At 37.5% G+C, this 58181-nt stretch overlaps 5 protein-coding genes and 1 long non-coding RNA gene across 13 annotated transcripts; 2 read left to right on the plus strand and 4 right to left on the minus strand.

Annotated features, from left to right (window-relative positions):
* The first annotated feature begins 8653 nt into the window (after positions 1-8653).
* LOC112295617 (uncharacterized) lies at positions 8654-11682 on the plus strand. 2 transcript variants are annotated; one of them, XM_073540605.2, is made up of 6 exons: positions 8654-9141; positions 9256-9744; positions 9955-10097; positions 10318-10549; positions 10961-11100; positions 11376-11682. In XM_073540605.2, the coding sequence occupies exons 1-5, from the start codon at positions 8785-8787 to the stop codon at positions 11051-11053; spliced, it is 1314 nt and encodes a 437-aa protein (XP_073396706.1). In that variant the 5' UTR covers positions 8654-8784; the 3' UTR covers positions 11054-11100; positions 11376-11682. The 2 variants fall into 2 exon arrangements, with proteins under 2 accessions (XP_073396706.1, XP_073396705.1); XM_073540604.2 differs by lacking the exon at positions 11376-11682 and having other exon boundaries at positions 10961-11180.
* On the minus strand, positions 11277-23678 carry LOC112295616 (uncharacterized). Of its 2 annotated transcripts, none has more exons than XM_024547430.3 (22): positions 23439-23678; positions 22523-22760; positions 21625-22330; positions 21074-21313; positions 20689-20750; positions 19947-20273; positions 19415-19676; positions 18930-19169; positions 18554-18809; positions 17546-18088; positions 16931-17143; positions 16479-16712; positions 15813-16012; positions 15254-15470; positions 14753-14938; positions 14407-14511; positions 13933-14178; positions 13584-13767; positions 13112-13326; positions 12696-12847; positions 11989-12262; positions 11277-11711 (listed from the first exon to the last, which is right to left on the minus strand). In XM_024547430.3, exons 2-22 carry the CDS (start codon positions 22734-22736, stop codon positions 11448-11450), a joined length of 5340 nt encoding a protein of 1779 aa, XP_024403198.1. In that variant the 5' UTR covers positions 22737-22760; positions 23439-23678; the 3' UTR covers positions 11277-11447. The 2 variants fall into 2 exon arrangements, with proteins under 2 accessions (XP_024403198.1, XP_090100659.1); XM_090244533.1 differs by having other exon boundaries at positions 21074-21302; positions 23439-23616.
* Positions 23679-25171: 1493 nt separating this feature from the next.
* LOC112295072 (uncharacterized) lies at positions 25172-28682 on the minus strand. 4 transcript variants are annotated; one of them, XM_024546222.3, is made up of 5 exons: positions 28175-28682; positions 27780-27836; positions 26621-27344; positions 25987-26340; positions 25172-25866 (listed from the first exon to the last, which is right to left on the minus strand). In XM_024546222.3, exons 1-5 carry the CDS (start codon positions 28207-28209, stop codon positions 25438-25440), a joined length of 1599 nt encoding a protein of 532 aa, XP_024401990.1. In that variant the 5' UTR covers positions 28210-28682; the 3' UTR covers positions 25172-25437. The 4 variants fall into 4 exon arrangements, with proteins under 4 accessions (XP_024401990.1, XP_024401986.1, XP_024401985.1 ...); XM_024546218.3 differs by having other exon boundaries at positions 26621-27626; XM_024546217.3 differs by having other exon boundaries at positions 26621-27638.
* On the plus strand, positions 26918-27870 carry LOC149987460 (uncharacterized). The gene is made up of 2 exons (XR_016498149.1): positions 26918-27056; positions 27251-27870. It is a non-coding gene; the product is annotated as an uncharacterized LOC149987460 (long non-coding RNA).
* Positions 28683-28827: 145 nt separating the features above from the next.
* Positions 28828-37009, minus strand: LOC112295071 (uncharacterized). Its single transcript, XM_024546215.3, has 12 exons — positions 36216-37009; positions 35520-35985; positions 33295-34999; positions 32463-33026; positions 31566-32141; positions 31210-31403; positions 30828-30908; positions 30542-30628; positions 30197-30317; positions 30000-30068; positions 29608-29826; positions 28828-29483 (listed from the first exon to the last, which is right to left on the minus strand). The coding sequence occupies exons 2-12, from the start codon at positions 35712-35714 to the stop codon at positions 29317-29319; spliced, it is 3978 nt and encodes a 1325-aa protein (XP_024401983.1). The 5' UTR covers positions 35715-35985; positions 36216-37009; the 3' UTR covers positions 28828-29316.
* Positions 37010-49137: 12128 nt separating this feature from the next.
* On the minus strand, positions 49138-55410 carry LOC112295082 (protein PLASTID TRANSCRIPTIONALLY ACTIVE 10). Of its 3 annotated transcripts, none has more exons than XM_024546245.3 (15): positions 55286-55410; positions 54291-54790; positions 53174-53657; positions 52920-52991; positions 52620-52649; positions 52315-52388; positions 51973-52054; positions 51795-51868; positions 51555-51621; positions 51338-51430; positions 50873-51118; positions 50660-50710; positions 50368-50519; positions 49776-50115; positions 49138-49497 (listed from the first exon to the last, which is right to left on the minus strand). In XM_024546245.3, exons 2-15 carry the CDS (start codon positions 54686-54688, stop codon positions 49387-49389), a joined length of 2274 nt encoding a protein of 757 aa, XP_024402013.1. In that variant the 5' UTR covers positions 54689-54790; positions 55286-55410; the 3' UTR covers positions 49138-49386. The 3 variants fall into 3 exon arrangements, with proteins under 3 accessions (XP_024402013.1, XP_090100324.1, XP_090100325.1); XM_090244198.1 differs by having other exon boundaries at positions 54977-55349; XM_090244199.1 differs by having other exon boundaries at positions 53174-54165; positions 55286-55339.
* Between the last annotated feature and the right edge of the window lie 2771 nt (positions 55411-58181).

The raw sequence follows: 58181 nt of genomic DNA on the forward strand, positions 1-58181 counted from the left end.
TAAATTCTAAATAAAATTTTAAAAATCCTATAATATTCTTATAATACTAATATCTATTTAAGACTAAACTTTTCTATCTTTTATTTTTATAGAAATAAAATTAATTTATATCTACAAAAAATCATATTTTTATATAATTAACTAAAAAGATATGAAATTCTTTTTTATGCTTCTTCTAATTATTTAACTAGTCATTGATAGGACTTTATAATTAATACATGCAAATAGAAGACTAATATAGATATTGGTTTCAATAACTAATCATAAATACTTAATAGTAAGTAAAAATATTAAACCAACTAAGATAATTACTTCTAAGACTTGTTAAGATTCCATTTTTATAACTTTTTTTTTAAAAAGAATATTTGTTTTATAAATATTTAAATAATTAAAAATATTTTCTAATTTTTATATTTTTATAATTATTTGATTTAAAATTATATTTTTACCTAATCCATTAATTAATATACATTGGTAGGACTTACAAATACTTTAGTAAATTATCTCAGAAATATAGATAATAGACAAGGATGTAGTAAAAACTAATAAGTGATAATATTGTCTTCTTATAAAAGAGACTTCTACATACTTTATAAAACCATAAATAAAGCAAAAAGAAATAGATTAAGAAAATAAATTATATAGAAATCTTTATGAAAAAATTAAAAATAGATTTTAACAAAAATTATTCCAAAATACTAAGAATTGATACTTGGAGAGAACCAATTGTGAACCAAGGTTGAAATCAAATCCCAAGGTACAAAATTAAGTATTTACAGCAATTTTAAGCTTCTTTGGTTAATCAAAGAATGAAATTTGAGAGTAAACTGCTAAATTTTTTTTGAAAGTTGGTTTTATATGATTTAAGAATATATTGAATTTTTGAAGGCTTTTCAAGATAATGAATGTATTTAGTGGTTTTGGATTTTATAAAATAAAAAGAATTTTATAATATTAAGGATTGTACAAGTGTTGTAGCACATTTATATGTAAAATCTTGTGAATTTGTTAATGTAATGGTCTTTAATGTATTTGAAAAATTTGATCTTAATCAAAAAATTAGATTAAAGGATATAAGAGTTTTATTAGCTAAGGATCTTGGATATTTTAAAATTTAGGATAAGTAAGGATTTTTATAATCTTTAAAAAATTACTATTTTAATTTAAAAAAAAATTAATAAAAATAATTTAAATCTAAAAATTGACACACAAGAAATTTTTGAAGCAATTAAAGGATTCAAAAAGGAAAAAATGATGTTGAATGATCAATATCTAGGTTAAAGAAGAAAGATAGCTAACATCCAAGAGATTTAATAATTTATTTTTTTAATTAATAAGTTTGATTTTTTTAATTTTGAATGCTTATTAATTACTTTGGATTAAAATGGAGGTGAAATTTGAATTGAGATCAATGATTAGTGTTTATTAAGATTTTAAAATCGCTATAAAAATTGATTAAAATTTATCTGAGTTTTCTTAGATTTGATTAAGATTTATTTCAGATCTCTTTAGGATTTAATGAAGATTTTATTATGATTTAATTAGGATTTAGTTAGGATTTCATTAAGATTTTATTAGGATTTAATTAGAATTACATTAAAATTTTATTAGGATTTTAGTAGGATTTCATTAGGATTTTATTAGGATGATTTAGAATTATATTAGGATTTGATTATGATTTTATTAGGATTTTTTGACGATTTGATTAGATTTTAATTGAATATAGTTAGAATTGATTTAGGATTTTATTATATTTATTTAAGGTTATATTAAGATTTGGTTAGGATTCATTTAAGGTTTTTATGTTTAAAACTACTTTCAGATTTTTTTGATATTTCTTTAGGATTTTTTATTATTATTATATATTTATTTATTTATTTATTTATTTATTAATATTAATTTATAATTTCATTATATTTTTTTTGTAATTTTTTTAAGACTTCTTTTGGATTTTATTAAAAATTGATTAACATTATTAAAATTTAAATAGATTTAGTTTAAGATTCTATTAGAGTTGTTAATATTTTTTATTATAAATTCTATTTTAACTTCTACATCAAGATGCATGATATATTCTTAAGAAAACTTCATGAAATACGACAACATCATTAAAAAGAATTGAGCTTATTTTATAAAGAAGTTAAGCACACTATTCTAATTTTTCTAAAGAAACAACCAAATGACAAAATGAGGGGTATGGTTGCCAAAGAAGATAATATGTTGAAAAACAAGTTTGTCTAACTACAATAGAGATCTTACGGCTAGAACTGTTTTGTAATACCTAATAAAGATCTTATTCTTTCCTTAGATCTCTCATCTTATTTTATAGTAAATCTTTTTTTAGGACCAAAAAATTATAAAGTCTTTGCCTTGTTAGATTTACAAGCCTTAATTTTTTTTATAAATAAAGACTTTGTTAAAAAATAAAAAATATCTTCAATTAAGAAAACTAAGCTTGTGCATATAGAAGTCAAAGTTGGTCGTTTCTTGTCTTTTAGAGATGTTATCGACAAAATTATTTCTTTAGATATAACAACTAATAGTCATAATAGATTAGTATTATTTAATACTATTAAATCTCTTTTAAATCTAATTATTTTAGATTTATTGTGGCTAAAAGAATATAATCCTCAAATAGATTAAATTTTTTAAAACTTTAATTTTTCCATTGCCTTATTAAGACCTCTATAGAAAATCAAAAGTCTAATATAATCAAATCTTTATTAATAGGCATTGGAGCTCTCATACATACTATAAAAAAAAATCACCTTTTATTATTTATGTTATATATTTTTTTAATATTAAATAATATTAAAGTAGAATTTTAAGCCAATATCAAGATTATCAAGATATATTTGATAAGAAAATGCAAATTATCTTTCAAAGTATTATTTCTATAATTGTTCAATTGATCTTCAAGAAAAGCTCAACTTTTATTTGGACCAATCTATAGCTTATTATAAAAGGAGTTGGTTGTATTCAACGAATACATTGAAAAGAATTTAGCTAAGAACTTCATATGTCATTCAAAATTTCTAAGAAGTACTCTTATCTTATTTGTGAAGGAAAAAAATGGATCACTACAAATATATATAGACTATCAAAGATTCAATAAGATCACTAACAAGAATAGATATCTTTTACCTTCAATTTCAAGATTTTTTAATTCACTCAATCAAATTAAAATCTATAAAATTTTGATCTATAAAGAGCATATAATTTGGTTCGCATTAAATAAGAAGATGAATAAAAGATTATATTTAAAATCAAGTATGGATATTTTGAATATAATGTCATGTCTTTTGGACTTACAAATGTACTAACTGCTTTTCAAAATATAATAAATGATGTATTTTGAGAATTTTTACATGATTTTGTCATCTATTATCTTAAAAAAAAACTTATTTATTTTAATACCACTAAAGAGCATAAATTTTATGTTTTTCATATATTACAAAATCTTAAAGATATAAGACTATATGCTAAGATAAAAAAAAAATGTATATTGTATACTACTAAAGTTTATTTCTTAAAATACCTCATTTCTAATTATGGCTCAATAATGGATTCTGAAAAGATTCAAACTATCATAGATTAGAAGGTTCTAAAATAGTAAAAAATATCTAATATTTTTTGGAATTTGTTAATTATTATCAAATCTTTATTAAGAACTTTTTTTAAATTACAGCTCCACTTACACATTTGACCCGTAAAGACAAACTTAAGTAGAATAAAGAAACTAAAGAGGTATTTAAAGCTTTGAAGATAACTTTTATTTCTACACCAATCTTGTATTGCATCAACTTCTCCAAGGTGTTTTTTATAGAAATAAATGTATCAAACTTTTTCTTAAATGTGATGTTGTCACAAATAGAAGAAAATGAAAAATTCCATGCAATAGCTCCTCATTCTAATAAATTTTTAATAGTAATGATCAACTATAAGATCTACAACAAAAAGCTTCATACAATTATGGATTCATTTCAAGAATGGTGTCATTATCTAAAAAGTGCTTCCAATTCAATATATATATATATATATATATATATATATATATATATCTTAAAAGAATCTCAAGTATTTCATGTCAGCATGTATTTTGAATTATTACCAAATCTGTTAGAGCATGTTTTATTAAGATTTGATTTCAAGATCATATATTGGCTATGAAACCAACAAAGTTTATTAGACGCTCTTTGTACATGTTCTTATCTTGCACCAAAAGAAAGAGATGTAGCTTTTAATTATTAAAGAATAATATTCTTAAAGCTATAGCAATTTTATCTTTGAGCAACGAAATCAAAATTGATTGTTGATTCAACATTTCTTAAATAAGTTCAATTGAATATATTCTTTGACTTTCTTGTTCAAGATATTAAGAATAATTCATTTAAATTTTATAATAATTCTAAATTTAAGTTTAAAAATAATCTATCAAATTTCAAGAGGTGTTTATATATCTTAGAAGATGAAGCATAATTGAGTATTCTTCAAGCTCATCACAACTTCTCAATTATACAATATTTTAAATACAACAAGATATTTAAATTAATCTCAATAGATTTTTAATGGCCTCAAATACAAAAAGAAATCAAAGACTTTGTTAAATCATGTGACATTTTCTTAAAATTAAAAACTTCTTCTCATCAACTTTATGGACTTCTCATCAACTTTATGGAATTTTTAGAAACAATCTCAATTCTATTTGGGAAATGAGATATGATTACTTTGTTATATTATCAAGAGTAGTCACTTTTGTGAAAAATTAAATTATCATGACTTTAATCATTTTTTATTTATAAAAAATTAATCAAATTATATATCAATTACATCTACTAACATCTATAAAGATCTATCATGTATTCTATGTATCTCTCTTTGAATCTTGTAAGATAAAAAATATTCCAAAAAAAATAAAAATACCACTTCTTTAATTAAAAATAGATAAAAATTAAGAATTTGAAGTAAAAGAAGTCTTATACTTAAAACAATGCCAATTTAGATTAGAATATTTTGTTTATTTATACAGATATGATATTAATGAATATATATAGAAGCCAATTAAGAATTTTGTAAATATAGTAGAAAAGGTCAAAGCTTTTCATCAACAACATCCATTAAAACCAAGATAAAGAGTCAAGCAATTACTTGCTATGAAAGAAAGGCTATTCAATTCCATCCCATCTTCTATCTTTAATTGTAATTTCTTTGTATTTGTAGTGCTAAAAAAATGGAGAATTAACAACTAGCAAATTTAATTCAAAAGCTATTATTTATTGAGTTAGCAAATAAGCTATTGTTATTGTTATAGCCCTCAAAATGACATAATAGAGATGAAGGCTTTGAAGAACAACATGTTTTTCCTCAAATAGATCACAAGATACAACGGATTTGGTATTACAATATTAGAAGAGACTCTTGATGTTTGATAATATTATTAGAAATAAGAACAATTCCTAATGGTATTACAAATGTTTTATTTAAATTTACTTATAAAAGCCTTAAAAATAATCAAATATTGTGATAGTATTTATGTTCTAGTATGAGACACTATCAATGGCTAAGAGAACCTATCAACTAACTTTAAAAGAAGCAAAGATCAACATATGTAGCAGATACAATTTGATTCATCTTCGACTTCTTTAACATGTGATTACTTTTCTTTGTGGAACTTGCCCTTAGAAAAGATGATATCATTATACACATCTATATTTATTTTAATAATTACTTAGATAATAAGAATAAGTAAAAATAGATAAAAATATATAAATTTGATAATATCTTATAGAAAAGCTTCTTATAAGTTTCATAGATATAACTTTTTCTTTATATGTGTCTATAGGTAATTGATAGGTTAAAAACTTGGCTAATAAATTGGCCAGCTATTACATATGTTGGTGACTTGTAATAAAGTTGGACATGTGGCATATATATAAGAAGCTTGTTTTGCAAGTTAGATACATGTTTTGCAAATTAGACACGCGTTAGAGGTTCTATACAATGTTGCCATGTAGCTTCTAATTAGATAATGTATATAGAGGCAAAAGTGAAGTCATTATCACTTTTGCCAATTTATTTTTTGCTTCTAGTCTAGTTTCAAGGGTCTCTAATTTTTTGGCTTTTAACAATAGCCATTCCAATTTCTTCTTAAATATACATTTTTTTTTCTTTTATCATCTTTTTTCAAGAAATTTTTCACTTGTTTATTTATATTCATCAAGTTCTTGTCTTTGACACTTTTAAAGGAAAAAAAGATCAAAACATTCGACAAATATAACTCATTGCAACTTGGACTTCCTCAACATGTGATTATTATTCTTTATGGAATTTGTTTCTAGAAGGTGGAATAATGTCATAGACATAAATAATATTGGTAAATACCTAAATAGAAAGAGTTAGGTAGAAATAAATAAAAGTATATAAATGATATAATATCTTGAGAAGCTTTTGAAAAGCTTTAAAGATGTAAATTAAATTACATATGAATATATAAGAAATTGGTAGGATAAAAAAGTTAGCTACATACCATACATATTAGCAACTTATGGTACTAGTTATGTGGCTTACATGTAAGAAACTTCTCTTACAAGTTAGACTATCAAAGACAAGAACTTCAAGAATACAAATAAACAAGTGAGATGTATATCAAAGAAAGATGACAAATATATATATATATATAAGAAGAAATTAGAATAGTTATTGCCAAAAGATAAGAAAACTAGAGTTTTTTAAAACTAGACTAGAAGCAAAAAAGAAGTTGACAAGAATGAGAAAGGCCTCACTTTTGCCTTTATATATACACAATTTAATGAAGAGCTACATAGCCATGTTATGTAGGTCCTCCAACACATGTCCAACTTACAAGACAAGTTTTCTATATGTACACCACATATCCAACTTGTATCACAAATCATTAATATATGTGGCCAACTTGTTGGCAAAATTTTCAACCTATTAATTACCTATAAATACATATAAAGGCAAAGCAACATCTATAAAGCTTTTAAGAAGGTTTTCTATAAGAAATTATCAAATTTATCTATTTTTACATATTTCTACCTATTTATGTTATTTGACTTATTATTGGGATAAAAATAGATGTCTATGATATAGACATGTATCATACAAATTAAAAAACACATATCAAAAATCCTATAAAACATCAATATGTAGTTCCTATATATAATATATATATAGAGGTAAGAGTGAGACCATCTTCATTCTTGCCAAGTCTTTTCTTGCTTCTAGTCTAGTTTCAAGAGCTTATAGCTCTCTTGTCTTTAGCAATAACCATTCCAATTTGTTTATATACATATATATATATATATATATATATATATATACTTTCTTATTCCTTTTATGTCATCTTTATTAGGACACATCTCACATCTTTATTTTCATTCTTCAAGTTCTTACCCTTGACAAAATATAATTCTAACAATGTTAATTACATCAATTTCATATATAAAAAATTCTATTTATAATAAATCTATTAATTTTAACCTTTGAGTGTTTACAAGTCTATCTTCCTTGATTCTTTGTAATCCTATCAATCTTTTTATAATCTTGCAAAAAAAAAACAAAAACAAAAACAAAAAAAAAATCCAATTAACATCAATCTTTAATTTTTTCCAAATGTATACTTTTTTTTCATACTAATCATTTTTTGTTGTCTAGTTTAGTTTTTCTTTTTCTTTTTTTATCTTTCGTGAAACTTTACTTGCAAAATTCAACCAGCGGCATTCACATCCGGGGCTCACCGCTCTTACCTACATCTCTAAAAATTCCAGAGCCATTCCTCAGTCCTCGCCTACCACCTGCTCAGTCTTCTGATCCACCCGTCTAACTCCAATCTTGCGCCAACACAGAGACAACAAAAACAAACGAAAAAACAAAACCTAAAACAGAATTTCACAGCGGCGCCGCCGCTCTCCTCTTCTTCTTGCTAGATGTGCTACCTCTCCCCTACTCATCAAAAAGTCGGTTGTTGAATAAATTCTCTGACGCTGCTGCAGCTGTGGATGCTGAAACACCCCAACTGTATCCGCTCCTGATCTCGTCCCCCGCTCTCAGCGATCATGAATACCCCTCTCCCACAGACCTCGTTGTCGTGCATAGTGTGTTCTCTGAAGCACCCGCATCACATCGCCCTTCTTTTCTTCACACTAGTGCCCCCAACCTCTCCTATTATCTTCTCTGACAACCGTGGGACACTTGGTGAGGAGTTGGTCGTGACCGTCCAAACTTTGCAACCTGCATCTGCCAGATGGTGCGACGCTAGGGTCTTCCGACATCATGCTTCTCTTGATGTTATGAAGACGCTGTTGGCGTGCATCTTGGTGGCCACCTGGACGCATAGTCATTCTGAATCTCTGCCAACCGTCCGCATCCGACTAGATGCCTAATGGTTTCACTGGCAACGGCCCGCGGTAAAGCCTCGAGGTTCTCAATACTTGATAAGGGGGAGAACGGACCCAAGCGAAAGAAGGAAACCAGAAAACAAACAAAAAAATAGAGAAAAAGTCTCTTTTTCAAGGCCACGACCTTTTGGCTTTATTTAAGTAAATTTCTATGCAGGTTCAAGTTAGTCCAACCTGCTTAAAAATGTTCGTTGCAGTGGCATTACCGGATGGAGAATCTATGTGTTGGCTTCTGACCTCCATTGTGCCTGTCAGGGGTTGCATGGGAAACCACACATTTGTCGCATGGAGTATCATCCTATCTGCAAACTCTCGGCAATTCGCGGCGGGATTGGCCAAGCAAGTTTGAAACTGATCCGTAGTAATGGATAATCCTTGTAGATGGATCCATTTCTTGAGTATTATTGTGGGTTTTTTGTCATTCTTTTCCTGTGAGTCGTCTTCATCCGATGACGCGGTATCAAGATTAAAAGCTTACTTGAGAATTGACACATCGCACCCAAATCCAAATTACGGACCAGTGACGGAGTTTCTCGTTTCACAAGCTACTGAGTTAGGTCTGCAAGTCCAGAAGCTGGAAATTGTGAAGGAGAAGCCCATAGTGTTGATAACTTGGGCAGGGTTGAACACATCACTTACTTCACTGTTGCTGAACTCTCATACAGACGTGGTTCCTGCTGAGGAGTTGAAATGGAAGTACGATCCACTCTTGGCGTTCGAGGTTAGTCATTTTGAACTTCTCATCACTGATGTTATCTGAGTTGTCTCTTACTTATCTGAATTTGCAAGAAATTATCAGTTTTACGCTTACATGCAATTGTTGCTTCTGTTTTAGGATGGGAAGGGCAACATCTATGGAAGGGGAGCCCAAGACATGAAGAGTGTTGGCGTACAGTACCTGGAAGCCATTCGTGTCTTAAAGTCTTCCGGTTACCAGCCCACGCGTTCTGTGCATCTTTCCTATGTCCCTGATGAAGAGATTGGGGGCGAAGAGGGGATGGCTAAACTTGTCTCATCCTCTGAGTTTCAGCAGCTCAATGTCGGCATCTGCTTAGACGAAGGACTGGCATGCGCAGAGGATTACTACCGAGTATTCTTCGGCGAGAGGTCGGTCTGGAAGCTTGTAATCAAAGCAGTTGGTGCACCAGGACATGGCTCCAAGTTGTACGATGGCTGCGCCATGGAGAATCTGCGCGAGAGTTTAACTAGAATTTACGAGTACCGCAAGAGCCAGTTTCTGATGTTGCAAGAAGGCTCGAAAGCAGAGGGGGAAGTTGTGGCTATCAACAATGTCTTCCTCCGAGCAGGCACCCCTATCCCCTCGGTTAGCCTCTTTTTCCATAGTTTGAAACCCCCAACCTTGCCAATTTTTCCTGCACTGCTTGTTTTCATGAATGCGCAGCTCAAGCTATTTCTGCATTCATTTTGACGCATCTCATCCTACTCCGAATCGATCATGAGATATTTGAAGCTCCAAATGCCGATTTAGGGTCTGCGTGACTCTGATAGTGGTTTGGATGTGCCCTGGGATTAGGGTTTTGTGATGAATCTGCAGCCATCCGAAGCTGAGGCAGGGTTCGATGTTCGAGTCCCTCCTCTCGTAGATATTGCGGACCTCGAGACTGAGATCCGAACCAAGTGGGCACCTACATCCCGCAATCTAACTTACACGGCAAGCTTAGATCTCAGACCTTGTTGCTATCTCCCTTTCCAGAATTTTCTCTACTTGTGATATTCCCCCAAGAAATGGTAATGTAGTTTATGGAATGGATTTTGTGTTTCAACGGGAATTATATCGATGCAGAAAGCATCAACAATTACCTCGAATTGCTTGCACAGAAATTGAAGAGTTTCTCTGCAAATGGATGTAAGTTGAATCCTGTTTGCTGCAGTTAACGCGGCTGCAACCACAGCCTTCGGATGGACTTCGATTGCCCACAAGTGCGGATGACATGTATCCATGGTGGGATTTGTTACAAGTCGCTGTGCAGAAAGTAGGCGGTAAGCTGGGAGCTCCAATGATCCGTCCTTCTGCCACCGATTCTCGCTATATTAGAAATGTAAACATTCCGGCGTTTGGTTTCTCGCCCATTTCCAACACGCCCTCTCTTCTCCATGACCACGATGAGGTTTGCATTCCATCCCCTTTTACGTGAAAGTTGCATTATTGGGCAAGTGGTGGTTGTGTCGCTTTGGAGAGGAATATAGTATAGTTACTGTTCGCCACGGGTTGTGCGAAGATATTCAAAAAGAATCTTGATCGAATTTTTTGATGATCAATTCTGTTGATTGTTGGATAAATCAGACTCATTTGATATGTATGATTTTTACGTTTGGCTCTCCCAAAAGTAATTGGAAGTACACCTTCTCGTACTTGACACTAAATGGCAATTTCAACTTAACACGGACTGGCGCCCTCATGATGAAACAGACAGTTTCTTCCTCTCTTGCACCTCAGCCTTTCCACGCATTCTGACATGCAGCATCTGTTTTGCGACCATTGAACATCACCTGATGTATCCACTTGTGATTGTGTGCAGTTTTTAAATGCGAAGGAGTATCTTAAGGGCATCAAGGTGTACAGCGAAATCATCAAGGCTTTTTCGAGTCATGTGGACATCACAGACTCTTGACGCTCAGTTGCTTTCACCGATTGGTCCGACCAATCTAGAATCTATATGTAGGTTTATCAGTTTTCATGTTCCTTATACAAATAACAATATAAGAATTATGAAAATAAATTACTGCTGCTTAAGATAATACCTACAGAATATTAGTCACATACCGGTACATTCTGATGTCAATGTGCACTAAAAAAAAGGCTAAGGCCTTCACCAGATAGAGTCACATCCTAAATTTCAATGAAAGAATGCAAATGAACTGATATGCTCCATAAAATATTAGGATTGTACACATGGACATTGTCGTAATGGCCAAAGATTGTGTGATGAACAGTGCCAGGAAGATATTGCAACCTAACTTCTTTACCTGGGTGACGCCTCATGAGAGGTTCTAAATCTGCCTCGATTAAGGTTCTAAGCGAAGCATAAGTCTGGCTTCGGCGGCAGCAGCCGCTGCTCTTGCTGGCGTTAAACTACCCGAGCTGGCCGCAATAGCAGAAGGCTGTACCTGGGCCGAGTTACTTGCAACTCCAGTCTGAATTGAGAACAGAGAACTCAGATCTTTAAGAGTGAGATTGTACACATCGGACTTGCCAGTGGCACCTCCCGGTAAATTCATTGCTTTTTGTCTCCTCAACCCATATATGCTCTCTTCCACGGTGTCGTGAACCTGGAGAATTTTAGTGAATTCCAACAGTCGTCAGGGCTTGAAATGGGTTAAGAGAGTAGCTAGAACTTTACACATGACCCTGACACTGAGAGGAAAACTGAAAATGCACCATTAATCCCGCGTCGAAATTGAACTCAGAAACCCTTGCTGGAGCATCCTGAAGACCCATGAATTCGGTAATAAGTTGAGTTCTCGACATCGTGGGTTTTTCAAACACGAAATCAATTCTCTACCATGAATTGAAAACAGAAACATTATTAATGCAAATCACACTCACAATGAAACGATGGACAAATGTCGCACGTGTCTGGCCAATACGATGCACACGATTAATGGCTTGAGCCTCCATGGCAGGATTGAGAAGCGGTTCCAATAGCATGACATGCTGGGCTTCAACCAAGTTTAGGCCATTTGCCCCATGCCTGATTGGCATAAGAAGCACCTGCACAGGCCCTTGCACCTCATCCACATTTGCTCTTTTTCTTGAACTCCTTTTCTTGCCAACGGTTTCCTCAACACCTCTAAACCTATCAATTGCATCATTTATTTGCCTGAACAAAAAAAAACCGCTAGAGATCAGATGCAAGTAGAAATTTCCTAGTCAATAAATCCGATATCCAAGTCTAAAAAATAAGACATCTTTTTTCAGAACGAAAGCTGGGACAAACACAACCTCCAATGTTTTGATGTGAAAAATATTAAAATCAATGATAGAGTACATCTCTAAAGGTATTTAGCTTTGGTTCCAATGCAAAAGCCCTGTTTATAAACCTTTTAAATTCTAAACAGTGATACATTTTGATACTCGTGATAATTTCACTACGCTTTCCAAAAAAACGTTTTGACAAATTTTGGTATTTGAAAGGGAGCATAAATGTCACATACTATCAACTCCTACAGCATCCTGGCCAGACGATGGACTCAACTCACCTCTTCTTTAACATTATATAATAGAATAGGAGCTGCAAATGAACAGAAACTCACCCTCCACGCTTGACACGAGTAAAGGTGATGTGGTTGGTTTTCAGTGCGTGCTCCACAACGTCAAGCACACCTTGCCATTCTGAGAATAAAAGAACCTTCATATCTGGATCCTCTGACTTCAGCCTTAGTATCCGCCTAAGTACCGCCTCTAACTGCACAGTCATCCTTGCATGAGTTGGGTTGGGTGTCTTTACAATCAGAAGGCCGAAATGTTATTCTAAGATCCAGCATCCGAGGACATGATCATCAAGCCGCTTGCCTCAGCAAGATTTTTTCATTATTTTTCTCAACATAAATGTGCATTAAATCCTTAATTAGTCACCGCTATAAAGCATACAAAAATATTTCTTGAGCTGTACGTATACATTTGACGTCAAACAGCAACACGACGTTAAGTAAGAGGGGCAATTTCAAACCTTAGTTCCGTAAGATCCTTTCACTGACGAGGCAAAATCGACATCTTCTTTTTCTCCTCCCTGAAAGTGAGCTATTGTGGGATCTAACCCCTCCTTTTCATGTGTATTGACAACATAGGCTACTTCAGACACATTTGTGCGGCGTCTACATGAAGGGCAGTTTATCTTTTTCTGTGATTGTGGCAATGTGGACCGCTCGACCAAACTAAGCATACCTGTCATACCACGACCACAATCAACACACGTGCTTGCTCCGAGGCACCAATATATATGATGCATACATACTAAAATTTGTTGCCATAAAAAGAAAAGAAAAAAACAAATATACATACAAAAACAAAATGCCACTCAATCGACTTGTCCTCATTATTCTTAATAACACAGGTATGAACTTTCAAGAGACATTCGCATGGTCTGCTTGAAGTTTATGATGAATTCAAGGACATCATGAAAGAGATGACGGGACACTTACATTTGCAACATAGCACATGACCACAAGGAAGAACCATGAATCGAGATCCCAGAATTTCGTGACATATGGGGCATTCTTCCTCGTTCGATTCAACTGGTTTGCTAACTGAAATGCTTGATTCTGACGGAATCATTGTTTTCGCCGATTCGCCTCGCTCTACTTTCTGTCTTGCTGATTTCACACCCTGCAGCCAATATCTACTCTTCAGCACATAAAATACAGTATATATAATTTGCACAAGGATAAACGTTTCATTTGGACGGCCATGAGGACCAAAAATTAGTCAACTCAAACTGTGCTTCTATTCAAATCATCAGAAAGGACGAGAATCCTTCTCACTTAAACTTACGTTCAAATAACGCAGTTGACCCTTCACTCGATTCAGCTCCTCAAGAGCAGCAAACTTCTCTGCTGTAAGATGAACATTTTGTTGAGGTACTTGTTCAGGATGTAGTACAGAGATATTAGGAATCTTTTCTCCCGGATATCTCAGACGGAGGCGTGTTGTGGCCATGTTTAGCTCGTGTACTTCAAAGAATACTTCTCGCTGGGCTAAAGCTAACACTTTGGCTTGCGCAAATTCTTTCCGCATTGCCTACAGCACGATTAAATTCCAATGAACAACTGCCTGAAGAGCTTGTAAGAGAAAATGAATTGGTCATAAAGGAAAACACACTGATCCAGAAAGTTCACAGAACAATGCAGTATCAGCAAGGATTCAGAGCAAAGTCTGAAAGCTAAAGTGAAACCTACAAGAGACATATATGAAAAATGAAACAAAGAAAAAACAATAAAGTTAACTGATATAGAACATTGAGCATACCTCTAGCAACTGAAGATGCTTCCTAGCTGCTGGTAGCTTATCCCTTCCCACTTGACCTCTCAACGTTGTCAAGATTCGTTCTGTTCCTGATGGCGCTCTTGTCACCTGGTCATCGTTCAGCATAATTAAGCAAAAACAAGCATTAAAGTTTCAGGTACATCCTTAAAGTTTACTTTAGTCTGAGACTTTCCAGAAAAAGAGACTTGTATTCCTTCACTTATTAGTTGAGAGAAACATGTTAACTGGAACAAGGAACATGGATTTCAGTTAACTTAACTGATCGAACACTACAGCTTTGTATGGGGAAAAATATCAGATTGAATGTAGAAAGTAGAACACCGCTGACCTGAGCTGACGTCACGCCTCTATTCCGTGCCCTACGTTCTAAAACTTCCACAGGAGCATCTTTATGGCTTGATTCTCGGCGCTTGAGAGCAAGACTAGCATGCTGTGCAATTAGAGCATCCTCTGCAGACACAGCCACCTCCCCCGTTCCTGTAACCTTTAAAAAAAACAATCTGTTCTCGTATGCCTGCATTTAATACATCCAACAACCACCAAACTAAATATGATAGCCCTCATACAACCACCAGGGTAAGACTCTTGCCACAATTCATGAAGGAAATATTAGTATAATAGCGAGCGTATGTTGGTATTGGCAGAAGTGAATTCAAGACGAAAACACCCACAAGACCGTGACATTCAAAGCTGCAGCGCATCAGCATAACGTTACTACTGAAGTTAAAAGCCTCAGTCAGTCAGACATATCAAAGGATTCCAGGGTCCCAGTACAGCTAAATCGGACAGAAAAACCCGGGATGCGGGTAAAATTGCTCCACCATATCACCTGGAATAGCTCCTCTGCTTCACAGTGAGCACATGCAGGACCCTTCATATCGGGTTGACAACGGGAGCAATTTCCGGCACGTTCAACATCAAATATATCAGGGTTCTCCATCTTAGCACCCAAATCCGTTAACCGTTGTAGTAACTCTTCGCGACCATCTTCCATGGCTTCAAGTTCTCTGAGTAGAACCATTTTCAACCCAGAAACATCTTGAAACCTGGCAACCATCCATTATTAACATGAAAGAAGAGGTAAAAATCAGCACACATGGATTACCAAACTGTAGGCCGTTCCATTACTTGTATGAAGTAATTACGCATTGTAGCAATACGTAGGAGCCATATCTTTAGAATTAAATAAATAAATAAACAGTGAAAATTCAAACCTTCGACGGTCAAAACCCAAGTACCGTTATAGGAAACTTAGCATCAATACTGAGTACATGAAAGTTGTAGTAAGATCTCTCGATTCAACCGTAACCTCTCATTCACCTTAATTTCATTAAAAATGACTAACTAGTACATACCAATCAAATGCGATATCAAATTCTAACCCTCACCTCAAGGCGATACTGGATATGTTGTGATGTTTAACACGTCCCATGTTTCCAGCTTCACCCAAGTGATCGTTTTCAAGTAAGTGATCTCGAACTTTTCTAATAAAATCCTTGCCATTATCAGGTTGCTGTTCCAAGCTACTTAGTACCTCCATCCACCAAGCGCTCCTACCATCACTTAGATCTGCTTTTGCCTCCTGTACCTGTTAGGTTTGGTATATCAAGAAAAAGAGTTTACGAACTTTCTGAGGTCTGAACGTTCAAGTCTTAATCAACTTCATCTAGCCCAGAGAACGATACAGCGTGGGGTAAAAAGATTCAACGTGTCCCTTTAAGAGTGTTCTACAAATCATGCTCCAATTACAGATGCAATACGAAGTATATCCTCATGTAAAAATATCATAAAAACATATGAGTATAAATGGACCGAAGGTGAATCATGGAGAGCTAATATTTCTACAATCAATCTGATGAAAGGATGTGATCGAAACCAGGAAATTATTTCCTTCATTGATTTGGATACTTCCCCTCACTAGCTTAGTCTGAAGCTCTGAAATCCAAGTAATGATGTGGGAAGATAGTCTCATGTATTCACTGAAATTGCATCAAACAGGAAAACCTAATGATCGACTTTACAAAAAACATTTCTCACCGTGAAGAGAATCATACCTGCTTGGTTGCACTTTGAAAGTCTGCTTGCACTGCCGCCAGTTTTGCATAAAATGGAGCGAGGTATTTCGTTTTGATATCCTCGCATTGTTTCAAAAGAAGGTCATCACGTAATGTCCTGGGAACATCAGATCTGATTTTGTTTTCACCAGCTTGTGACCTGCCAGAATTGCTGATTGCAGCATCACTTTCTTTGTGATCAGCTCCTCCTGTTTGAGACTTGACTTCAAGAACCTAAAAAACAACAGTAAAGCCAATTCAGAAAAAACTGAGGCAGTATTAATTGAGAATATCATGTGGAACAGTCACGTCATCTTGCTGCATTATGGAACCTCATTTTACCAATCATCACCAAAACCTCTAAAATCTAAAGCTCAAAGCCAACCCAGAAAGATTTACTTAATTTTGTCATAAACCTAGAGGAGATCACTTGATTGTCATTATTTACATACCTCGGCCAAATTGTAGAGTGTATGCAATTTTTGAAGCGGATCAACACGGATATCTTGTGCATTTTCTTCAGTATATGAAAGGACCTCTCGATAAATAGAGACTGCAAGTGGAATGTTGTTGTCAATAATGGCCAGTCCGGCGAGGCCATTCAGTGCTCCAAACAAAGAGCGCTGAGCATCCTCTGCCTCCAATTTGGCTTTGTCCACCAGAACCTGCGGAATTTATTTCAGTAGAACCATATTAATTGATACATAAAATCACCGACAAGCCCAATCAACATGAACGATGGAAAACTTTTAGGGACGACTTTGCAGGTAACTGCTTTATCTAGTGTGTCCCTTAAGTTATTCATGTCACCATTCCAGAACTACTTGTGTCGAAATATTAAAATGCGGAATATTCCAATTGCCTGATCATAGACAAGTGTTTCCATGATGCTTATCGTAGTTAACTACCAGCTCTGGCACTACAAAAGAAGAAATTCAGATAACGTGATAAATGAATATCCTTCAAATCTTATGGTTGTTCCGAAAAATACAGCGCTATGTACCAGACGTCTAAAAAGAGCCATCAATAAGACAGAAAGAGTAGAAGAAAGAATAGATGAGATAAACCTCCAGAATTTCATCCATCGTCATAGGTGACCTTTGTAGTGAGCGTATGCCAGCACTGCCCACTTGGGGGTGAACACAGGCTTGTCGAAGACAACGAAGTTGGTCCAAAAGTTTCTCTGCTTCTTTGTTTGAGAGAAGTCTATCCTCAAGCTCTTCTGAAGGAGCCTTCATTCCTAAATCTCCATCCTGAACATGCTGCGAATTCCTTGTACTACTTAAATCTGATGCTACATCCGAAGTGACAGAAGTTGGAATTTCGAGACTTGTATGGGTGCCAAATGATTTTCGTGCACGGGATCTTCTCCCATAAGACCGTGTTGATAAATGTTTTCTATAATTGGCAATGACTTCTCGAGCTCTCACAGCACAACGTTCATGCTGTTGCCGATAGAAATGAGCCTCAATAGGTGAGAACCTTAGCCAATCTAACCGCTCATCTTGCGGTGGTAATCCGAGTTCATCAGCTACTTGAGCTTTCGTAGAGCGCCACATCAACCCTCGGAAAAGATCATGCATAGCACGAACGGCGCCATATTTCCCTTCCTGTTGAATTCCAAACGAGATAAGTCTACAAAACCCAAACATAACCTACCCAAACTTATTTACTGAAACATCGTACATCTGTTGGAAATCTGGTAAACTGATGAAGGGATTTATCTATAAAGATTACCTCATGCTAAAAAAATTGACTCCATGATAAGAAATGGTTCACGAACAAATAGAATGTAATGGAGCTTAAAAATAAGACAATATTAGACACTACCCCCAAAGACCAAACTGGAAATGACCTTGTATAGATTTCGTCTATGAAAGACTGTCGAAAAACCAGTACTTGACTACACTTCAGAGTAATAGTTGGATCACCACTATGTCGCTCAAAAGGTCACCAGTTAGACAGTGCCAATACTCATAGAAAACAATATGAAACTAAGATGCTCACTAAGCTCATAGGAGATTGAAATAAGCGAATAGATCGGTATACACATTGCTTCAAGATGAGTCCTGTACCTCATAAGGTTCCTTCAGAACTACCGTCCACCAACGTTTATTATCAAAGGGCTCTGCACGCAGAAAACGCAGCAAACCATACAAATCATCCAAACCACGTTGAATGGGTGTTCCTGTGACACACCAACGATGGGTTGTTCGAAGTGTCATAGCCATCTCTGTCGCTCGTGCTAACACACTTTCAACCATTTGTGCTTCATCCAAGCACAATCTCCACCATTTTAATCTGGTTAGGGCTGTGGGAACGACTGGATACCTGTTAAATTACTAATCGCATTAGCAAGAATCAAAATGCACAATTATTATGTCATCAAATTATCCAGTACACTGACTGAACTTAGCACCATGTATAAGGACTAGCCAACTTTCAGAATACCTTTTAGGTTGACGAAAGGATCGCACAATTTTATGACTTGCAGTTGCTGCATGAGAAACATCAGCCCTGAGTGTGTCGTAAGTTGTGAGTACAAGATCTGCTGTAGCCAGATCATGGGCACCAACTGTTTTGATCTTTTCCACTTTAGAGCTTTCAAGCGAGCCTTTGCCTGACACCACAGTGGCACCTTTCTGCACTCCCTCATACACCAGAACTCTCAAGGTTCCAGGTCTCACGTGCCTTAACAAAAGAAACGAAACAAAGCGGCCCACTTCCAAACTGTTAACCAGAAACAAAGTGGCAGCAACCAACAGAACAAGAGAAGATGAAACTATGAAACAAAATTGATGCAAAACTTCGACGTGCACACAAAACCCCTCCAAAGTATCACCTATACCAACGAAATAAACATATTAACAACAAGGATGACGTCATAAATTAAGAAAGCATAAATTAGAAAGTGATAGTAAGGAATGAAAAAATACCTAGAAATTTCATCCTGCCACTGTCGCAGAATAGGTGTAGGACACACAACCAAAGTAGCTCCACATTCTTCCTCAATCTCCACACGACCAATCATTTCAGCACAAGTGCCGCATATAAAGGTCTCTTCATTACGCTTGGAAACAGAAGAGTCTACATTACTTCTTTGCCCCTCTGATCGGTGCACGTTCCTGCTTCTCTTTCCTTTCCTCTCCCTTGCAGCAATGTTGACAGGCATTCCATTAGCCTCCAGGACCCTCTTTCCTGTTTAAACATCCAACTACGAACATCAGCCACAAAAAAATGCAATACTAATATTTCATTCAATATAGATAAATTCCAGCTTTACAATGAACCGAAGATCTCTATCAAACATGTGATACTCCACAAAAACACCAATGAATCCCCCCCGAGCTCACAAGATGTACTACCAAACAGGTTCGTGATGGGCAACTCTGAATATAAATAACAGTTTTAGAGCAATCTGCTGTTAGATATAAGAAAAGCATATTGAAGGTAAACCCAACTATATACCCAGACGAACTTTCTCGTCCTTCTTCACTTGTTGCGCTTGAGCTGCAATTCGTCTCAAGTTTGCATCGATGTCAGTAGGACAAGCATAACCAACACATAGAGCATGTTGCCATGCATCACAATGATCACATTGCACCCATGAACCATCGTAATATTCATCATCTCGAGTAGCTCCACAACTGCAATCAATGCGTTCACATTTGTACTTCATCAGGGTCTCCCGTGCTCGATTTGCTGACTCCGTCACTTTCAACAATGTTTCCTTGCTAGCTCGATGAGCAAGGATACAAGCCAGTAGCTCTACCGTCTTCCCCAAACCCATCTCATCTGAAATAACACAAAGGTCACGCAACTTCTTGACTCTTAAACTGGCATGATTATGCCACAAAATCCTCAATCACAGACCAACATCGGGCAACAGGATAGAACCTCTACAGGGTGGATAATTCTTTCTTCAAGCCCAAATTAGAGGAACAAGATTCATAAAAGGATCGCTTATGGTGGTTCTCTCTTAATGGCTAACGTATTATTCTTAATGTAAATAGTTTGAGCAAACATAAGGGTTCCCAGTCCCCAAAATCGTTTCCAGCACAATCTTTCACAAGTTATAAAATGCAGACTTAAAAACTTATTAAAAGCAATGACTATGAAGTACAATCTTTAATACCACAAACGTGGTTTACAAGAACTGCATCACTAAGCAGGCTAGAATTAAAGTGTGGTACTGGGTAAAAGTGCATACCAGCAAGTATACCCCCACGAACATCTGTTTGAAAATCGTGAGGATCCATAGAGACATATCCGCTGCGAAAATAACCAAACCGTCGGTACTAAGATGACGTGTTACGCTGACGATCCTTTCATTTCAACACTTCATGTTTAAGCATTCAAACTAATGTAATGATTACAAGTGTATGTCAAGATATATGAGAAGAATAGGGAAGGGAAAGGGGCTGTTAATCATCACCCCACACCCCTAACATTGAAATGTATTTTAGTAATCTAATATGTTTGTTGAAAGCGTTCTCTTAGAATACACAACATTTTTTCTAGACACATATTCAAAACGACAAGAGTTGGCCTTTTGTATGACGCTGCAAACCATCAAAGTTTGAGCTTTCAAGTACCTGTAAGGATTATAGAAGAACTTTGATTGGCCAGTCAGTGAATCAACAGGAACCCACAAAGGATGCTCTACACCTCTTGTGGTTTTCATTCCGCTTGTTGAGGCATTACTCGACTCGTCAAGGTTGTCAATTGCTCCGGAACCCACTTCACGCTGCACCATCCAATATGCTGCACGCCGCTGATATGGTCGGAGCTCAGTAACGAGCTCTGGGAAATCCATGTCCAGCTCTGGTTGGGTCCTACATTGTACGCATCATCAGCTAAACATACACACAAGTAGAATATCTTGTACTCTCGAAATTCATTTCGAACTAATATTCATGAGGAAATTTGGGCAGGAAGGACACATCAATAACACCTAAATTAGAGACAGAAGACCTACACCCTTGAAATGTCCGTCGTTAGTTACCAATCCCATTCTTAGGTGATAGTCACAGCCAAGTCTCCACCACAATTCAGAGCATTGCACAATAAAAAAAATAAAAAACTAAATTAAATACCCGTATCCTCCGGACGAATTGTAAATTACTGAACGAAGACAAGTCTTTACCTGCTCGGCAGTACTGCTTCATAAAGTGCGGTAGGATCAAAACTAGAGTGCTGTTTCTCCCCACCGTTGAACATCGCTTCAACTTTCCGATCGTCCTTCTCACCAGCAATAGTCAACATGTCCGAAATGTGAGTTGGTGAACCATCTAACCCAAACACGCTTATTGATTCAGCACTCAGCTCGGGTCTTAGCCATTCAACCACACTTTGAATCGCTTTACCTAAAGGTTTCCGGTCGCTGTTCCCCAAGTACATAGCACATGAATCGAAAGCCTTTTTGCTGATGGAAATCCCGAACTTACATTTGGAATTTCCTTCATATGGTCTAGCCTCCATATACAACATCGCCTGTCTAATCAAGTACACAAGTCCAGAAACCGCAGAGTCTGGACCATCAATCTTGCCCGACAAGAGAAGTCGAGTGGAGTCATCCTCGGACCACGACTTGACCTCGATAATAACTTCTTCTGCTGACAGATCTTGATAACCAAAACTCTTGTGATTTTTAGCAGAAACCTTAAGCACAACCTGGAAAGGGGACCTACAAATTCCAACCTCCTGGATCTCCTCATCTTTCCCTTTTGCTTTGGTATCATAATTTACCACTAAAACTGGATCAAGCAGAGTAATTTCAGCAAATTCAGCCCCCCTCTCACTGAATTCTGGCAAAATTACTTCCACCTCTTCAATGATACATTTCCCATGGCCTGTTTGCAAGGGAAGAAAAGGCCACGTTACACATCACACCACGATGATTTCGACTAATCTTAAACTTACTTGATACATGAGAGAAGGAAAAAGAAACAAAACGTAACAAAAACAAAAATTATTCTTCAAGGAGGTCACCAATCAAACAATCAAAAAAATAAGCGACAACAAAAATCATGACCAAGAGTAACCTGAAGTATTCTTGAACCGCCCATTTGTGGGAGTTGTTTCCGGCACGGCCTGGTCCTTCCCGATTAAAACGTCAGGTAGTTCTTCTGCATCCTCAAGAACTGCAGCCAGCTCACCTCTCTCCTCATTCTGCACAAGTTGGTCGGTAACCTCTCCATTGGTTGGAACAGTGGATCCGCTAGGTCTAGAGGGCTTGGCTTGCTTCCGCCTCGCCATGCGAATACACCACTCTTAAAAGCCCTTTAAATCAAACGCACAACACACACACAGAGAAAATGTGACTGACATACAGCATCGGAATTAACGATTATAAGGATCTATTTCCCGATATGACACATACCAGCAGGAAGCACCAATAAAAAATCGAAAAGATTTATTAAACAAAAATTACTTAATTAATTAATTAATAGAATCTTAATCTAGAGCAATTTGCATGCGCAAAATCTACAAGTACTAACGCTTCAAACAGTCGAATGTGGCCCTTCGCGGAATTAAACTTTCAAAGAACGATACAAACCAAATGAAGAACCCGGAATTGAAAGCTGGAGACATCTACAAACACATTGGCATCAAAACTCCGACTCTTAAACCCTAATCAGCAATTCATTCAACGAGAAGAGAGCCAAAACTCGTCCCCAGGAGAAAAACCGTCGCTGTAGCTTTACAATGAACACCAACTCTCGGGCCACAAAACATGCAACATTATGGAGCCAAAAAAATAATTTGCTGCAATTATCCTACCGAAGACATGATCTAAATCGTCTCAATTTGGAACCGCTAACTAACCAGCAAATTGTCGACACATCACCGCAAATTAAATAGCGCCGACATTCAACGATCGTCAACACACCATCATAAATTTACTCAGAATACAAAAAATCGACACAATTTAAGTGCACGTAAGAATTCAGAGAATACCTGCTGAAGCTGACTGCCCGCTTTGAACGAGATCAACACATTGATTACACCGAAACAAGACGGCAAACCACACACCACTAGTATCGAATTCCACTGCAGGAAAATTCGAGATTGAGAAACGCACGCTGCAGGGGCAAATCGACGTGGTGTAGCGGATAAAAAAACAAGACGAATTCAGCGGAACATAGAATTTGTGAGACAGGAAATCGGAGTCTGAGACAGCAAATTCACGGCCGCGAGAAATCGAGAGCACGAAACCCCGCCAATTACAGAGCCCGAGAGAAACCCTGCGCAACTGGGATTATGGATGAATGAATGAACGGACGAATAGACCTCTCTGTCCATAAATGAATGTATGAATGAAATAAATTTATGGATGGATGCTTACATGAAATGAGTGGATGACATTCATCTTCTCTGTATGGAGTGGCGCCAATTGAGGGGTTATTGGGTTTCTTTGTGAAATCTTTTATCTCTTTCTTTACATTTGTATGTTTAGATGTGTGTTTCTTTTGGAATTATGTATGTATGTATGTATGTATGTATGATCAACACATTTTATTATAATCAATTACAAAAACCTAATAGTGTAGATAATTATGATTTGGGAACAATCTCCAAAAAATAAATTTAAAATAAATTAATTGAAAATCTATAAAATATAAAAGTAGAACTTATTTAAAGTGATTACATTTTAATTATTTGGTTAGATTTGTTAAAGAGGTTGGTACCAAATATTGTGTGTTTGACTGAACCACCTTTTAAAGACTTGGTTGGATTTGATTTGACCTAAGTTTGTTAAGTATATCAATCCCATGCTTGTTATACAAAGATAAAAATCTAAGTTTTTTGAAAGTTTTTTTTTATAAGCATCAAACAACTATAGTCTGGAAATGCACAAAGGCTATTGACTTTAGAAAATCTTAATGTTGTAAATTATTACAAAAATTTCTTTTAAATACACCAAAAATCTCAATGGTAAAAAAAAAAAAAAAAAAAAAAAAAAAAAAACGACTTTTAGTTTATATTACAATACATGCATTGCAATTATATGCTCTTTGAAGTTTAAAATTTATTCCTTTTTTACTTGTTATGATTTATTTTCAATTTCAAAATTTACATACAAATAAATAGATTAATGCTAAAGAAATAATTCTATCATCCACAATAGTTTACAAATATAAGATGATAATTTTGTCTTATTTATGATTGTAACTTAATCAAATATATAATATAATATTGATGTTTAATATATTTTTAATACATGTATGTTAGAAAACAAACCATTATTACAAATTTTATATTAACCAATAAAATATTATCAAAGAAAAAAATGATAAAAAACTTTTGTACTTATATATCATAATTCTTTCCTAAATCTATCTGATACAATGTATAAATTCACAACAAATTTATACCAAATTATCTATACTATTTTCAAATCACTATTTAATCCTTTAAATCTTTAATCAAGAAAATTTTCTTCCACTACACATTATTTAATACATCATCTAAAACAAAATCCAATATCCATTTTATAGCATCCTTTTTTATAGCATGATCAAAATCTTAACAAGCACACACACACATGAATATCTACATTCTATGTAATAAGCAACCCACATTACAACAATGTGATTAAAGAAAAAACCATTCAAAAAAGAAAAAAGAAAAACTTTACAAAAACAACCCTAACCTCCTCATGACAAATCCCTCTCTTACATCCGTTCAAGTATGACCAAAATCACTTCCTTCTTATCTCTTAAAACAAACAAAATATTCATATGAGCATTTGACCATTCTACTATGCCACTCTTGAACTTAATAATCTTCATGAATGGTGTCAAAACCATCGTTCTAAGCGACAGAAATGATGTACTGCGCGTCATAGCCTGATTATGCAAGCCATTACTTACTTAAAGTTAAATAAATCAAAAATAAAAAAATAATAATGAGAGGACCAATGAAACCCCAGAATTATTGGCATCACCACTGATCGCTAAGGGTTGTGGGTGTAGTTGCTTGCGCAGGCACAAGCTTTGTAGTCTCCTCGTGCATCCAGTGCAAAGCTTGGCTCTTCGACGAAGTGGGTATTAACCTCCCTGAAATCTTTCAAAACCTTTCTCAACCATCTAGAAATGTGTTCCACGTCGATTCCGACGTCTTGATCCTTGTAGAAAGTGAAGCATTGGCCGATGTCGGCCGTGTTGGGACAGTCAGGTTGGTGAATATCACGCCAGTATCCTTCGTGAATCAGGCCATTCCATCGTGCAAGTTGCCGATATATGAATTGGCCATGCCCTGCGAACTCTAGCCATCCTTTGGGGAACATTTCCATGAGCCGCCCGCCTGGACTCATGAAGATCATGTTCGTCAGCTGCGCGCCGTGCACCGACACCAGAATGTCTGTCTCCATCATGAGCTTGACCTAAAAATGCCATTTTTGTGGTTGCAGACATGCATCGTTAGTTTTGGTAGACGAAACAGTCTCGTGAAGATGGACTATAGCAGCGAAGATTGGGTGTTAGAATGGAAAATGGCCTTTTACCTGTTCACAGAATGTCATGTTTGAGACGTACATGGTGACCCACCTACAGCCTTCCACCTTGGCACATTGTTCCGCAATGACCTTCTCCCATGCTTTCTTGTCCTTCCACTGCCGCGCGCCGTTTCTTACCATCAGTGTGATGGTGGTAGATTGTCTGTCGGTGGATGGCCTAGTAGGGGAGAGCTTGCAGTAAACACGAACCCGACACCGAGCTTGACTGTAAATTTCCTGAAATAACTCCGTAGGGACACCGCCGAGTCCAAGGCGTGACACGATCGCTCTCTTGAAGCAAATCGGACGGTCTCCTATTGACATCTGCTCCGGCACAGCAGGTAATCCAGCTGCAGAAAACACCTGTAGTCGCACATAAGTTTTATGAAGCGATTTTTCACCACATACTCAGACTTATCAAACATCTGTGAGCTCAAAAATTATCTGAGAAGTCCTCGACTCGGTGTCGTTCAATGTAAATAATATAGATCCTTCACAATTTCAGCCTTGGAGCGTATCGTGATTGATTGCCCAGTTCTCGCTGTGGCCCGTCTTTAGAGTTTGACCTCATTCATTAAATAGTGGTAGGCTATGGGATCTACAGACATCTAGTGGTGAACCTTTCAGCGAGGACGTAACATACCTGAGTAATCCAGTTGCCCATTTCTCTCCGCAGTTCGCTTTGATGAAACAGCATGAGTCTGTCTGCGTCGGTGCAGTTGTTCTTAAACTTCCAGTAAAGAAATTGGAACATATTGTACATGGAATGCCACGGATTGCCGTAGTCATACTCTGTCTCAGTGATGAGAGTGGTGCCATTTAGGAGGACATGGTCTATCGGAAAAGACTCCTCCCATGCAAACATATAGGAGTTTTCAGTCCCATTCCTTGTGCTGTTACCCTTGAAGCACAGATGTCGTCCATTCGACACGACGGATGGGAACTCAAACAATTCCGGAGGGCCTTGGACCATATCTCTGCTTATGATCTCTGATATGAATCCTCGGATGCTAAACTTTGACAAATCCTTCAAAGGTTTCCACGGAGCCGAGTCAGTGAGGTGTTTCGCAATTTGCAAGGTTAGGATCCTCAACTTCTTGTTCTCCTGTTCTAATTTGTCAATCCTCTTCAAGATCTGCTCGTCTGTATCTCTAGTTTCGCCCATTTTCTGCTGTGCCATGCCCTCCAATCGTTGAACCAGCTCTAATGCGTGTTTGAACATATCCTGGGTTTTATTAACTCGGCTGACGAGCTCGTCTTGCATAAGCTTCAGGCTAGAGTTCACGGCAACCGAGGCCTGGACTTCTTCCAGCCTTTTGTCACCCTGAAGATTTTCCGACGCAAAACTGGCATGGTGAATGGCGTATCTGTGCCAAAACCCCATAAATATCACCGACACGGCAACCATTACGAGCAGAGAGTGAGGCAGTCTTCGTTTGCATACTACTGGAAGCGCAGAGGTATGGCTTTTTTCCTTCATAGCTGCTCCTGGAAACGCAGGGCAGAGAAGCTTATTTACTATCCTACGCGACTGACTCCTAATCATGAGCAATCCATGTTTCTGTTTAAGGTTTTTAACAGGAATCCAATCCTGAAGTGGAAAGACCCGAGATTGTTTGTTTAATCCTTCTTGATGGCATGTGATAAGTCTGCAAGGAACTCTAGAACCATACAAGAGATAAGGATAGGCCAGTTTATTTCAACAAAATCCCCTTCAATTGCTAACTGCAAAAATTTAGAATAGATGATGTCTTCCTTAGATATCAATGACAGAAGGCCTGAAGTGGAATCGAAATCTTTACCCGCTTAGAAAATTGGTTCTCGAACGCTTGCCACCACACAGTATCCGCCTGTTGTGTCTAATAAAGATTGTTCACAGAAATTTCAGTCCCAAACAGCAACATACAACGACTACCGGTTCCTGCCACAATCAAGTATCTCCAAACAAAGCCTTTTCGTTTTAGCCTCAGATCTTGTATGCTGTAGGATATTAACTGCTCTATGAAACGAAATGGAGTCGTCACGGAAGGAGAGAAGGAGAACTGAGGCCGGGGTGAGAAGCAGGGTGGAGGCAAATCTTGGTCAGTTATGTAATCGATTTGTGAATGGAGCGATTCTGAAATGAAACAAACATGTATCGTGCAGTTTGCAGGCCTATCTCTGGTGCAGGAATGGTAGCGTTTTTAGTTCAACTTACAAGTCGTTTGTTTTTCGCCGATCGATTGTGACCATGCTACGTGTGATGACTTTAACGTCTTCGTCAACAGGGGCCTGAAGATGCCTTTCAAATTGGGAGCCGCCTCAGTACTGTTTCCCAGACCTTGAGTTTATCGCAAATCATGCGTCCCCGTGGGTGCCTTCAACACATGTAGGCCGTGGTTAGAGATATTTGACTAAATTCATCACAGATTGTCCTGGAATACCTTGTTAATTATAACAGAGAAATGCGACTACGTGACATGAAGAGTTCGAACTGAAACGCATGAAAAAACGGGGATTTATCAATGATGATGCCATGTTCATAGAAACGTCAGTGACGCGCTGTAATGGTTCTGTTACGCAAGATAACAGTGTTCAGTTCAAACCCATTTTAGTATATATATGTATATATGTTTTTATTTCTTTAGCGAGCTGAAAGGACTTGCGACTGCGCCTGCGAAAGAATTAAACTGGTAACTGAGAATTACGGAATGATGTAATGCTGAACACTTTCGAGTAAAATCTCTAGTAGTAGATAAACTTCGGGCAAGACAATATGGAAAAGTCTATCAATCAGAGAGGAAAGTTTTAAAAAACAGGGAAAAATGAAGTGCAAGTCTATGGTCGGTAAAGCAGAGAAAATAGGAATAGTTAGAGAAACAATAGGATAATGCTTATTGAGGCGAAAAAACGTAAAATAAGAAAAGCAACTGACGAACTATAACACCCGATGTCAGAGAGGTCTGCAAAGGGCGCAGAACTGGAATCTATTTTCACAAACAATTCTCTACGCCAACTTATCCAAGTGGAATTCGAATCGTACCACTGGCTTCACTCCCTCTCTTTGGGTCTGAAAATAATAATAATTTCACAATTATTGTGTAAAAACATCTAATCCTGTCGAAGACTACCAATATTCTGGCCAAATAGTGTATCCTAATACAGGCTAACTACAAGACTCACGTTCCGTAAGCTCATGAAGATGACCCACCAAAGGGCACGTCCATCACACGGCAAACATTTCAGATCATGCATATCTTTAGACCATAATAGAAAAGAAGAGAATGCACTTTCCGGCGCTTGCACTGTGCACTAGCGATGGAGCAATAGCCAGTGGATTGGTCGCTTCAGAAATGGTCTCTAATCTTCCAAGAACAACTTCTTTCGTATCCTTGCGAATGCACTGGACTTCGCCGCACGGTGGGGATATTGCCCATAGCTTGGAAGTGCAGAAGTCGGATGTCCAGACTGAATGGCAGCTTTGCGTATATGTGCTACAGCCTGCGCGTCTTGATCAAGGCATCCACCTAGAGACAAAGGAGACCATTAGTACAGAGAGGTGGATAATTTGCGACGATCCTACTAGTTAGAAAGTTTGAAACGAGTTGTGTGATGATTTGAGTGCAAAGCGTGAGTGCAACAATGATCAACCTGGAAGAGAGAGACGATGGGACTTGGCAGGAGCAGATTGAGGAGTGAGCCTGGAATACTTGAAGGATGACCGTTGCTTCACTTTAGGGCGAGGTGAGTCCTCCTCCAAGCTGCTGCTTGTTCCTGCCTCTGAAGTTGATGTGTGGTCTTGACTTTGAGTAAAGATGGACTCTCTGTCAGAATGCTCATGATCTGCTTCTACTCGAAGTTTCAGCCGGGCTGCAGAGATGAATGTCTAGTCAATTAGAGGATTCATGTCCCAATCTCAAGTATTAAGCCAGTATGATCAATGCAGTTAAGCCACCTTTACCAGTTCTAAATTAGAATTCAACTTTTCTTCATTAGATTAACTTGAGGTGAAGTAACTATCATGCAAGGCAAAGTTGATTGACCAGAAGGTTGATTATCATAGATCTGCGATATGAGTTTGGAGATAGTCGCATCATCCTCCGCGTCCTTAACTGCCACACCGCGTCACACTCAACTTGATCAGGAAACCATTGTAAAGGGTGGATATAATACTTTCTGGGCACAATCGGACGTATTAAGACTCAATCGATGAATGATTATGTAAGGGAAATGAACTTACGTTGATTGTAAAACATGGTCCTTCCAACGCATCCCAACCACTCAACTAATAAGTTCGACATTTTCGTGTCTCGCATAGATGCAAAATCAAGATTTTCGGTGTCCAGAAGAATTCCAGCGAGCTGTCAAGATAACCAAAATGAATAAATACACAAAGAAAGAAAGGTGAACAAGAAACTAATGTTACAGGCCTGATGAAGACAATCCCAGAATCGAAAATCGAGAAGCGAGAGAAGCTCTCCGTAAGTGGGCACTTAAACATTTAACATAACAACCGACTGACACACATCATACTGCAACAGAAAACAGACAAAAGAAAAAGGAGACGGAAGAAATGATTTCTTACCATGAATGCTTTCAAGTATCGAGGCTGCAATAATCCTCGGTGTCCGGATAGGAGCATCTCCATTAGAAGCGTGCATACTGAACCTACCTGAATAAAACATTTAAAAAAAAAAAAAAAAAAAAAATGGATACGGACGTGAGATCTGCTGGGAATCTCTTCAGAATCATCAAGAAGCATTTTGAACCCACACAAATAATTCGAGTGCCGATCTCTGAAGGACAGATAGAAACCATGCTATGTAAAAGAAGTGACCACCCGAAGTAGTGGAAGACCTTAAAATAATTACCTCATTTCTTGTCACCAGCACGTCTTGTCCTATTATGGACATCTTGATACGTCCTGCACCCACCAAGGTTGACAACTCTATCTGCATGGGGGGATCAAAAGCAGACATGCTCAGAATGGGCCAAACAAGAGGGCTAGATGATGCCAGCATTCTCCAAAAATAAAGCAACTTTGTGCTGGATCGAAACCGTCAAGCAAATCACGCGACCGAAGACGATTGAGAATGTATCACAGCAGCAATTATGCAACGTTCCCAGACTTCGAATTTGTCATCAAGTTCCCATGATTTGACAGCGACCAGACCAATACTAAGATGTGAAAAAGGCATGGCAAGAAAAATCAGCGAATGAGGGAGCAGACTCAATTGATGGACTTGAACATACATCATCAGCGAAGAGTAAAGCCCCAGCATCAATTCCACACGCATCGAACAACCAAGCTGCGTCTTTATGCTTGTGCATTTGCTGCCTTGGCATGTCAATCATCGGGACTGGATGCCATGTGTCGCCACTGATCTTGGGAAACGAATTCTCCTGTAACCACGTATACCCGAGTGCTGCTACTACGGAGCTTAGTTCTGTGGGCCCACCAGAGAAGTTGTTCAGTAGACTGCTCAAGGAAAATTAATTACTGCAGCCGTTTCCACTCTTTTGTAAAGCCATCCGGCTGTATTGAACTAATTCTACGAAATGAGCAAGTACAAACTAAAAAAGAGTGGAGATACAGGAGAGAGGTATACCAAGGTCTCTTCCGGGTATAACGATGCAAAAGCAATCTGAGTTTCCTGCATCTGCACCTCTACGTAGGCGCTCTTTTTGTGTTCTAAGGAACTTATTGAACTGCTGCACTTTAGAGCACTTCAATGAAAACTTAGACGAAGAGGTACAGGCTTCATCATTGATCTCAGTGATTTCTTGTCGGAAGGAAGATGACATGTGACCCTCCCACTCAGCTTCATCAATTGATAACCCGGACTTCCTCAGAAAGATGCTACTCATACCAGGACTTTCAATGCTCCTGAAACTTCCGCAGCTTTTGGTTGGACTTTCAACGCTGCGGAAGCTCCCAAAACAATCCTCGAAGACGTCTGAATCAGCGGAGGCACGCAACACACCTGCACCAGGGTTACTTCTCCTCAGCTCCGTTGAAGGTCCCTGTTCCTGGGATTCGTTTACAACGTTGACCGTAGGGGCAACAAGGAGTTTACGAGGGGGTAGCAGCAGCTCTTGGGCATCACGAGTTGGCAAACGTGGCTGGCTTGGAGTAAATGCTCCATCCGTAGGATTAGATCCTGAGCACAGTGATGCTGTGGAACCTGGATAAAAGCATCCCACGGAAGATGAGGGAACCTAGCATTCTATTATTGGGCCTAACATAACATAACACCACACGAGAAACTGAGACTTTAGTCCCAGAATAAGATACGACGAAAGTTGCTGAAAGTCACAGAATGTATCATGAATTACAATTCTGCCCCTCTTTGTCTGGTAGGGGTCCTTATGAAAACCTAACTTCCCAAATGTACAGATAAAATTTGTACTGAGATGATCGAGATGTGATATCAACACATGTTCTTAAATTCTAGTTTAACTTTGCCAGAAGAATGGCCCATTGAAAGTAGAAATCTCTCTAATACCTGCACCCCAGGATAAACCCCTCCTGTGCTTGGGAACTCTGTCGCAGAATAATTTCTCAGCAGTCCCTCTGCTCGAGAATCGGTCAGACTGCGAGGTAAAAGAATTACGAGCATCACCCATTACAGCTGCAGTTGGAGAACTGTCTCCAGCTTGGTTCGACCTTTGATGCGGCAGAGGTGCCGGACTTGCCTTAGTGCCTCCCTTGACTGTTTTAGATCTAGAATTAGACCCCCACTTCCACTTGAAAGTCCATGGCAAAGAACTTTTCTTCTTTAGAGAAGTCTCGGACGACAAATCGAATTGTTGCTTTCCTGGAACTGAACTTTGAGAAGCTTCGCTGCGATCGACCCTCTCAGCTCCAAATCTGGGAGCAGGATCGACTACTTCGCCTCTGCTTTCCCTGAGCATGGTGTTTCCAAGATCAGGGTCGGTCCAATTCCTGTAGGCAAAGTTAAGTTTCCTTGGCTCTAAGCTTCCAGAAAAATTCCGGTGACGTTCCGATGAATCAGGTGAACCAGAGCCTGTCATGGTGTTTCCTGCTTTGATTGAACTCCTATTGGTTCCTGCACAAACGAATGCAAAGAGTTTACAAATTTCAGAGAAATTTAGAAAGAAAAGCCATATTCACTACACAGTACGGCATGCACGGAATTGATAAATTAAGATATCAGCTGGTTAAATGTACAGTTTCCGAGTGCAATTCAGGTCATTCGTAAACTCATTTAGTCAGTCTAGAACGGTTCTGGAACTGTATTAATAGTGTCTCTGTTGATTAAATTTGAAAGCTCAAAATCACAGAGCTGGAATGGGAACAAGGTGACGATTCATTACCCAACTTCGAGTCATCAGACCCAGCCCGAGATCCTCGCCCTGTGAGTTTCAATCTTCTGAGAAGCCTTGCAGTTCGAGTCTTCCCTGAAGTGTGCCGGGGGGAAGTTGGCAAGGAGCCAGATACATGCGTCCGCGCTTCCACACGGTTCTCATTTCTCCGTGTCACTCCCGACGAATCTCCAGACACCGGATTGAGATTCAACTCATAGGTGTTGTCACTTCGGTTCGCAGACGCCTCCGTGAGCCTTGGTGTTCTCACTTTGATTTGCGGCAGGCTGTTGGTATTACCTGGAAATATTTCCTCCTTGGGAAGAGTCACTTTGTTCAGGTGAACCATCCTATCGCTGCTGTTAGGCGTCCCGACCGCTGTCAACTGTGGAGAAATCTGTTTTTCGGTTTCTTCGAAGTGCTGGCTTCGTGCCATGGAGCGAGATGAGCCGCTGCGCTTCGACGAGCCAACACCTGACCCATCCACGCGCTTGACTGAAGAGTTTGGGTTGCACTTGTCGGGACTGCCAGTGCGAGCTTTCTGAGGGGTCCAAAACTGCTGCCTCTGAAGAACCTCAAGAGAATGCACTCTCGCTGCACCTAGAGGTATACCTTCCCCTAGAAGAAACTCCTGGCTAACAGAGGAGAGAGATACGACATGTGAGGGTGACGCTTCCAATTCAGCTGAAGCCATATCCACTGGCATACGCTTGGTTCGTCTCCGCGATTCACCAATTCGAGATCCGCTGCGTGGATCAGTGATGACGATAGGTGAGCTCCCAGAAGGCTTCGGTGTCTCAATCAGATCAACCGGGGACTTCTCAATGGCTTTTGGTGTTTTATCACCAGTAAGGAGTGCGGTGTCCACCTCTTGTGAAATCTTGCAAGGTGTGCTCTCAGATGGCATTGGTGTCTCCACGCTGGACAGAGGAGGCTTTCCCCAGAGAGGAGACCTGTCCGAATGTTTCATAGATTTCCTTGGAGATGTCTCCATGGACTTCGTGGACTTCAGAGGTGAGCTCTTTCGGGATGAGCTTTTCCAAGGTGATCTCTTTCGAGGAGAACTCTCTGAGGGCATTGGAACCTTTCCGGCAGTGAGAAGTGGACTGCCTGCGATAGGCGATGAATTCTCCACATAGTTAATTGCGTTGCCACATGAGACTTCGGAGGGCTCTGCTGTCTCCGAAGCGGAGGGAGACGATTTACTTGCCGCGAGAGGAAACCACTTGAACGACTTCGGTGAAGATTTAGACGGCTCTTGCGTGTTCTCGCCATATCTTCTGGTGGAAGGGGATCGCTCAAATGGCTCTGACATGGGCTTGAAGGGCTCCTGCACCTTTTCGACATGGTTCCTGATTGAGGAAGATGTCTCTGACGACTTTGGCAGCGAGGTGGAGGGTCCACTCATGCTTTCCACCTTCGTCGTGGTTGGAAAAAAAGGTCCTTCCAACTTTGTGGACACCGATGTGCAGGGCTCTTGTTTCGTGGTCGTGTGGGAGGATTTCTCCCCCGGATCCGGCGGTGCCACGGGGGGTTCATCTTTCGAGGTCTTTGGAGCGGATTCCAAGCCTCCTTGGCTACTTGGGCCTTCACTTACTTTGCTACCCATCCCAATATTCTTCCAGGGCAGTGAAAAGCTAGAAAACGACGTTCCACGCTGGAGCTGTGGCTTCAGCTCTCTCGCTCCTTCACTGATCTCAGCGAACGTAGCAGGCACCTGCATTATGTGATGCATCATCAAAATATTGACATGAAGAAAAGTATGATACAAAAAAAACTGCCAAAATTGTGTTTGAGGAGGATCATCAAACTGACTCGCAAGCCCTCGACATTGACTGACACGGAAGGCTCGAGTACAGGACCCTAGTTAAATACCGTTCTTGTCATGACGACACCATTTGAGATGATTCTAGCATAATTCATCCCGAAAGTGGTTTGAAGCGGAATACACTACAGCTACCTGTGAACCGTTAAAACAGGCATAGAAAACATCAAGGTATGCAAAATATCGCAAATATAGACACACGCGATGGTATCTGGAGACGACCAATAACGACAACCCTGGAATCGTCCCATGCGTTCGTATACATTACGATACTAGTTTTCGGGAGTTCCTAGCTGTTCAGAGAAAAGGAATTGGTGGGTATCACTGAAGACATTGAACTTGTGGTGAAAGACCATAGGTGAACGTTCACGTTTCACAGGGAAGGCTCAAGGGCGAAAACGTTGAGACTTACCTCGTCCATCAAAAACGTGGAAGTCTGCTCAACTGCTGCTGCCCACCAATTGGCAATATCCCTGCCAGATATGCTGCCAATGTTCCTTCCAAAAACGCTGCCACTGTCCTTGCCCATGTCTCGGCTGCTGCGAGTACGCCATGCTAAAGATTTCCCTTTCTCTGCTCCCACAACCTCTGCATCCGATCCCGCCATCACCTCCGCCTATCGTTTCCTCCTAGACAATCGCATCACTTCGTGGCTTGAAACCTAGGCCCGTCGGCCGTTTGCCTCTCCTCCACCTTATTCGCGTTCCCTAACAGCATCTCAAGATTCTTTTGACCTGCCTACAGTTTCACTTGCCTATCTCCAAGTTCATTGTTCTGCTGACAGGCGATTCCCTTACCACCTAAAGATTGACTAATTGAATCATTCTGGAGGAGATTTTACAGCTCCTCCACTAGACTATCATAATCTCGTGCTTGACCTGTATCACCAAGTCACTACATCCTTCAAAACTTGGGCAGATATGAGTTGCAATAGATCCTTTTTCAGAGTCGAAGGGCGACCGAGCTCATTTCAGAATGTAGAGATGCTGAGCCAATCACGAAAAGACGAAACCCGGAGTAATGGCATGCATGGTAGAGATTCAAACTAAGAAAATGGGTTGCTTGTCGACCCAATCGCACTTGAGGCCTATGTCGCAGAGGGAGATACCTGATCACACTCGTTAGTATTGCCGTGAACTCCCTCCGTCATGTCTCCAAGGCAGCACAAAAAATCCCATCGCATTCAAGGCAGAGCACGCACTCCTCACACGATCAGAGCGCACTACCAGCCCCTTTGCGTGTCAATTCGCCCAGAAATGTGATCTCCATGAAGAGACCAAACACAGTTCACCTAACTCCGCACAGTGAAAAGGCGGGCATATACTCTACCTCTCGATAGCAAACAGGCCAGCGCCCCAAACAAAACCCACTCCCATCACGAGCAAACCTCCGTCAGACAACACATGAAGATGTGCTCGAACTATAATCTGCCCAAAAAGACATTCACAGCTCACAAAGCAGCTGCGTCGAATCCAGCTCAATGCAGCAACGACCCACACGAATCCTTCCAACTCCCGTCCACTTTCTCACTCTCTATCTCTCTTTCACTCACACATCCTCTCCCCGACCTTCACACAGATGAATTACCCCTGAGAAACAAAATCTCAACCCCTCAAAACTCCGCCAAAACATCTTCAAAGGCCAACCGCATCGCATCTGTGTTGACCACCCGCAACTGACGCTCCCGCTACTCCACCTCCTCTCTCTCACATCCACCTCTCTATTTCATCCCATCTCATCCCCACTTTCCTTCCCCGAAGCAAGCTGCAACGAGCTGTCCCAAGCCCGAAAATGAGATCTTTGCGTTCCTCGCTGACAGACAGAGGATGAACTCAAGGAGAAACACCAACAGAAAAGCAGGTTCCGAGTCCTGTTCTAACAGTTGGGTGCACCCACATGTCGATAACCAAAGCCGGAAAATTCAAAACCAAACGGCTCTCCCCGCAGATCGGAGACGACCATGGTGAAGCCAGCGTGAACAGTGCTCTACACCAGTGGTAGTGTAGTAGTAGCTGCAACAGTAGTCTAACAAAGTAGCAGTAGTAATGGTATCTGTAGTAGTAGCAGTAATAGTAGTCGGAGTAGGAGTAATAGTAGACAGTTCACCTACGGGGACCTGCGTGCTTTCTTGCCTAGCTAGTTTTCTAGCTCATGTGCAGCGCTGGCGCGATGTGGCAATGTCCTGAGCCCTTGGATTCGGCTAGGTTCACCGTTTTTTTTCCTGCGTCCCCTATTGCGGACCCCTGCTGCTAACTTTCGCGTGCAGCTATGGTGAAAATTCGTTAGTGGATTGCAAGCTGTGAAGGACCCAGCAGCAAGAGGGACGAAGAAAGTCCAGTGGGGAGGCTTGCTGGCCTTGTACTTGGCACGCCTCTCCGATTGCCACATTGAATGCCTTCATGGACTCACTCACTGGCTCACTCATTCCCTCCCTCGCTGCTTTTCCTGACTCACTCCCTGTCCCCATTTGCTTTTGCAGATGTCCTTCTGTTTCTCTTTTGCTTGATGCATGGCCCTTCCTCTCCTTTCTGCTTCTTCCTCTTCTTCTTCTTCTTCTATCCGTTCCCATGAAGTCAAGGTTTGTGTTGTCTGTGTGGCCAGTTCTGGTTGGGGTTGTCATTGCAATCGAATCCTTGGTTGAAATTGTGGGTCAACAACATAGGTTCCTTTGGAAGACTATAAAAAGCACCGTACATGAGTTGATTTTTTTTTGTTTGTGGTGCTTTTGACTCTATGATTGTGTAGGTCTTAAGCTTTTCATGCATAGGTGTGCATGCTCTTGTGACATGTGGCAGGGACTCTGAGATCAACCTTACTGTTCACAGTTAAATCAAACGAAGGGTGAACATGTGCACTGTAGGAATAATAGTAGTAATGAAATTGATGATCCATGATTTTACCACAGTTGAGCATTTGAAAATCAGTTGAAGGCATCAGAGAATCTTTGTTTGGTTTAGGTCAGTTCGAAATGAAGTACAAAATGGAGTTTAGTCTATCAAACAAATAAAACAAAATAAATTTTCTAAAAGTACTCTCAAGTTAAAACACCAGAAGTTACTTGTAGTTACATGATGATAATAATACTAATAATGGTAATACTACTACTATTATTATTTGGCAACTACAATGCTTGTCACACCAAATACCTTCAATATTTTAGTGCAAATCTTAGTGCAAATATTAGATATATGATTGTAAAGTAATCCAATATGGGTTTTAATAAGAGTTGTTGAAAGTGTATGGAATAATAAGAGTTTTTGGTTAAATCCATCTCTATTGTAAGTTAAAGAATATGGAAACATGATATAGAAGTTTACCTACCTTGCAAATGAACAAAGCTTTGGTAGTTTTATAGGACTTTTGGTGATGGAATCAATTGAATGAGTTTTTTTTTTTTTTTTTTTTTTTTTTTTTGACACAAATAGAGGTACATTTCTATTGCAAGTAATTTAAAAGTTACAAATCCCAACCAGGTTTGATCAAGAATATTAGATATTTACCTATATATTATTTTTGAATATACTAATTAGTCTTTATTATTGCTATTCAAGTATGTTATCTATCCATATTTCCAAGGTTCTATTTGTGCACCATTACTAACAAAAAGTTGAGAATATTCTACAACCTAAAAGAGACTAGGTTTTATGTGCACTTGTGTTTTGATCCAAGAATTCCTTCCGTAATCAACCAATTTCAACCATATTATGTGATATACTTGTTTTTGAGACCACAAGGTTTCATTAAATGTTGCATAATTTTTTTCTACCCAAAGCACCCATATAACTATTCCCTGAAGCAAAATCCAAATTCAACTAATCTACTTGAATCTTCTAGAGATGCAATATACAAAGACGCATTGAATTCACAAAAAGATGAATATTATGAATCTTTGTTTTTGTAGGCAATCAATTAAGGTCTTACCTTGTGATCCATGGCCCTCATCTCATTAGGTATTGTAATTCACATTATCATAGGCTCTTAGTTTGGATACCCTTCTTGTTGTAAGGTTTGAAATAAGAAGGTGGAGGATATATACTTCCTACTTCCATATTCTTATTATTGCTTGGCACTTTCAAAACTGATGGAACATTAAATCTCTTATTTCTATTGCATAGATTGGACAACTTTGTATCAATGCTTTGATCAAAGAGCAATAAAACTATATAAGTTGACTACTTTGATTAATGCATAGATTTGGCAACTTTGATCAATCTTGTTATAAATTCTTTATCATCACAAGTTAATCGCAACTACTCTTTGTCAAGTTAATCAAATCAAATTAGCTTCTTTTTGTATCTTCTTTATGTTCTATATGATCTTCCACTTCAACTTAAACAATGATAACAAAATACCTCCATATTTATAAGTGATTACATTAAAAATGACATATCAATTTTTGAGTATAGAGTGGTCAAGGTGAACTTAGTATTCTATGAATGACATCCCCCCTCCATTGAAACTAGCTAGGATTCCATGTCAGACAATCAATCTGTCTATATTAGAAATAAGTTACTCTCTTGGATTGTCTATTCTTTCTTATTGTGATGTAAATTTTTTTGAATAAGTTGATAAAATAAGTATTGTTGGTATTCTCTAGTATGTCCGCAAAGGATTGGATCCTCCTCCTTTTTGATGAGAGTTCAAAGAGTCAATTTTGCCTCCCTTTGGGTTTATATAAGAAATTTAAAGATGGATCCAAAATTCTATTAGAGTTAATTTTTTTTGATAATTCACCTTAAATTTTTAAATCATACTTAGTGACTTTCATACTTCATCTAAAAAAAAATCAACCTACTCACCTTCTCTAAGCTTATGAGTTACGTTTGGTGAGATTAATTGTCATTGTTCTTGTATCATATTAATTAAGGCTTTCCATTCTCTTTCTTTATGTGACATCAATCCTAAGCAATTTTTACCTTTTGCAAAGCTTAAGAAGTTATCATTTTTTTAAATATTATCATATAGTTTCATGCCATATTTATGTATTTTTATTGCTCTTTGTTGAAAAAATCCAAGTTTGATGCCATTGAGTTCTAGGTTGTACCAAATGCTATAATTAATCCATTCTTCATGACAAGTAGGAGATATGTAAGATATCTCAAGTAGGAGATCTTTTTAAGCTAATATAAAAATATTTCATATCTTTGAATCTTTCTAACTTTGATGTTTAGATTTGGTAAAGAATTCTAAACTTTGTTGCCATCTCCTTCTTGCATAAGGTTGAGATGAACTAAGGTGGTGTCTCAATAAGACATGTAGATTTGAGTCTAATGGTTCCATTGTTTTGATAATTCATTTGACTAGCAAGACAAAAATTGCATTTACTAGATTTATGAGGTTGTTTCTTCTCTCATATATGGATTGATAATATTGTAATCAAGCTATATTATTGTGAGTTCTTTGCATTATACCACCTGCCATGTAATAGCTAAGAAATGATTTAATTTTAGAAATACATCTTTTTGTCCTATCTTAGAAGGAAATGAAAAAAAAAACAATGTAGAAAATTAGACCATATTAACAATTATCTCCCTTCTTATTGCATTGATCATACGTAAGTTTTAATGATTTAATTTTGTATTGATTTTTTATTATAAAAAGGGCTCAAAATCTATTGAGATTAATAAGAGTCCAAATGGTACACTCAGAAGCTTACTTACTTTATCATCTTTAGACCATGATATGCTTAAATTGCTTATCTATAATAGGCATATTTATATATAGTAGCTTTTTTAGTATCTACTTAATTTATGCTAATTCAAAATCAAGTCGGAACTCAAGTAAAATATTTCAAGTATGTAAATAATATGCCTTATATTTTCTTCTTCACCTAACAAAGTCAAAGAAGTATTATTTGCATATTATATCATAATTTGTTGTTGGTAGACTATAGGTAGTTGAATCCGTTTTATTAGTTCTAAGTCTGTTTCTTATATAATCATTGTATTGAGAACCTCTACTACAATAAGAAATAAATATGGAGCAAGTGGATAACCTTGTCTTACTTTTTTTGTTATATGAAAAGATATAAAAAAGGCTCTATTAATCTTTATACATACTTTAGCATCATTAAATAATATACAAACCATATCATTAAATTCTTGAGAGAATTCTATAGATGCTATAGTGAAAAAGAAGAAGTTATAATTAACGATATCATATGCGCTTAAGAAATCAAGTTTTAAGAAGAAAATTGGTTGGCATGATTTCTCTATCCATGTCATAGTTTTATGTATCAATAATATATTCTTAAAAATGAACTGGTTGGATAAAAATGTAGATTGATCCAAGTTAATAATATTTATAAGAATTGATTAAAGTCTAAAAAGTAGTACCTTTGTATATATCTTGTATCTAATATTGAATAATATGTTGGCAACTAATTGGATAGGTCATATCTAATCTCTCTTTTGTAAATCAATGTGATAAGTCCTTGCATCACTTTGGGAGGGAGTTTCCCCTTTAGAATGCTCTCTTGTATCATTACTAAATAATCTTACCCCCTTCACTCTTAAAATATCAAGTAGAACTCTATAATATCATTACTTAAGCCAGAAGATTTATCTTTGTTTGAATCTTACAATGTTGTTGTGAATTTTGCTAAAGTAAGAAGCTTACTCAATTTTATTTTATCCTTAAAGTTAAGTAGGTCTATGACCTTAAATAAAGTTTGGTCACTGGCTCTTCTAAAAGAAGATGAATAAGGTTAGCCTTAGTAGAAGACATGGCTGACGTAGTCAAACACCTTTGGGTGGCTATGCATCTCCCTCCCATCATCCATGAATTTTATAATTTGTGTTACAATCGAGTGCTTTCTATAGACTCAAAAAAATTCACATGAGCATTTATCACCTTCATTCATTTAAGGCCGATTTAAATATATTGTCCAACTATTTTTTAGTATTCTATGTACTTAAGGTAATTGATATAGATGTCAAGGTGAGATTGGTTGGCAACATCCCTTAGGTTACTTTAGAGGTTAGGGACAACTACAACTAACTCCTTTTGTAAATCTTCCTCTTCTCGGTTCTTAGCTATAACTTTATCCATGCAATAAGCTTAATAAAATCGTATCCAATGCCAAAGTCTAATAGAAAATGGCATTGAGGGATTCGAGGACCAGACCTTATAAATGTGATTTTAAACCATTGGATTTGTGTGGTGTGCAACATTCATTGCATATACAGATTTTCTCTTCACTTTAAATTAGAGCTTCACCTCCTGCTACATTGCAAAGTGATCTAAATCTGAACTATCTCTTGAGATGGTATATTTGGAATTCAATGTTATATCTGCATAAGATTTAAATACATACATATAGTCCAACTAGGCCAACATGCAGGTATCATCTCTTTACTTATTGTTCTAATTGAATTGCAAAGTATGGGACGCAAAAAATTTATTTTATGACATCAAACTTGATTGGGTCATTTAAATCCTATACATTTTGTATTAATATTGAGATTTTCATTAATTAGAGTGAGAGGAGAGGGATTTCTAACCTTGGTAGTCACTCTCAATAAGTCTTAAGAATGGATAGTCCATTTTTCTTTGCTTGTTGAGACATAGAAAGCACTAATATCTTGAAGAACTCAGTCTTTGGTTTCATCTCACTAACAACTTTGTTAATAACCAATCATTGGTTAAAAAGTTGGCTAGCTCAATGGAAAGGCCTTATCCATGTAAAAACTCAATAATTAGCAAAGTTAAATCGTCAAAGCCATTGGAGAGGGTAGTTGTATGCCCCCCATTTGACTTCTTTGTTTCTACCATTAAGGATGTATATGATAGATTAATCTTCTCCGGTGGTGTAGGTATTACTTCTTTGTAAGAATTCTTGTACTATTGACTAATTTAGTCATTTTATGCCTTCTTTAATTCATTGAAATTAAAAAAAAATTACTAATATTTAGTAAAGATTTTCAACTTCTATCTTCTTCACAACTGCATCATGTCGCCTACTCAAGACTTTTTTGTTTTGAATCCTTAGATTTTACTTTGTCTCTACTAATCATGTTTTTATGCTTGCACTTATATCCATTTCTTTTTGTCAATCTTCCAAGAGTAGTAATAAAACCAATTATTGGAGTGTCTTCTAGCAACTTTGCTATTCTTTATGGATTTGGAATCAATGATAGCTCTGAATCTTCTTGGCAAAGAATGATGGTTTCTGCCTTTGAATTCAACTTCTCATACATGTTTGTATGTTTTATTGGCAATATTGTTTGAAGGTGTGTGACTATTGGCTCTACTTATTGTTGGTGTTGGATTGTTGAACACTCTCATATCAAGTGTGAGGTCAACAAACAATATCTACATTGAAATGATAGATTATCATAAAGTACTTGAATTTTTGTGGTGATACTAGTAACAAGATCAAGTGCCCCAATTGTAATGTTGTGTAGATTGTTATTTGTAAGGGTGACATAGAACTTCCTATTTGCTCTTACTTAAGTGCATTTCTATCTTTCCAAGATTGGCCCAAGACTTCGTATAAGGTTTCTAGCATTACTCAAAAAATTGTTGAGAAATAATTTGAGTATAATCCACATTGGTATTTTTATGTTGACATGGCAACTTGAATTGAATCCTACTATCTAGGATTCAAAAATTCATGTTTGTAAGATAAGGGGGATTTGCATAAGTATCTTCTAAGATGTAGCTTTGTCTTTGCTTACTAATTGAAAAAATCCATGCCTAAGCTCATAGTCAAGTTGCACATCCTCTCTTATATCCATTCTTAGGTTCCCAAGCCAAGCTTATAAGGTTTTGTTGGGAAGTTGTCCTTTGACAAAGTAGACAATGATAACACATTATTGTAAGTGATTCATTTCTACCTTTATTTTATTTTTTTCATCTAAAAGCACTTCAATCATGCAAGTGTTCAATAAAAAAATCAATACTATTGTAGAATAAGTCCTTGGAAAAAACTTCACTTGGAGTAGTGTGGGTTGGATTGATGGATGTGAATTTACTTAGAATTGCTATTGCTGCTATTCACTTTGGCTCCACTTGATCATGCTTGCATGCTCTTTCCAATTGCATTCTCTCCTTTGAAGTAGTAGGTGCCACTGGAGCATGAGCCATACTCGCGTTGAGTACTTCCTCATACAAAACCATGTTGAATATTGACTGTAAGGATATTGTCAAATCACTTGTGGAACGATCAAAGTAACCTTAGTAAAAACCCTAATTATGCCGCAGTTCCACCACAGTGTTACCTTGTGACAGGCGATGCAAGTACAACAAAGAGATCGGTGTGAAGTAAAGTACTCCTAACTATTGTGATTGAATAGTTACTTAATCCTATGATAAAATGAGAGTAGTGCTCCTACTCGCAAATGCTCCTGGTGCTACTGTGCAGAGGGCTCCAGAGCATCATCTCATCCCCACAGCCTACTGAATGAGTTTGGAATTATGGAAGTCATGGTATTGGCTCACAGTACATGACTTAGCAATTTTGTTTCACTATACCAGAGATTAAAAGGAATGAAACAAAAAGTGACTTAGACATAACTACTTGGCACAGCAAAACTCCTGTAAAAGTTGGATCCAATCACAAACTTGGCCTTCCGGGAATCCCTTGAATTGACTTATTTCTTGTGCTCGAACAAAATAATTTTGAAACAGGTCCATATGCATCTTCGTCCATTAAAAAAGAAAGAGGAGCAATTACATGATTATGGCTGTTTCAACCCGACACTGTTTGTAGAGGAGACTTTCCATGTATTATAATTGTTTGAGATGATGCTTGGTTTGACCTTGTGAATGGAGGCTATGACTCATGGCAACTCCTGATCGCAGCGTGAACAGTGAAAAGGGAGCCGGAGCGAGCCGCCTTGGAGGCCGAGACGATTTCAGGATTTTGTCACTGCAACGTCTCCGCTCATGCTCTCGCACAAGCAAAATGATTAGCATAAAAAACGCACTTATAATATTCGCAACTCCTGAGTTGCTGCAGAGGAGGAAGAGGAAGAGGTGGAGGAGGACGACGACGGACGAGCAGCAACGGGCTAGCTGGCTCTAGTTGTGAGATCAAGTGGGATCCAGCTCTGCGCCGAAGCAACGAATTCTGTGTGGACGGTCAGGCAGCAATCCCGAGACTGAACCCCATCCAACGGCCCGACCCACAAAGCCCCACAAGCGCCCGAGCACAATTGGATCGCCACATTCCATACTTCAACACCCGGTTCCCGATTTAGCTTCTCGCGGGCTTCAGCTCGAGATTGCTGCAAAGTGGGTTCCACGGCTAGTTTTTACTAAATCCAGCTCGCAAACCGATCAACGCAATATCTCTAATCCCACCCCACTTTGGATGCGCCTCGTCTTCATCGTCTCCCCGGTGGAACGCCAACAGTCCGTTTGAGCGCGGCGTGGATATGTTGAGAACATTGCCCTGCTGGTGCTGGTGCTGGTGGGTTGGTTATCCCTTCTCATTGGTCAAGGATATTCCAAAGTCCTGGTTAAGGGAAGCTCACATGGACTGTGATGGAGAAAGTAGAGCGTTGTCAATCCTCCTCCTAACATTCAACCACATCCATTAATGGCTAGAAACTCCACGTCGACATGCCTGCAACAGTGTATGTATGTGGGTGAGGGCCGCATTCCTCCCGTTGCACAGACAGACACACCCAGACGGATAGATAGCCAGACAGACCAGGTAAGTGGCACCGCAGGCTGGCAGGGAAGCTGCTTCTGCAGCGAGAGCTTTAATGACGATGCTGCTGCTGATACCTGGCTCTCCCTTTTGCCTGTTTAACTTTCTCACTCCCTGGCTCTCAATTCTGGGTGCTCTGGATCAGGACATGGCATGAGAGTGTGGGTGGGCTCTGTGGTATTTAATGCTGGGGCCTCATTAATTTCATGTACAATCTTGTGCTTAATTTTTTCTGTATCTCTTTTGCTACATTTGGAACTATTTCGGGTAGGACCCCTTTTCGCAACAAGAATTATATATATATATATATATATATATAGAGCATTTTATGGGTTGTGTAAGTTTCAGGTGCTGTGTTTTTGAGGTTTCATGTTGGGGTTGCACAAGTGGGTTTTGAAGTGCACTCTGTGGAATTTAGTTGTCCTTCGGGAGTTTATGTGTTACACATGATATAATTTTTTGAGGACCTTTCGATGTACAATTGCTCTTGTTTCTGGTCCTTGTCGTGCTTTGTAAGAAGGTTCCACTTTGCCTTTCTAATTAGTAATATTTATTTATTTACCTTTGGTAATTTTAGAGAATCGTTAATGCTATACTCCCATTTGATATTGCTACACCCCACATGACCTCCTTGTAGACAACTAGCTTATATGTCTCTTACTTTTGTGCATATTTTCCTCTCTTTGCTTTAAGAAAGGATGGTGGTTAAGAAGGACACAAAAAAATATTTTATGAAAAAATAAGTTGCAATATTTTATTAAAAAATATGTATATTCCTAAAAAATTATTAAGTTTAAAATTAAAATTAAAATTATTTGTTTTTTTGGTTGACAAAAACATGTTTTTTATTTTTTCATTCTATTGTTGGGTCAATATTGCGATTAAATATTGGGCTACCAAACATGCCTTAGTGTAGAAGCATGCTTTCTAGTCAATTTAAGATGTGTGAAGATCACATGAAATGTAATAATATCAGCTGAAGATGTGGCATTCACAATTTTCTAATTTTATCTTGGTAAAATTCTTGATTAATTACAATGTCATTTCTTTGTATCCAAATTGTTCACATATATAATCCAACAGTAAGTGAACACAAATTATTCATGTTAGGAATGTTTGTCAAAGTTTTCAATTATTCAACTTTTTGTTTGGTGATAATTGCATTAATAAATGTTGTTTTATGATACGTCTTTGGTTCCATATGAGTGCTGTTCGTGTTCATTTGTTCTTGTTTTCTTGTTTTCTTTAAAAATTATTTTCTGATTGTCTTGATTACTTTTTCTTGTGTATGTTTTAGGTGCAAAAAAGACTTTGATTGAACAGAAAGCATATTAAGACTTGCTTAGATTAATATCATATTTATTGTTGTTTACCAACTATTTCATTTCTTATATACATAAATTTGCAATGATTGGTAGATTTTGTTATTGTTTACATTTTAGTCGTGTTTCTTTTGAATAAACTGAATTGAAATGCAAGATTACAACATCATACTATATATGTATATATATAACTTATACACACACAGAATATCAAAATTCAAAACTTAGACATGCACAATATTTTCAACAAACAATTATAGAAGACTTTTCGCTTTACAAAAATTGACATCTAACAATTAAAACTAATACCCTCTTTATTCTCAATCTGATCACTCTTTATAATTATTTTAAACATGATTTATAAATTCCTTTGCATGTTACAAGTCTTTACAGGATAACCAAAATACTCTTACTATTATTTTTATTATTTTGTCACTTCCTTTTTTCTTTTTTTCTTTTTTTTAAATGTAGATATTGACTAAAATACATTGAAATATATATATCAAAAGACCATACATGACACAAATTAATTACAATAGAGACATTAAATCTTATTATAAGGTAAGTAAAGACAAGATGAAATTGACATTCCATCAACATCATTTGACTTTGTCACAGCAACGCCATACACTGAGAAGAAAATGATAAAAAAAATTAAAAAATTAAAAACTAAAAACTAAAAAACACAAGATGATAATATAAAACAGCTATATTTGGCTGCCATTGGAAAGAAAATTAAATTTATTATGAAATAAGAACATAAAATTTGAATTGTACCCACAACATTCTTTTCATAGTAATTAGAATATTCTCACTTTTTTACTATCAACTAGTATATAGTTTAAACTCCTGTATATGTCACACATCTGTCAATAACACCTACCTTCTTCTAAAGTTTAAAATAAATTTTATTTTGAATTATGAAATATTACCTAAAATCCAATGGTTGGTGAAAACATTTTCTGTACTTCTATAATAAAAAAATAAAACAAAACAAAAGTGGAAAATTATACATATGTAATATTTTGTAACTGATACATTGTCTTGTAGTATTATTGATCTGTGCTTCATAACGTAGAGATCAAGCTTCTGTATGATATCAGTATCAATCATTTTAGTTAAATTTTACGCCATTGATGTGTGTCCAAGCACAAGATTACTAATTACTGTATACAAAAGCTTGGATGCGGAAAAAATCCATGTCATCAATTTTCTTTTATAAAATATATATATATATATATATATATATATATACTACTTCAGTACATCGTTATTTGGGAGTAAAATACAAACAATTGTTAATAGTACAGACAGCTGTTTTCGGAAGTTGAAGTATGTCCGCAAGAAAGGAATTTCTAGACTATTTGTAGAAGTGGGATTGATACTTGTCTCATCACCTTTCGGTGCTAAGTGACAGCCATTTGGCAGCGCGCAAAATGTATCACGCAACAATGAGATAGAAACAGACCTTGACGTATGTAAGGTTTGATGTATCATGCCATTCTCACGGTTGCCAGCACAAGGATGTAAAAATGTCTTGTTGGTCGTTTTTAAGTCATCCGTTCTACTGATGTGATTGGAAGTAATATATCTCATATTTTAAATGCAAGGATTTATGAGATTTGATGGAAGGCATCAAAGTCGACATGAACTCCACGATTTCCTGACCGACTGCACAGTAGAAACCTTGAAGACCACGAATACCGTTCTTCCGAAATTATGTTCTTAGTCACCTCAGCTTCAGTGCCCCAATACCATAACCTTGACCTCAACAAACTTCATGAAGATCAACTTCGTGTGTGCTAAACATGAGTTATTCTACCCTGTAAGCGTTGCAAATTTACTAAGGTATCTCAGATAGTTGTACAAATTGGAACCCTCTGCGTACAATCGTTTGCGGAACGCAGTAACCTTGATATCAGCAGACACGAGACACGAAACGAAGAAATCACCATAAGTACAGGGCATGAACGCGTCGTACACGTGGAGTGGGCCAAAGTCGCCCGGTAAAAAAGGAAAAAGGAAAAAGGAGCAAGTCGAAAAAAAGTAGCTGTCAGAATCTAAGAATGGGATTCATAACAAGAACCTGGGCAAGAGTTATTCCAACCCAAGCAAGCTCACCCAATTTTCCAGACATAAGTAAAAACGATTAATCTTATCTGAGCCCTGATATCCTGTGCTCTGAGTCACCCGATGCAAGAACATGAATGGAACAGCAGTTAAACGTCCTCATTGATTTCTCTCTCTGAAATAACTGGAAAATTAATTTCTTTTAAAGAGACAATCATTCATCTGATCAACTACCTATTATTATCAGGCATGTCGATACCACTGTCGGCTATATCTTCATCCAAATCGCTTGCATCTACCTCCAACTCATCGTCAGCTCCGTCAGGTGCTACAGTATAATCCTGCCAACATAATCCAAGTCAGACAAATACTTCAAATGCGGCTAAATCAACTATAGATCGTTTTAAAACTCTCTCTGTCAGGCAGATGAAGTAATTCCGTTCAAATATTTGAAATATCGAAGATTTTCGAACATTTGAATCGAGTGAAGGCCGCCGCACACCCTTCGAATTTCTAAACTGAAGAACTCATACAAGTACGAAATCACGGTGATCAAAATAATCCTGAACCAAACATCTAAGCTCACACTTGGCACATAAGAATTGAGAACAAAACTCACCTCCGGTTGCATGGTGAACATTGTCCTCACATCATCTACTGAAACTGAGCCATCCCTATTCTTGGTTGTTTTCTTTGCCATTGTTGATGGGTCATCGGCAACGGGTTCTTCTGTCTCGTCCACCTCTACTTCCTCTATGTCTTCAACTACAGCAGTTTCGCTGACCACAGTGGCCACACGAGGTTCCCTGTCACGGCGAATCTCATCCTTCAGGGTTGAGGGATCACCCCAGTAATCGTTCCTAAATCGAGGGTCGTTCGGATCATAGGGGTTCTTCCCCCATTTCGTTTTATCAGCATAACGACCAGGCTCCTCTAATGGTAATCCTAATTCTTTCCGGCTGAAACAACACAATCAACAGTGATGTTTTAGAAGAGTAACGGAAATTGTAGCATTTCTTTCATGCGACTAAATAAAGGTAAGAGGAGCATATCCTCTTAATACACAAGGACGGAAGTCGAAATTCTAGGGGGAAGCCTGGAGTGTTTCAAGAGCTGCATTAAAGGTGTTTCACAAATAATTTCCAAAACAAACCACCAAAGCTGAAGCATTTCTATGATTCAAGGTAAGATGATTCCAGAACAGAACTCACGCTGCAATATCTCGTCGCAGGGCTTCAAACTCCTCCTTGGTTCGCTGGTTGTGCATGTTGTTTAGCTCTTCCACTCTTTTCTCGAATCGCAACGGAGGACAAATAAATTCCTCTCCCTTTTCCTCTGCAATTAGCATTAGCCGTTTGATCTCCTGTAATTGGAATGACCATGTATGAGTGAAAAAATTTGAATACAGAATTCAGAAAGTGGAATTCAAAATCACTCCGCGACATCCCAAGGGTTAAATTTACACTTGAGATTCAACAAGCATTTCTGCATAGGCAAGAGTACCTCTCTTTCAGCACGCGCTCTTTCCAGATTAAGATCCTCTGGATTTGTATTCTACACAATGGCCACATTAGTGAATGTCAGAAAAATCCATTTAAAAATCAAAATGTGTTCAAACTTACACATTTTGAGGCAATCCGGAAGAAAAAAAGGTGAAAGGAAATGTCATCACTGATAACATCGTCAATAAAATCATTTTTAGAGCAGCTGCTTTACCAAGACAAGCGTTGGAACACGTCTCTCGTCAAGTCCATTCTGGAACCATTGTGGTTCAAAAGTTTCTAAATCCTCTTCAGCTGTGACTACCACATCATTCGCATCTTCATCCTCATCTTCATCCTCATCCTCGTCGTAAGGCAAAATATCAAAGCCGGATACGTCGAACTCTTCCTCGTCATCAAGGTTACCGCCCATTTCTTCATGGTCCAACACCATCTGTTCAGCTTGGTGTAGTTGCCACAGCTGGAATCAACAATTAGGGGTTAGCCATTGTACACAAACACGATGAATCATACAATCGTGATGTTTTGAATCAGATAAGAATAATGCCATTAATTGAAGTACGCTTTTTGGCAGGTTGTTATCGCATTCTTGCTTGCTTTTTACTGCGTTTGCAAGTTATAATCTTCTACCCAGAAGAAGTCCTACGAAGTACGCCGCTTATGAACATGTTTAGCTCACCTTAGAAATTGCAGGATGAACTGGCTTCGTTTGACCATCCTCAGCAGGTTTCTCTTGACGAACCTTCGGGTAATAGGGTCTATTGGAATCTCTCTGCGCAGGATAACGAGATCTCAAAATAATTTTTAGCTTTGAGCAGATTATTATCACAAAAGCGGAATCAGTACATACTGTGAGTACATTTACGACACATGATACAGATGAAGAACCCACATACCGCGACTTCATCAAGATTAAGATCTCCTTCGCGTCCAAAAATAGGTGGGTGTTTGAATCTCCGGAATCTGCATCATGGAAAGTACTCTGTTGGCGGATGAAACATTGTAGAGGGACAAAGTCATTCTTGACCTTTCTTGGATACGAAACAGTTTCTATACCTGTTAGTTTCATTGCCAGCAAGTCCAGAGCGAGGGCTATCTACTTGCGATTGAGCAGATAATGAAAAAGAGACACGTACATTAAATGATCGATGTTGGGGTCCACGAATCTCATCTCAATTGGAAATCGAAATCGATATGGATCTCTCTTGGCCTGTGTACACACGTAGAAAAGCACTCAGATTTCAGAACACACTGGGTAATTACGAAGTGTCTCATGTTTCAAGTAGAAGTCAACATAGGGTATGAGTTACTCACAATTACTTCAACTAGGACGCGCATGCCAGGTTTGATAACGTCTCGTATGTAATACCAGTCATTATCCATGATGGGTACCCACCTGCATTGACACCCATCGATGCGCAATAGGTCGGTGGATATTACATGCCGAAGGCTTATTCAATCTACAGTTCGGCATCTACGCAGAGCAAGGACCTTGAAATAATACTCGTGATTTGAAGCGATGATAAATGGACTTGCATTAAGGTTCCTGATTCGCCTTTCATTCTATTCACACTGAATTAAAGTGATGTTTGCGATAAAAAGATAAATACAGAAATTAATAGAATAATTCTAGAATAAGCTGTGAGCGAAGATTACCCATCGTGAACTCCACCAAAAAAGACGAACGCTCCTTCATATAAGCTAACGCATGTGACCACACCCCAATAATGCTGCACCCAAGATGTAACCACAAGCAATTTATGAATCAATACTGTACTGAATGAATAATGTGAAAATATTATCCCAGGAGAATAAATAAATGGTCTAAGTCATTATTGAGCTTCTCCTATTTGACAGAAATATAGAAGGTAAGGAAAAGAACCAACTACACACACACACACACACACAATAGAATACAGTTTTTGATTCAGAAAAAGACATAGCTGTCATTTGTATAATACCTGTCCAGGGTAGATGAAAGGCAGCTCATACTGATACACGAAACATGCACATTTCCCACCATACATGGTTTAGAAAGTGGAATTTTTTTCGCAAGCTGAAACACATGAAAAGCAATCAGAATGACAGACCACTTGGCTATTCGCGCATGAACATTTTGACACTTACTGCAACTACGTACGTATGGTGTTGAAGGTTCACTTAGCACCAGGAAACAACAGCTATTGTAGAGAATGCATCTATAAGCATGAGTCATGCTGAGTTTCATTGCCATTTGGCGGAAAAAGGAGAGAGCAAAAAACCAGATATGAGCCATCCTCGGTTTCAGCTTTTTCTCCAAGGCGTCTCCTCCCAGGATAGTATTCTGGATCGACCTGTACATAACAACAGTTTGCATTATGAAGAATTCTTTTTACACTTATCCTCTTCAATACGTTTAACTATCCAATCACTATGGTATTTGAGGTGCTTACACCAATACACCCGAAAACAGAGTAGATTAAACTCAAAGAAGCAAAATAACATGATGATCCTATGGCAACAGTCGAGAACAGACCTCTTCTGCTTCCCGATCAAGGCGATCCTTGTTAGCTGCCACCCATTCGTTGTACTGATTCAAAAACGTTTTCCACCTCGGCATTTCATACTCATGATTTTCTTCGTCAAGTTCTTCTTTATCCGCTTCAGCCAGTTCTTCTTCAGTCGGCACAACGTTTTCCAGGGCGAAAGCTTCACGAATGAAGGCAAGCTCTTTGGAATCAACTTTCCAATCAGGAGGAGGCCAATCTCTAGGTGGTATCAATGTAAATGTGAGAGGCTGATCATACATGGTGCCTTCGATACTCTTAGGCTTCCGTTTATCCAATTCCTTCTCCCTTCTCTCAGCCTCCGCAATGAGCCGTTTTCGATGCTCTTCCTGCCATTTCGGATTCAACTTCTGAAAGTTCTCCCATGAGACAGCAGGCTCCTCTTCTCCGGCGACCAAACTGTCTATTGCAAATTGTCCCTCAGGTGACAGCCACTCTTCCCATGGCGCCCACCTGGTCAGAATTACGTATTTCCACAACAAAAAAACGTAATTAGACGAGTGCATGGGAAGATAATATATAGCGCTTTGCGACCTCTAACTAGATCTCTGCATCCCACTCTGCTATTGCGAGAGAACTACTCACCATTTTTAACCCATCGAAGGAGTAGGACTCAAATAAAAAGGTTTAAGTTCAGCGCTTACGGATGAATCCTATAATTCAACATTCACCAATGTCTGGACTACCTTGATGAGCGTCAATACCCTAGGAAGCATATCAATATCGCTACTCTACTATTTTCTGCAAATTCAAGGTAGAGGCTGAGATTGCGATTGCAAAGAAACTTGCGTATCCCACTCGACATAAGAAGGGAGGTTTAGATTCATTCTCCTCTAAGTGCTTAAAATTGACAAAATTGTTCACAACTGTCATATCTTCTCGTCAACATTCCTTAATAGTGCGTAAGCTCCGACGGTAAAGGCGATAAGATGAAGAGAGGGGCCACATGTATCGCCCACACCTGAGCATTTGTAATTTTAAAATGGAGCTCGTGGTGAGATAATAATATGTGATGAAGCATTCCAAAATTTTAAGTCGTAATTTGCGACAGAACACATTCCACTTCAAACCAGCAAAAACTCGTACCCTCTTTCCACCCAGTTACGCCTGCGAGCCTCCTCCTCAGTCTCCTCCCTCTCCTCATAATCATCTGGATTGAAACCTTCCCAGACATCCTTGTGACCGACCGTCGATGAAGTCTGCACCGAACTTAGACTGCGCGAGATTCTACCTCGTCCGCATAGTCCTTTGCGGTCGCTCAACGAACAATAAAATCTTGAATATTTCTCTGAAAATATACACTTCACAAGCCCACTTATCGGGACAATAGTACACCACCGTTTAATATACGGACGGGCAATTCTTTTCCCAGAAGTGCAAGAATTGTGAGACGAAAGAGCCGAAGACGAATTACGCCGGAGCTGATCCTGGCATAGTGCTTGCGCCTGAATGGCTGCACACAACGAAGTGTGCACTGTCGCCATACCTTATATTCTTTCCAGCCCCACTCAAACCTTGCTCCAATCTCTTGCACAGGTTCTTCTCCAAGAGATTTCTCTCTCAAACCCCGTCACCTCCACATTTCACTGTCGACAGACAACCATCGTGTCAGAATCATCATTCAAAGTCCATACGTACCTGGTCAAATTCCAGCAAAATTTCGCACTCTCATAGAAATCATGTGTTTAACGAACATCCTTACAACCAGAAATCGCTTCCAAAAGTTCCAGAACCAGATTCTTAATGCCAGGATGCAGTACAGATGAGCTAACCCGAATCTTCGACCCCCGCCCCTCGACACCAATTCAAAAAATGCCCGCACTTATTGCATTGCGAAAACGGACAACGACTGAACTCAGAAACTCAGCTCCTCAGCACACACTCAAAACATACTCTTCAGGTTTTAAAGAGCCTGAGCACTTCGACCTACGATCTGAATGCTATTTAGTTCTTCACCCGCGACTCCGGAGAAGTGCAACACAAACTAGAGAATTCTCCTAAATTATCACCGGACCACGAGAGTCTTCAGCTTCAATTGCAACTGTGAAACGCATTGAATAACACGGTGAATGTGGTCTCACTTGCGATGCTTGCAGGCCTCCGAGCTCAGCTGGTGAGCGAAGACAGTCCAGCTGAAGCAGAGGAACAAAAGGAAGCGATGCGAGCGGACATCAACAGACATAAAACCCCAAAACCCTAAACCCCTGGACCCGATCTGGATATGGGTCCGGCCTCACCCCATCATGCATGGCCATAGGCTTCTTCACATGCATCCATGCCCGGATGGATGGTGAGATGAATGGATAAATGAATTACTGCATTTATTTGGTGGATGAATTTTGAGGCGGATGTAATCGGCTTCATCTGCTTGCGTGGAAATTCCTGGGTTAAAATCTGCTGCTATTTCTGCTTTCTCGAAAGATATTTTTTGTGCAGTTGGGTTTTTTCAGGATTGAATAGCTTTTTCTTATTTCTTTTACTTTGATTTTTTATTTTTCTTTTTTCTTTTGTAAGTGGAACCTTTCAATAAGTTGTAATGTACTTGTATATATATATATATATATATATAGGTAGATATGTATAATTGTATATGTAAATCGAGAAGTGTTTTTGTGTCTAGTTGATGAGTTTTTTTTTTCATGATCCACACACACATATAAAGTAGAAATGATGGTTTGGTTATGACATGCAATTCACAATAAACAATAAACTACAAAAAATGAATTAGAAAGAAAAACGTACGGGAATGAGGTGAAGTGCTTAAAATTGTATTATCTTTCATCTTTAATAAGGTAATAAATGGATAATGATAAGTAATAATAATAATAATAATAACAACAACAATGAAACAACGTTTCTTGCTTGTAACCGCAAGAAAAGATAAAATTAAAATTAAAATTAAAAAGGAATGTTGGTTTAAAACATTACATTCCATTTGAAGTATCTTTCTGAAAAAACATGAAATCTAATTATACGAATGAGAAGTTAGATATGGTATAATTTGATTCCGAAATTTTTTAATTCCACCTTCATTATTAAATTATTATCTTTTGTAAGTTTGAACAAAATTCAAAATTCTTTTCACAGGAATAATATATTTGAGTTAATTGCATTGGTTTGACTAGGTGGTTTAATTATTTTCTGAATCTTTTTATTGATAATAATTCTACATTTATGATCGGATTCACAAATTCCTTGAAGTGGCTAGTGTTTTTGAAATTTTTTTTATGCTTTGAAAAATTTAAACAAGTATTTGAAGTTGAAAAAATAATATTATTTCTCACTTCACAAGTTACTTGAGACAATGGAAAAATGGTTTACAAATGCATTACAAGCTTTTAGGAACTTGCACTTGTAACTTCACCAAGGTCATTAGTAATAGTTGTGTCATGTTTGTTTGTTTTTATGTATATTTCTTGTTGTTGATTGCTTTCAAACCCAAAAATTTCAAATGCTTTTTAAGTTTAATTTGAATTTTCATATCATTAAAATTTGAAAATTTGAAAAATAAAAATAAAATATAATATAAAGAGAAAATTAATTTAAAACACAAATCTTTGCATTGCCATCCAAAATCCATGGACATGTTTCTATTCACAAATATTTTTGACCTAATATATCACAATATAATTTTAAAAAATATTTTACAAAAGATTTTTTGAAACATAACTTTTTATACATAGTTGATTATTCTCCTTCAACTTTTGATCAGAAATCAAAAAAAAAAAAAAAAAAAACTGCATTGAATATGTTATATGATTTTTTATTTTTATTTTTATTTTTAAAAAACCTATAATTTTTTTACTTTTTCAAAAAGCAGTATTTTCTAAATTTCAGAATTTTTGTAGGTAAAAATTTTAATAAATATTTCTTGAATTTTAGAAATAAAACAATGGCAAAAAAAAAAAAAAAAAAAAAAAAAAAAAAAATCGGTTAACATTCAATTTTATAAATTTTCATTAAATTATTTGTGTGTAGAGAAATTTTGATATATATATATATATATATATATATGAATATATTCCAAACAAATAATTTATTCTTTAATGAACATACTTTAGAATAAAATAGTTTTAGTATTAAAAGAGATGTTGCAGATCTTGCTTTAGAGTTTCAAGTATCCAGCAAGAATCATTCATTCCACAAACACAAGCCAAAATCTTTAATTGGTAGCTGGTGGGTTTTACAACATGTGTATCCATTTCAAAATAAAAAAAAATCCGAATCCAAGCTAGATTGCTTGAAACTGCATGCAAACTTCATGTGCATCTAATATCACTTGATAATTACACCAAATGATACCACAACACTTTATGGCCTAGATTCTTTGAATGCCATGTCATTTACTAATCTCACTGATGTTGACAGTGTTATTTTTAAATCATGTTTCAATCTTCTTAATATTTACAAATAAATTATTGAATCATTACAATCTTGTTTATTTCACATTGTGATATCTAGTGGATTGTAAGACAAAGGTCTTCTACTCAATATTGTTATGCGGGATTGCGAAGATGCAGAAGAAGGTGCCTTAAAATTCCAAGGCATTTGAATTTTATTAAAACAAAATTTGAAAAGTAAAAAATCATTTCGACACTCATTCTAACTAATACTAAGCATTCAGAAACCGATTTAAGAAAACAGGTCTCTGAGTACAGAATGATTTATGTAAATACATAGAAAGATAACTAAAATTTATTTATTAAAAATTGTTCATATGACATCACAAATCACTCATACTTGTCTTGTTTTCCTATACCATATTTTCTTTAATGTGTAATTACGTTTAGAAATAATGTATCAATTGACATCTATGTGTATATCCTTGTGAATAATATCATTTTCATATGCTTTTTCAATTTTAATGCACATTTTATCCAATTCACATAGGAGTGCAAATAATTTATATAAATTTGTAACACTCTTCCTTGCTTGCAACTAAAATAGAACTTCTGAAGAAATTTTGTCAAATAGACA

This window comes from Physcomitrium patens, chromosome 18 (assembly GCF_059467195.1).
Source record: "Physcomitrium patens ecotype Gransden chromosome 18, ASM5946719v1, whole genome shotgun sequence".
In the NCBI taxonomy this organism is placed as follows: Eukaryota; Viridiplantae; Streptophyta; class Bryopsida; order Funariales; family Funariaceae; genus Physcomitrium; species Physcomitrium patens.

Coding starts and splice junctions, on each gene's coding strand:
- LOC112295617 (XM_073540605.2), top strand. CDS start 8,785: ATGGATAATCCTTGTAGATGGATCCATTTCTTGAGTATTATTGTGGGT. Junction 9,142..9,255: donor ATCCACTCTTGGCGTTCGAG/GTTAGTCATTTT, acceptor CTTCTGTTTTAG/GATGGGAAGGGCAACATCTA. Junction 9,745..9,954: donor CAGGCACCCCTATCCCCTCG/GTTAGCCTCTTT, acceptor CCCTGGGATTAG/GGTTTTGTGATGAATCTGCA.
- LOC112295616 (XM_024547430.3), bottom strand. CDS start 22,736: ATGGCGAGGCGGAAGCAAGCCAAGCCCTCTAGACCTAGCGGATCCACT. Junction 20,274..20,688: donor TCGTGGGGGTATACTTGCTG/GTATGCACTTTT, acceptor GTGTTATTTCAG/ATGAGATGGGTTTGGGGAAG. Junction 15,471..15,812: donor ATATCCAGTATCGCCTTGAG/GTGAGGGTTAGA, acceptor GATGGTTGCCAG/GTTTCAAGATGTTTCTGGGT.
- LOC112295072 (XM_024546217.3), bottom strand. CDS start 28,209: ATGGTCACAATCGATCGGCGAAAAACAAACGACTT. Junction 27,837..28,174: donor CGGCGAAAAACAAACGACTT/GTAAGTTGAACT, acceptor AATCTTTATTAG/ACACAACAGGCGGATACTGT. Junction 26,341..26,620: donor TGGGCAACTGGATTACTCAG/GTATGTTACGTC, acceptor GTGCGACTACAG/GTGTTTTCTGCAGCTGGATT.
- LOC112295071 (XM_024546215.3), bottom strand. CDS start 35,714: ATGGCGGGATCGGATGCAGAGGTTGTGGGAGCAGAGAAAGGGAAATCT. Junction 35,000..35,519: donor CCACGTTTTTGATGGACGAG/GTAAGTCTCAAC, acceptor CACATAATGCAG/GTGCCTGCTACGTTCGCTGA. Junction 30,318..30,541: donor GATACTTGAAAGCATTCATG/GTAAGAAATCAT, acceptor TTATCTTGACAG/CTCGCTGGAATTCTTCTGGA.
- LOC112295082 (XM_024546245.3), bottom strand. CDS start 54,688: ATGGCGACAGTGCACACTTCGTTGTGTGCAGCCATTCAGGCGCAAGCA. Junction 52,055..52,314: donor TTTGGTGGAGTTCACGATGG/GTAATCTTCGCT, acceptor GTGTCAATGCAG/GTGGGTACCCATCATGGATA. Junction 50,116..50,367: donor CTGCGACGAGATATTGCAGC/GTGAGTTCTGTT, acceptor GTGTTGTTTCAG/CCGGAAAGAATTAGGATTAC.